The 71,469-nt window shown below is 45.5% G+C and overlaps 4 protein-coding genes across 4 annotated transcripts in view; 2 read left to right on the top strand and 2 right to left on the bottom strand.

Moving 5' to 3' along the window:
- LOC133381769 (zinc finger protein 850-like) overlaps nucleotides 1-5,441 on the bottom strand; it is a 15,583-nt gene extending 10,142 nt beyond the window's left edge. Inside the window, exon 1 of the mRNA XM_061621191.1 lies at nucleotides 5,370-5,441. The gene's annotated coding sequence lies outside the window, so the exon portion shown is untranslated. The remainder of the gene's footprint in view (nucleotides 1-5,369) is intronic.
- Nucleotides 5,442-23,611: 18,170 nt separating this feature from the next.
- On the top strand, nucleotides 23,612-59,549 carry LOC133379067 (zinc finger protein 160-like). The gene is made up of 4 exons (XM_061613676.1): nucleotides 23,612-23,647; nucleotides 24,805-25,408; nucleotides 45,922-45,928; nucleotides 56,473-59,549. The coding sequence occupies exons 1-4, from the start codon at nucleotides 23,612-23,614 to the stop codon at nucleotides 57,452-57,454; spliced, it is 1,629 nt and encodes a 542-aa protein (XP_061469660.1). The 3' UTR covers nucleotides 57,455-59,549.
- LOC133381779 (zinc finger and SCAN domain-containing protein 2-like) lies at nucleotides 34,844-41,397 on the bottom strand. The gene is made up of 2 exons (XM_061621239.1): nucleotides 41,323-41,397; nucleotides 34,844-37,600 (listed from the first exon to the last, which is right to left on the bottom strand). The coding sequence occupies exon 2, from the start codon at nucleotides 37,502-37,504 to the stop codon at nucleotides 36,410-36,412; it is 1,095 nt and encodes a 364-aa protein (XP_061477223.1). The 5' UTR covers nucleotides 37,505-37,600; nucleotides 41,323-41,397; the 3' UTR covers nucleotides 34,844-36,409.
- A 2,922-nt stretch (nucleotides 59,550-62,471) lies between the features above and the next one.
- The window catches only part of LOC133379068 (zinc finger protein 91-like), a 24,964-nt gene continuing 15,966 nt past the window's right edge, over nucleotides 62,472-71,469 (top strand). Inside the window, exons 1-2 of the mRNA XM_061613678.1 lie at nucleotides 62,472-62,616; nucleotides 65,843-67,339. Of these exons, the coding sequence (XP_061469662.1) occupies nucleotides 62,472-62,616; nucleotides 65,843-67,339 (1,642 nt within the window). The remainder of the gene's footprint in view (nucleotides 62,617-65,842; nucleotides 67,340-71,469) is intronic.

Here is a 71,469-nt window from a genome sequence, read left to right on the forward strand (position 1 = left end):
GCACTCTTCAAGTACATGAAAGGCTGCCACACAGAGGAGGGCCGGAATCTTTACTCGATCGTCTCAGAGTACAGGACACAGAATAATGGGCTTAAGCTACAGGAAGCCAGATTTTGACTGAACATCAGAAAAAACTTCTGTTAGAGCAGTATGACAATGGAGCCAATGTCTTCGGGAGGTGGTGGGCTCTCCAACACTGGAGGCGTTCAAGAAGCAGCTAGGCAGCCACCTGTCAGGTATGCTTTAATTTGGATTCCTGGATTGAGCTAGGGGTTGAACTCGATGGCCTTATCAGCCCCTTCCAATTCTATTGTTCTATAGGATTTGTTACTCCATCTGTGATGATTTCCTATAGGAAACTTCACTAAAATTGCAAAGTAAATCGGACATATTTAAAGTGACCATCTGAACTGTATCAACGGTCTTAATAATGTTGCTTCCTCCCTGCTAAAACAAGATCAGCACAGCACATGTCTTCTTTCTATTCTTTGGGCTGATTGCAGGTGTTGCCACCACTCACCATATGCTCAGAGGCACATGTTACCAAATTCTTGCAAGCTACACAGCAAGTGGATTGGACTGTGAAAGACCAACCCAAATTGTGTTTGCATTCTGACAGATTTGTAGGGCAGTACAATATCTCAGAGAGGAGGTCAGATCTCCTGCTCCCCTGGTGCATTCACTATAGCTGCCCAATTCCCCTGCTTTTTAAAGTTTGATAGAAATAGCTGTGGGCTATAAGTATGCTCTTAAACCACAAGGTTTTTTGCCTATTAATGAATATATATAGAGAGAGAGAGAGAGGTTGCCAGAATTAATGTTTAGGTCATGCAGCTGGTGGACAGTTTTGGAGGATGCAGTCTATGGCTTAGAAATATACATGCTTTGTCAGCGGCTGTTTGGTGAATTATTTTCCTTTGCCAATTTCATATTGTTCTTTTCCATGCATTTGCTCTTCTGTCATATTTCAGTTTTGCATTCTTTTGGGATATTTATTTATTTATTTATTATGCCCCATAGCCATAAGCAGGATATAAATCAACCAATGATAATTAGTGATACTCAGATACAGCTGAGTTTATATGTTCTTGAAGTAATCAATCTCTGTTTTGATATAAATAAACCTTTCATTTTTAAAAAAAAAATTGGCCTCACTCTATTCGCTCTAAGGAGTGAAGTTTAAGGACCAATTTTTCAAAAAACAACAACAACTTTTCCCCCACAGCACAGAGAGCCCCTCCCCTTACCAGGGAGCTGCAGCTGCAAACCCAATAGAACCGAAGGAAGGGGAGTATTGACTTCATTCCCTTTAGCCTCTGCCTTGAGGCTTTTGGCAGGGGGGGGGTGCCTGCTCAGTTTCAAGACAACCACCATCACCCTCCCCCATTTTCCTGGCCAAGCAGGGTGGGGGGAAACTGACCACACACTTCTTCTTTTTCAGGTATAGAAAATCCAGAGGCCCCCCAGGAGGGTGTTGGGCAAGATCTAAGTGAGACCTCGCTGTGCCTCCTTCCACCAGGTTTGGCAAGGGGCTGGATTGAACCCACATTAGGAAGGAAAATACACACACAAACATATACTTTGATCAAAGGTTCTATAAGCTCCAAGCAACCACAGACAGGTAAATTTGGTCAGACAGACAACTTTATTCAGAACTCCACAGTACTAGATAGGACTTTGGGTACAGTAAATAAACATCAAAGACGCACGTATAGATAGTAAAAATGAGGAAGAATTACACAGAGTACTGCCTTCAAGGATGGAAGGAGATATCACATTCCATTCATTCTCCCATCAAGCTGACATTTACTAATCTGTAAGGACTTTGAAGAGGCGGACTCCTCCACAGAATCGTTGTGGGTGGTGATACCGTGCCCCAGGAGGGACTTAATACTGGGAACGATCTATCGTCCCCCTGATCAAAATGCTCAGGGAGACCTTGAGATGAGATATGAAATTGAGGAAGCATCCAAACTAGGAAATGTGGTAGTAATGGGTGACTTCAACTACCCGGACATAGACTGGCTGCATATGTGTTCCAGTCATGACAAAGATGCAAAGTTTCTAGATATTCTAAATGACTATTCCCTAGATCAGTTGGTCATGGAACTGACCAGAGGGACGGCAACCCTGGACTTAATCCTCAGTGGGGACCGGGACCTGGTGCGAGATGTAAGTGTTGTTGAACCGATTGGGAGCAGTGACCACAGTGCTATTAAATTAAACATACATGTAACTGGCCAATTGCCAAGAAAATCCAACACGGTCACATTTGACTTCAAAAGAGGAAACTTCACAAAAATGAGGGGATTGGTAAAACGAAAGCTGAAAAACAAAGTCCAGAGGGTCACATCGCTCGACAATGCTTGGAAGTTGTTTAAAAACACTATATCAGAAGCTCAACTGGAGTGCATATCGCAGATCAGAAAAGGTACCGCCAGGGCCAAGAAGATGCCAGCATGGTTAACGAGCAAAGTCAAGGAAGCTCTTAGAGGCAAAAAGTCTTCCTTCAGAAAATGGAAGTCTTGTCCAAATGAAGAAAATAAAAAGGAACACAAACTCTGGCAAAAGAAATGCAAGAAGACAATAAGGGATGCTAAAAAAGAATTTGAGACATTGCTAAGAACATAAAAACCAACAACAAAAAATTCTATAAATACATTCAAAGCAGGAGACCATCTAGGGAGGCGATTGGACCCTTGGATGATAAGGGAGTCAAAGGTGTACTAAAGAACGATAAGGAGATTGCAGAGAAGCTAAATGAATTCTTTGCATCTGTCTTCACAGTGGAAGATATAGGGCAGATCCCTGAACCTGAACTAACATTTGCAGGAAGGGATTCTGAGGAACTGAGACAAATAGTGGTAACGAGAGAGGAAGTTCTAGGCTTAATGGACAATATAAAAACTGACAAATCACCGGGCCCGGATGGCATCCACCCGAGAGTTCTCAAAGAACTCAAAGGTGAAATTGCTGATCTGCTAACTAAAATATGTAACTTGTCCCTCGGGTCCTCCTCCGTGCCTGAGGACTGGAAAGTGGCAAATGTAACACCAATCTTCAAAAAGGGATCCAGAGGGGATCCCGGAAATTACAGGCCAGTTAGCTTAACTTCTGTCCCTGGAAAACTGGTAGAAAGTATTATTAAAGCTAGATTAACTAAGCACATAGAAGAACAAGCCTTGCTGAAGCAGAGCCAGCATGGCTTCTGCAAGGGAAAGTCCTGTCTCAGTAACCTATTAGAATTCTTTGAGAGTGTCAACAAGCATATAGATAGAGGTGATCCAGTGGACATAGTGTACTTAGACTTTCAAAAAGCTTTTGACAAGGTACCTCTACCAAAGACTTCTGAGGAAGCTTAGCAGTCATGGAATAAGAGGAGAGGTCCTCTTGTGGATAAGGAATTGGTTGAGAAGCAGAGAGCAGAGAGTAGGAATAAACGGACAGTTCTCCCAATGGAGGGCTGTAGAAAGTGGAGTCCCTCAGTGATCGGTATTGGGACCTGTACTTTTCAACTTGTTCATTAATGACCTAGAATTAGGAGTGAGCAGTGAAGTGGCCAAGTTTGCTGACGACACTAAATTGTTCAGGGTTGTTAAAACAAAAAGGGATTGCGAAGAGCTCCAAAAAGACCTCTCCAAACTGAGTGAATGGGCGGAAAAATGGCAAATGCAATTCAATATAAACAAGTGTAAAATTATGCATATTGGAGCCAAAAATCTGAATTTCACATATACGCTCATGGGGTCTGAACTGGCGGTGACCGACCAGGAGAGAGACCTCGGGGTTGTAGTGGACAGCACGATGAAAATGTCGACCCAGTGTGCGGCAGCTGTGAAAAAGGCAAATTCCATGCTAGCGATAATTAGGAAAGGTATTGAAAATAAAACAGCCGATATCATCATGCCATTGTATAAATCTATGGTGCGGCCGCATTTGGAATACTGTGTACAGTTCTGGTCGCCTCATCTCAAAAAGGATATTATAGAGTTGGAAAAGGTTCAGAAGAGGGCAACCAGAATGATCAAGGGGATGGAGCAACTCCCTTATGAGGAAAGGTTGCAGCATTTGGGGCTTTTTAGTTTAGAGAAAAGGCGGGTCAGAGGAGACATGATAGAAGTGTATAAAATTATGCATGGCATTGAGAAAGTGGATAGAGAAAAGTTCTTCTCCCTCTCTCATAATACTAGAACTCGTGGACATTCAAAGAAGCTGAATGTTGGAAGACTCAGGACAGACAAAAGGAAGTACTTCTTTACTCAGCGCATAGTTAAACTATGGAATTTGCTCCCACAAGATGCAGTAATGGCCACCAGCTTGGATGGCTTTAAAAGAAGATTAGACCAATTCATGGAGGACAGGGCTATCAATGGCTACTAGCCGTGATAGCTGTGCTCTGCCACCCTAGTCAGAGGCAGCATGCTTCTGAAAACCAGTTGCCGGAAGCCTCAGGAGGGGAGAGTGTTCTTGCACTCGGGTCCTCCTTGCGGGCTTCCCCCAGGCACCTGGCTGGCCACTGTGAGAACAGGATGCTGGACTAGATGGGCCACTGGCCTGATCCAGCAGGCTCTTCTTATGTTCTTAAGAGACAGAGGTGCCAGCTTGATGAATAAACAAGGAAGTCCTCTAGGGCGAACAAGCAATTATCCCTCACCTTTGATCTACATACTTAGCAGGGAGAATACAGAAACCGAAAGGAACAGGAATCTTAAAGGGACATTCTGAGAAACTAAAAGAGTAAGAGCTTGTTCTGGGCACCTATATAGACAGAGAGAGAGACATAACAGCAAAGACAAAATGATTCAGCTTCGAGTGAATAAATTCTAAAGCACCTATAGGTTTTCTGCTCAACAAGGGAAACAGCACAACCCTGTCTCCCCCGTCCTCTCCCCCCCTAGCCAAAGGCTTTCCCTTCTGGACTGGCAGTCCCATCCAACCCGTCCCATGGAGACTGGAGAGAGCTGGGGGGGGGCAGAAAGACCCTCCAATTCTAGCTCTGCAAATGGGCACAGGGGGGGGGGCTTTGCGAGCAGACCAACATGGATTCCTTGGGAGGGGGTCCCTTCCTCCCCCCCTTTTTGGAGAGATCGATCTCCTCCTTCCCCCCCCCCAGCCTTGCAAGGCTTTTTCCTCTGCAGAAAGGCGCCCTGCAGTTCCCCTGCAGAACATTTCCAGTTGAATTTGGGGGGTTGATCTCTGCTGGGGGGGACGACTTCAAGGAGTCTTGCGCCATCATGCAGCAGTTTTTCAGGTGGGGTGCGTGGACCCGGACCCTGTCTATGGGCTCGGAGAGGGGAGGGGGGCTTTCTGGAAGGGGTCTTTGTCCTCCTGCCCCCCCAGTCTCATCACCCCCACTTTTGCATCTTTACCTCTCGCCTCTCCGGCCACCGTCCTTCCTCTCTTCCACAAGGAATCTTACCACGCCTATTTCCCGCCGTGCAATACAAAGGAAGGGGTGTTCGCTGAAGTCCCACCTCTACTTTTTAAATTTCCTGCCTCTCTATGAGCTTTCCTCTCCTTTCCCACTCACTTGCGACACTTCAGGTTCCTTTTCGAACACGGGCACCCCTACAGCTATGTCCATAGAGCACTTCGCAACCGCCCCGCTCCACTTGAGGTGCTCTCGTGTTCCAGTGGGAAACCCTGCCCTGGTATGTCTCTCTGCTCCGTTGTGGAATTGCTCCCACCCGACCAGTGGCGTAGCTACAGCTTTTGCCGCCCGGGGCGGTCCCTGAGTTTGCCTCTCCCCTCCCCGTCTCGTTCTGGAGCTCAGTAAGGACCTTTCAGGGTGGGCTGGTTTCTCTGAGAAGATTCCAGCGGAGAGTTCAGAATACTAAAAAAGAAGAAAAGTTCACAGCTACTAGTGGCGTCACTAGGGTTGCTGTCACCCAGTGCAGTAACTCATGGTGTCACCCCCATGGACCTCCTCCCGTACCAGACCATACAGAATCCTTAGTAATGTTTTTTGTACTAATGTTACTCGTAAATCGTAATTCCCACATAACACTGAATGTAATGGCAATAGTAGTGACATAAACAACTAGCAAAATTAAAATTACACCTTTAAATTACAATACCATACGCACAGCCTAAATGTATTTACATGTATACATAGTTTCATGTGGTTAAAGTGAAAATTCAGTAAGAAAACAATAGAATTCGAAGTAAAAACGTTTAAGAACTACATCAAAATTATGAAGATAGAGGAAAAACCCCACCGCAGGCCAAGTGCAGGGCCCTCCAAAGCTCCACAGGATGGAGAAGCTGGTAGAAATCTATTAAGCGTAGCCAGGAGAGAGAAGTGAGGGAGGAAGTTTCCTACCTCCTCTCTTACCTCTATGTGCTTTTCAAGGCTCAGGTTGATTATTTGACCCTTGGAAAAGCGACGCATGAGTGTGTGTGTGCATGCACTTTTTCTCTTTCTGTCACTTGTGTGTGTGTGTCATTCAGGGGAGGGGGAGAGAAGAAATGAGAGGGCAGGCAGGGAAAGAATGCCCACGGCAGTTGCTCAAAAATCCAAATGTGCCCACTGGTCTAAAAAACTTGGTGACCCCTCCATTGGAATAAAGTTAGAGAAATGTCATCTTTGAAAGAGTGTCTTGGTGACAACTAAGTACGCTAACAGTCAACTGTTGTCTGCCTCTTGCCTACAGGGCACCTGCCCCATTGGTTGAGCAGTTGTGACATCATGGAATGTTCTCAAAGGATTCTAAATGGTCAGGGAAAAGGAGTCAGCAACAGAATCTTGACAATCCAGGGACCCATTGCATGGTCTGGGAGAACCTGTTACTGCAACATAACGGACAGAGCAGGAAAGATGGGTGAGAGGTATCAAGTGGTGAAATGGTATGTGAGAATCCCCTCTAACGAAAATGAGAATACAAAACCTCTGATAGCTATAGATTATTTTATGCCAGGGTGGCTAAACTGTGGTTCTCTAGATGTGGATGGACTCCAAATCCCATCAGCCCCAACTTGCATGGCTAAGTATGATGGTAGCTGTAATCTGACAGCCACCCCTATGTGCAGGGGTGTAGTCATCCAGGGTCCTGGTGGGTCTTAGACCCCTTACTGAGCAGGGTCCCAGAATGGTCTCTTTGCTTCCAGGATCCTGTGAGGTAATCTGCATAAAAGGGGAGTGTGTTAGCCATGAGAAGAGGCTTCTGACATGCTTCCTTGTCCTTTCCTGCGGATTGGAGCCAATCAAGAGTGAAAGAAGGTGAGTCAGCCACTGAGAAGACTCTTCTCAATATCTAACACACTCCTCTTTCATGCAGATTGGCCCCTAGGGATGTCTGTTGTTGTGGGAGATGGCATTAACAAGGATCTCCTTCTGAACCCAGCAGCGAAAAGCAGGGGAGGGGAGAGGCTGTGACTCTCATGAAAGGACCCTACACTTCTGAATCTGCCACTACGCTATTGCCTATGTGCCTTTCTCAATAGTGCCTTCTCACTGTGCAGCACTAGAAAAAGACAGCTACACTTCCTAGCTCCAACCTGCCTTTAATATTTAGAATTTTATGAAAGGCCCTCCACCCAACTTTTTTCCTTGAACTCATTTATGCTTCTGCTTAGCTTCAGAAAAGCGACAGTAACAAGCGTCCTGAGACCAGTTGTGCCTGTCCCAATTTCTCCACTGGCTATTTTATACAGCCCATGTCTGCCACTGAAACACACATGAGCCCGTAGGAAACCCAGAGGTACCTTTTTAGCTTTTTTTTTTTTTAATGCACAGATAACATTTCAATGAGAAAAAGAGAGGTGATTTCATCATCCTCATAATCATTTTTTTAAAAGAACAGGTTAGCAAAAAAAGCGCTTTCGCTTTTAAGGGTCTGCCCTGCTTCTGAGAGGTCAAAGACAGGAAGCACAACCGATTAAAGTGAAAAGTGTGTGGCGCGTGTATTTGGCATCGGGAGCACACGTGACTTGCACCCGCACTGGAGCCGGCTTGGTGCAAGCAGCTTGCTGCCCTTGCAAAGGGAAGTGAGAAAAGCGACGATGGTCTGCCCCATTTCAAAAGATTAGAGAAATGAAAGGGAAATTCAAACCAAGAGTAGGGATGTTGAATAATCCACAGGAAAACACACTGACTGACTGAGATAAAATAAAAGGAAGATGGAAGCAATACACTGAAGAACTCTATAAAAGAGATGCCAGGATGACAAATTCATTCATGATTTGAAACGAATGCTGATGAAAGTTAAAGAGGAAAGCACAAAAGCAGGACTACAGCTGAACCTCAGAAAGACTAAAGTAATGACAACAGAAGATTCATGTAACTTTATAGTTGACAATGAGGACATTGAACTTGTCAAGGATTATCAATACCTTGGCACAGTCATTAACCAAAATGGACACAATAATCAAGAAATCAGAAGGAGGCTAGGATTGGGGAGGGCAGCTGTGAGAGAACTAGAAAAGGTCCTCAAATGCAAAGAACACTAACGTCAGAATCATTCAGACCATGGTATTCCCAATCTCTATGTATGGATGTGAAAGTTCGACAGTGAAAAAGGCGGATAAGAGAAAAATAACCTCCTTTGAAGTGTGGTGTTGGAGGAGAGCTTTCCGCATACCATGGACTACGAAAAAGACCAATAATTGGGTGTTAGAACAAATTAAACCAGAACTGTCACTAGAAGCTAAAAGGATGAAACTGAGGTTATCATACTTTGGACACATCATGAGAAGACATGATTCACTAGAGAAGACAATAATGCTGGGAAAAACAGAAGGGAGTAGAAAAAGATGAAGACCAAACAAGAGATGGATTGATTCCATAAAGGAAGCCAGAGACCTGAACTTACAGGATCTGAACAGTGTGGTTCATGCCAGATGCTCTTGGAGGTCACTGATTCATAGGGTCACCATAAGTCGTAGTTGACTTGGAGGCATATAACAACAACAACAAAGGGGTGGGGTGGAGAGGGGCACTTTGTCAATCCAGAAGGCTGCAACAGAGACCATATGGAGAAAGATATCATTTCATAACCCTCCAAGACTGCAGCTTAACTGAAGCCCAGCTGGGATTAGAATGTCATTCCAGTTAATCCACGCGTGTTTTAAAATACCCTGAATGTCACCACCCCTCTCTCTTCTCTCTGTCTCTCCCTTTCCTTTCCTACCTTGGCAACAGTTGTCTTCTCAAAGCTGTTCCGGTAACACTTTACTTCCATGGCCCTTTACATTTTCTTTGGGTGGAACATTATTTTTCCCCCTCCCTCCACACTGTAACTGCAGATACATTTTACATTTTTATGCATGTCAAATTTATATTATCTTTTTATGTATGTCAACATTTCATTCAACCCCCCAAATATTTTGTGGGCCAATTCCTTATGCTGGTGTGTGTGCGCGTGTGCAGACGTGCCAGTCAAACCTTACCTATCAGCTGTCTTGCTCTCTCAACCTCCCCCCTCCCATCTTGCGTGTTTAGTGCCAACTATTCAAATGAATTCTACTATTGGAGTTGCTGGTCGCGTACTGTGCATTTCAATTAACAGGGATGCGTAATACTTGTTAGGGATAAATTGAAACCCCCAGTGCCTGTAAAACTATAATTCACTTGTCTTACCTAAACCAGCTTGGGCTTCATGGGAAATAGAACCAAAGTGGCCTTTATATGACTCTTGATATAAAATGTCGGTTTATTTCCTGGTGACCTGACCCTTACCTACATTCCAGTGGCTCGCATAATAAAAGCCGGTTTAAGCTGGAAACTTCCCTACTATGCATTTCTGTATCACATTTATGCTTATGGCCTTGCTTATTGTTACAAACGCGCCTTGCATAGAAATGTCAAACGCTATTCCAATGCCCCTCATATCCTTGACTTGTAATACTCCTTTGATATGTAAGCAGGGTAATACCATGTCTGTCTCCAGTTTAGGGGGCGCCCGGTTGCATCTGGGCCTCCCCTCAATAGTTGCCTTTGTCTGTTCCTGCATAGTGCTTATCTCAAGGACATGCGAAATATGCAGACATAGAGTCTAAGAGATAGTCTTGATGTTTCTACTTTGTCCTTCCCCCTGTACCCCTTTACCTCCTTACATATGCCCCAAAGCTATGACAGTTGGCAATTGCTTCTTTTGTAACTTATGACGTGAACCCGATATTGTAAACTTCGGGGTAAGCCTATATAAACCCTTGAACACCAATAAACGAGGTTCCCATGCTGGCCTGCTTCGGCTTGTAAGTATTGGGTCCCCTTTGCAAAGGTTTTTGTCTCGTGTTACTTGATCTCTGATAGTGGGTTCATTTGCACTCAACTCCGCACTCTTCCCGGGTGTAATAAGTGAGTTGGGGTTGACAGGGCGACTTGCGTGTTGGGTTTGGACCTAACATACTTCATAAAGCAACTTGCAGTTTGGCAGGGGGGGAGACTACCTTCTGTGGGGAAAAATTGAGGAGGGGGAAAGAGAAGTCAAAATGTGTTGTTTTTTAACTGCAGCAAAAGGGGGGAAGAGACCTATTGCCTTTAAAAAAATTATAATGCAAAACTTTGCAAGCAGCTTTTGGAAAGATGAAATTAAAGAAAAAATAACAGGGGCTTATTTTCAATGCTTAGGTACCCTAAAAACATCAGCAATGGGAAATGAAGGAATAGAGAGGAGAGGAAAAGAGCTATGGACATTCTCATATTCCTAAGGAATATGAGAAGTCTTTTTAAATAGACAAGATTTAATGCATGAGCCAGAGCAAAATATTTAAGAATGCCTTTTTTCAGAACAACACAACAGTTCTGCTCTGCAACACACACACTTGTAGTTCCAACAGGCTCCATATTTGGGGTGGGATTAGCCTTCTTACCTGGCTGCAGTCCTGCACTCATTTACCTGGGAGTAAGTCCCACTGAACTCAATGGGGCTTACTTCTGAGTAGACATGCACTGAGATGCACTGTCAGGTGTACTTCAAAGAAAACAAGTAAACTTGGAAATCCACTTGACAACATTTCCTTCTTTCCTAATCCTAGGCACTCTACCCATTAGTCATTTCTCCCGGGTTTAAAGAAAGGAAGCCCTGGTGAAAGCCCCCCCACTACCCTTCAATGACCTTGAGGTGATGCGGGCTGGAGCTCTTACCCACCACGGGTCAGATTTTGCCCAGGGAGGGGAGAAAGAGGACGCGCCCTTACTCAGGAAATTGCCTAAGCCCCCCCCCCGCATGTGGGTCCTCAGGTGGGGGGAGGCGAATGGAAGCCCCACCCAGACTACTGCAGCTGAGCAACGGGGAATGGCATGCTCCATAGACCCCCTTCGTCAAAAGGTGCTCCTCGGCGGCGGCGGCTTCTCCAAGGGGGCCGGCAGGGCCTCTTCCTCCGTCCCTGCAAGTGAGGCTGCCCACAAGGGGGCCAGGAGAAGAAGAGGCGGTGCTTCGGCAAAGCTCTGCACGTCCCCGCCGCTGCCGCCTCCCGCTGCAAAGTAAAACGTGGAGATGCCTTGGGAAGGGAGACCGCAACCCCCGCGTGCAGGGGCGGGTCTTCTTGCCGGCCTCCGTGGTGTCCGCCTGTCCCGCTTCTTCCTGGTGCCTAGGGCGGGGCGGCTCTGGGTGTCACCCCCCTTCATGGTGTCACCCGGGTGCGACCCGCAGCCCCCGCACCCAGCTGGTGATGCCCATGTCCCAAAAGACCGAACCGGCCCACTTCTCCTATTTAATGCAGAGATAGTTGCGGGTTACATTTACATCCTTTGCATTGTGCAAGCCTCCTGCAAGTCACACCCATATCTGCTCTCCAGTGGATATTGGGAAGGGACAGGGAAAGGTGGTTGCAAAGATAATGGGTGTAAGCTGTGCAGCCTTCATACACCGGAGGAGTCTTTACGGAGGGGGTGTATCTTTGCACACCCTAACTAGTGATGCTGGCTGGGATTAAACATGGACCTTCTGTTATTCTGCATGCAAAGCAGATTTTTTTCCACTGACATGTGACCGTTCCCCATAGCAAAGCCCAACTTCCAAAATCAGGACCCTCATCTCTTAAAAAAACTAGTACACCATGATACTGACACTAGACTACACTTTAGGGATGTTGTACGCTATTGCTCTAAACCCCTCCCACCATTCCAGCAAAATGGGTACAACACCACTGGGCTACTTTGCAAGGCTTGTGTTACCGATTCTCTGCCATTTTATTTTGTTTTTATTAAAAGCATTTGTAAAGAGCTTAACATTTAAAAAATCTCTTAAGAGGTGTACAGTATTTACAATAAAAAACCATTAAAACAAAAATACAAGCTGTAAACAATAAAACAACCGTGTAAAGTATGTTGTTGTTATGTGCCTCCAAGTCGACCACAACTTACAGTGACCCTATGAATCAGCGACCTCCAAGAGCATCTGTCATGAACCACCCTGTTCAGATCTTGTAAGTTCAGGTCTGTGGCTTCCTTTATGGAATTGTTGGCGTGGACAATATGAGTGCCTCAGAAACAACCCCACTGGATCTATTCTATCCCCTTGTATCTTTAGTTTGTTATAAAATGTATCTCTCCCTAACCTTTTAGGCTTGTGCAAATTCTTAAGTTAATTCTTAGCAAAGCACTGACATCTAGAATCTGTATCTAGGACAAAGGCAAAGAATGTGTTCCCTGCAGAGACGCATTTAACCCTGAAAAGAACAAAACATGTCTGTTCTTTTTCAATGCACTGGTCATGAAGGGTCTGTTTAAAGGGGGTGTTAACTTTAAGATAGGATCTATCAGAAGAACTGGAAGACAGGAAGGATGAAAACGCACCTTTTGTTCTTCTTATTATGTCTGTTTACAGCTTTGTTTATGACTCTGTCTTTCATCTGTTTACTGTTCACCGTGCCCTGGTGGTCTATAAAGTGTTGGTGCTTCCTAAATAAACTTGTCCATCTGACCATTGCTGTCTCTCGGTTGGACTGAGGGCTGCTTAGTGCGGTTGGAACCTTTGGCCAAAGATCTATTGTGTGTGAATGTGTTTTCCTTCCTAGCCTGGTTCAGGGTCCAATCCAGCTCCGTGCCTTACCTGGGGAAGGAGGCACAATGAGATCAATAGCAGGATCTCATTCATCAAAATCAATCCATCTCTTGTTTCGCCCTCCTCTTTTTCTCCTCCCTTCTGTTTTTCCCAGCATTATTATCTTTTCTAATGAATCATGTCTTCTCATTATGTGCCCGAAGTATGATAATATCAGGTTCATCATTTTAGCTTCTACTGAAAAAGAGGAAGGCCAAACAAGAGATGGATTGATTCCATAAAGGAAGCCACAGACCTGAACTTACAAGATCTGAACAGGGTGTTTCATAACAGATGCTTTTGAAGGTCACTGATTCATAGGGTCGCCTTAAGTCATAATCGACTTGAAGGCACATAACAACAAACAACGGCACAGTCATTGACCAAAATGGAGACAACAGTCAAGAAATCAGAAGAAGGCTAGGACTGGGGAGGGCAGCTGTAAGAGAACTAGAAAAGGTCCTCAACTGCAAAGATGTATCACTGAACACTAAAGTCAGGATCATTCAGACCATGGTATTGCCGATCTTTGTGTATGGATGTGAAAGTTGGACAGTGAAAAAAGTGGATTAAACAAATAGGGTGATAAAATGCACATCGGGAGAAATGTCCATTTATTCCTACTCTCTCTCTGCTTTCTGCTTCTTAACCAATTCCTTATCCACAAGAGGACCTCTCCTCTTATTCCATGACTGCTAAGCTTCCTCAGAAGTCTTTGGTAGAGGTACCTTGTCAAACGCTTCTTGAAAGTCTAAGTACACTATGTCCACTGGATCACCTCTATCTATATGCTTGTTGACACTCTCAAAGAATTCTAATAGGTTACTGAGACAGGACATTCCCTTGCAAAAGCCATGCTGGCTCTGCTTCAGCAAGGCTTGTTCTTCTATGTGCTTAGTTAATCTAGCTTTAATAATACTTTCTACCAGTTTTCCAGGGACAGAAGTTAAGCTAACTGGCCTGTAATTTCCAGGATCCCCCCTGGATCCCTTTTTGAATATTGGTGTTACATTTGCCACTTTCCAGTCCTCAGGCACGGAGGAAGACCCGAGGGACAAGTTACATATTTTAGTTAGCAGATCAGCAATTTCACATTTGAATTCTTTGAGAACTCTCGGGTGGATGCCATCCGGGCCCGGTGATTGGTCAGTTTTTATATTGTCCATTAAGCCTAGAACTTCCTCTCTCGCTACCACTGTTTGTCTCAGTTCCTCAAAATCCCTTCCTGCAAATGTTAGTTCAGGTTCAGGGATCTGCCCTATATCTTCCACTGTGAAGACAGATGTAAAGAATTCATTTAGCTTCTCTGCAATCTCCTTATCGTTCTTTAATACGCCTTTGACTCCCTTATCATCCAAGGGTCCAATCGCCTCCCTAGATGGTCTCCTGCTTTGAATGTATTTATAGAATTTTTTGTTGTTGGTTTTTATCTTCTTAGCAATGTGCTCCTCAAATTCTTTTTTAGCATCCCTTGTCTTCTTGCATTTCTTTTAAGAACATAGGAACATAAGAAGAGCCTGCTGGATCAGGCCAGTGGCCCATCTAGTCCAGCATCCTGTTCTCACAGTGGCCAACCAGGTGCCTGGGGAAAGCCCGCAAGCAGGACCCGAGTGCAAAAACACTCTCCCCTCCTGAGGCTTCTGGCAACTGGTTTTCAGAAGCATGCTGCCTCTGACTAGGGTGGCAGAGCACAGCCATCATGGCTAGTAGCCATTGATAGCCCTGTCCTCCATGAATTGGTCTAATCTTCTTTTAAAGCCATCCAAGCTGGTGGCCATTACTGCATCTTGTGGGAGCAAATTCCATAGTTTAACTATGCGCTGAGTAAAGAAGTACTTCCTTTTGTCTGTCCTGAATCTTCCAACATTCAGCTTCTTTGAATGTTCACGAGTTCTTGTATTATGAGAGAGGGAGAAGAACTTTTCTCTATCCACTTTCTCAATGCCATGCATCATTTTATACACTTCTATCATGTCTCCTCTGACCCGCCTTTTCTCTAAACTAAAAAGCCCCAAATGCTGCAACCTTTCCTCGTAAGGGAGTCGCTCCATCCCCTTGATCATTCTGGTTGCCCTCTTCTGAACCTTTTCCAACTCTATAATATCCTTTTTGAGATGAGGCGACCAGAACTGTACACAGTATTCCAAATGCGGCTGCACCATAGATTTATACAATGGCATTATGATATTGGCTGTTTTATTTTCAATACCTTTCCTAATTATCGCTAGCATGGAATTTGCCTTTTTCACAGCTGCCGCACACTGGGTTGACATTTTCATCATGCTGTCCACTACAACCCCGAGGTCTCTCTCCTGGTCGGTCACCGCCAGTTCAGACCCCATGAGCGTATATGTGAAATTAAGATTTTTGGCTCCAATATGCATAATTTTACACTTGTTTATATTGAATTGCATTTGCCATTTTTCCGCCCATTCACTCAGTTTGGAGAGGTCTTTTTGGAGCTCTTCGCAATCCCTTTTTGTTTTAACAACCCTGAACAATTTAGTGTCGTCAGCAAACTTGGTCACTTCACTGCTCACTCCTAATTCTAGGTCATTAATGAACAAGTTGAAAAGTACAGGTCCCAATACCGATCCTTGAGGGACTCCACTTTCTACAGCCCTCCATTGGGAAAACTGTCCGTTTATTCCTACTCTCTGCTTTCTGCTTCTTAACCAATTCCTTATCCACAAGAGGACCTCTCCTCTTATTCCATGACTGCTAAGCTTCCTCAGAAGCCTTTGGTGAGGTACCTTGTCAAACGCTTTTTGAAAGTCTAAGTACACTATGTCCACTGGATCACCTCTATCTATATGCTTGTTGACACTCTCAAAGAATTCTAATAGGTTACTGAGACAGGACTTTCCCTTGCAGAAGCCATGCTGGCTCTGCTTCAGCAAGGCTTGTTCTTCTATGTGCTTAGTTAATCTAGCTTTAATTATACTTTCTACCAGTTTTCCAGGGACAGAAGTTAAGCTAACTGGCCTGTAATTTCCGGGATCCCCTCTGGATCCCTTTTTGAAGATTGGCGTTACATTTGCCACTTTCCAGTCCTCAGGCACGGAGGAGGACCCAAGGGACAAGTTACATATTTTAGTTAGCAGATCAGCAATTTCACCTTTGAGTTCTTTGAGAACTCTCGGGTGGATGCCATCCGGGCCCAGTGATTTGCCAGTTTTTATATTGTCCATTAAGCTTAGAACTTCCTCTCTCGTTACCACTATTTGTCTCAGTTCCTCAGAATCCCTTCCTGCAAATGTTAGTTCAGGTTCAGGGATCTGCCCTATATCTTCCACTGTGAAGACAGATGCAAAGAATTCATTTAGCTTCTCTGCAATCTCCTTATCGTTCTTTAGTACACCTTTGACTCACTTATCATCCAAGGGTCCAATTGTCTCCCTAGATGGTCTCCTGCTTTGAATGTATTTATAGAATTTTTTGTTGTTGGTTTTTATATTCTTAGCAATGTGCTACTCAAATTCTTTTTTAGCATCCCTTATTGTCTTCTTGCATTTCTTTTGCCAGAGTTTGTGTTCTTTTTTATTTTCTTCATTCGGACAAGACTTCCATTTTCTGAAGGAAGACTTTTTGCCTCTAAGAGCTTCCTTGACTTTGCTCGTTAACCATGCTGGCATCTTCTTGGCCCTGGCGGTACCTTTTCTGATCTGCGGTATGCACTCCAGTTGAGCTTCTGATATAGTGTTTTTAAACAACTTCCAAGGATTTTCGAGTGATGTGACCCTCTGGACTTTGTTTTTCAGCTTTCTTTTTACCAATCCCCTCATGTTTGTGAAGTTTCCTCTTTTGAAGTCAAATGTGACCGTGTTGGATTTTCTTGGCAATTGGCCAGTTACATGTATGTTTAATTTAATAGCACTGTGGTCACTGCTCCCAATCGGTTCAACAACACTTACATCTCGCACCAGGTCCCGGTCCCCACTGAGGATTAAGTCCAGGGTTGCCGTCCCTCTGGTCGGTTCCATGACCAACTGATCTAGGGAATAGTCCTTTAGAATATCTAGAAACTTTGCTTCTTTGTCATGACTGGAACACATATGCAGCCAGTCTATGTCCGGGTAGTTGAAGTCACCCATTACTACCACATTTCCTAGTTTGGATGCTTCCTCAATTTCATATCTCATCTCAAGGTCTCCCTGAGCATTTTGATCAGGGGGACGATAGATCGTTCCCAGTATTAAGTCCCTCCTGGGGCATGGTATCACCACCCACAACGATTCTGTGGAGGAGTCTGCCTCTTTTGGGGTTTCGAGCTTGCTGGATTCAATGCCTTCTTTCACGTATAGAGCGACTCCGCCACCAATACGTCCTTCCCTGTCCTTCCGATATAGTTTATATCCAGGGATAACCATATCCCACTGGTTTTCTCCATTCCACCAGGTCTCGGTTATGCTCACTATATCAATGCTCTTCTCTAAGACCAAGCACTCCAGTTCTCCCATCTTGGTTCGGAGGCTCCTAGCATTAGCGTACAGGCACTTGTAAGCAGTGTCTCTCTTCAAGTGTCTTTGGCACTTGTGGTTTGGCCTGTGGTAATTTTGCTCTTCTGAATTTATATCCTGTGCCCCTGCTCTCACAATGCCTACTTCTAGGCCTACCCCTTTTAAAATTTCATCATTTCTTTGGTCTTTATCCCAGGGGGGAGGTTTATTCCGAACCGGACCTTTCTCAGCTCCTGTCGGGTTTCCCCCCTCAGTCAGTTTAAAAGCTGCTCTGCTACCTTTTTAATTTTAAGTGCCAGCAGTCTGGTTCCATTCTGGTTCAAGTGGAGCCCGTCCCTTTTGTACAGGCCCGGCTTGTCCCAAAATGTTCCCCAGTGCCTAACAAATCCGAACCCTTCCACCCGACACCATCGTCTCATCCACGCATTGAGACTGCGAAGCTGGGCCTGTCTGGCTGGTCCTGCGCGTGGAACTGGTAGCATTTCAGAGAAAGCCACCTTGGAGGTCCTGGCTTTCAGCATCCTACCTAGCAACCTAAATTTTTCTTCCAGGACCTCACGGCTGCATTTCCCCATGTCGTTGGTGCCAACGTGCACCACAACCACTGACTCTAAGAGCTTCCTTGACTTTGCTCGTTAACCATGCTGGCATCTTCTTGGCCCTGGCGGTACCTTTTCTGATCTGCGGTATGCACTCCAGTTGAGCTTCTGATATAGTGTTTTTAAACAACTTCCAAGCATTGTCGAGCGATGTGACCCTCTGGACTTTGTTTTTCAGCTTTCGTTTTACCAATCCCCTCATTTTTGTGAAGTTTCCTCTTTTGAAGTCAAATGTGACCGGATTGGATTTTCTTGGCAATTGGCCAGTTACATGTATGTTTAATTTAATAGCACTATGGTCACTGCTCCCAATCGGTTCGACAACATTTACATCTCGCACCAGGTCCCGGTCCCCACTGAGGATTAAGTCCAGGGTTGCTGTCCCTCTGGTCGGTTCCATGACCAACTGGTCTACGGCATAGTCATTTAGTATATCTAGAAATTTTGCTTCTTTGTCATGACTGGGACACATATGCAGCCAGTCTATGTCCGGGTAGTTGAAGTCACCCATTACTACCACATTTCTTCAGGTAGGATGGGCCAAGAAAAACCCTCCCCCACTGAAAACACTCCTCCTTATATGTATGAAGGCTGCACAGTTTACACCCTACATCTTTGCAGCCAGAGTCACCCTTCCCCGCCGCTTCTGAATATCCGCTGGAGAGGAGATCCGGGCGTGACTTGCAAGAGGCTTGTGCAATGCAAAGGATGCAACAGCAACCCACAAATATCGCGGCATTAAATAGAAGTGGGGACCGTTCAGTCTTTTCTGACTGGGATTCCCATCCATAGCTGCAGTGATAAAACTCAACAACAAGGATCAAACTGAAATAAAGGAAATAGTGTTCATATATACAAGCAGAATAGGTAAGTAATAATAATCCTCTATAACAGTCAAGTTGCTATTGCTTTATAGCAGTAAAGGGATTACGATTTAATTCCCCGAGCAATTAGCAGGGTTCAACAACAACAAAACGAGCTCGCAGTCCTTGGCTGCTCTTTTCTTGTGCTAGACTTAAAATCTTTCTTTGTTCCTTGGATCCTACAGACAACCCAAGCTGGCATCTGGACCAGCCCCACCCAATGCCAGCAAATGCAGGATTTACCCTTCTTCTGAACCATGCTGGTGGCAACAACTGAAGCCTGGGTTGCACAAACCCGGCAAGGCAGAGAATGGAGCTCGCTTGCCGGGAGAAGCGCAGGGGGGGGGAGGGAGCATCTCCCCACTCACCCCCCCACGTTTAATTCTGATCGCTGTTCCTGTCCTGTCCCAGCAGGAATGGGTGGGGTGGGGTGGGATGGAAGGGGGCAATTCTACAGCGGAGCATAGAGATAGAGGGCAGGGGGTTAAGGTAGCACCGTCGCGTCAGGTTCCCATTGGAACACAGGAATCCCTTAAGCGGATCGGCGGTTGGGAAGTGCTTTACGGCCATAGCTCTAAGGGTCCCTGTGTTCGTAAAGGAACCTGAAGTGTCGCAAGTGAGTGGGAGAGGAAACATAAGGTGCTAGCGAGGCAAGAGATTTTTTTAAGAACTGGGGCGGAGGGACTTCCGGGGATAGCCCTCCCTTTGTTCTGCAAGGCGGGAAATCGGCCTGGTGGGATTCCCTGTGGGAAGGAGGAAGGACGGACGATGCCTGGACAGGATAAAGAGGTAAAGATGCAAAAGTGGGGGTGATGAGACGGGGGCAGGAGTACAAAGATCCCCCCTCCAAAAAGCTCCCCTCCGCTCTCAGAACACATAAACAGGGGCCCAGGTCCGTGCACCCCACCTACACAAACTGCAGCATGAGGGCAAAAGCCTCCTTGAAGTTTCTCCAGCAGAGCCCCCCAAAAAAGTTCATCAGGGGATGTGCCGCGGGGGGGGGTGCAGGGCGCCTTTCTGTGGAGGAAACAGCTTTGCATGGCTGCAGTGCGGGGGGGAGGAGGAGAACGAGGTCTCCAAATGGGGGAGAAGGGCCCCCCTCCCAAGGAATCCACGTTGGTCTGTCCGCAAAGCCCCCTCCGCGCGCCCCCATTTGCAGGGCTAGAATTGGAGGGTCTTCCTGCCCTCCCCTCTCTGTGTTCCCTCCAGTCTCCAATGGGGGGGAGTTGGGATTGCTCGGTCCAGAGGGAAAAGCCTTTGGCTGGGGGGGGGGAAGAGATGGCTGTGTTGGTTCCCTGCTGGAGGGGGGGTGGATTATATACCTGAAAAAAGCAGTGTCGTATTCCCTCCCCCCCCCGCTAGGCCAGGAAAATGAGGGAGGGGTGATGGTGGCTGTCTTGACTGAACAGGGGCTCCCCACTGCACCCCCCCAAGTCAAAGCCTCAAGGCAGGCTCTGAAGGGAATGAAGTCTCCTCCCTCCCCCCCCCCATTTGTTTGCTGGGCTTGCAGCTGCTGTTCCTTGGAGAGGGGGAGGGAGAGGGTTGAGAACACTCCCTGCAGCCCACGAGGCTGAAGTTGGTTCCCACTTCCTTATTTATTTATTATTTATTTATTACATTTATATACCGCCCCATAGCCAAAGCTCTCTGGGCAGTTCACAGCAATTAAAAATAATAAAAACAAATATACAATTTTTAAAACACAGAAAACACAATTTTAAAAAAATTAAAAACAATTTAAAAACACAATTTTAAAAAAATTAAAAATAATTTAAAAACACATGCTCATTAAAGATACAGGAGTCCTGTTTTCCTTTGCATCTTCCTTATTTTCTTGAAAGTTAAAAACACTAAAAAAGGAGAAAGGTTCACAGCTGCAGCAACTTCAAGCCAAAGTTAACATGTCTCTGAACCCCAAAATATATGTCGGGGAACCCTGTATCAGAGCTTGGAAAAGTTACTTTTTTGAACTGGAGTTGTAGTTCAAAAAAGTAACTTTTCCAAGCTCTGCCCTGTATGATATATCGCTGTGATCGGGGGACTCTCCCCGTCAAGAATAACAATACATTTATGCAATCAAAATCATCAGGCTCCTGATATTATCATAAATGCATAATGATGTCATAAATAGGGGCACCGAGGCAAAACCAACATGGACAAAAAGAGGCAGAAAAAAATTAATAACTGCGGTGCCCAGCCCAAAATCTGCTCTGGGCCAGGGCAAATCATATACCCCAGGAAAGGGGAGGGTGTCCTCTACAAGATGCCACTGTGTCCCCCCTGGCCCAGAGCTTGTGCTGCGCAACAGGTATGAATGAGGGCATCTATGCAAAACCAAAATGGACAAAAACCCGCAGGAAAAAATAAGTAACTGGGGGTGTCTACCCCAAAATTTGCTCTGGACCAGGAGAAATCATACACTCCAGGAAAGGGGAGGGTGTCCTCTATGAGATGCCATGGCTTCCTGACTGGCCTAGAGTTTCTTGTGGGCAGAAGGAGTGGATCTGAGCAACTATACACATCAAAATATTTTAATAAGGTAGGTGAAAAAAGGATCTGGTGGTGCCCACCCCTAAACTTTATTCGAAATACCATAAATCATACACATATTCATACAGGACAGGGTCCTCTGCAAGATGGCATTGGTTCCAACCCAGGTCAGAGCTTTTTGTTAAATCATGGCGCAGACAAGGTCATTTATCATTTCTGATTTTAGATTGGTTTTAACTGTATTTAATTATGCATTTTTAAACTTTTGTGATCCGCCCGGGAACATTTTAATTAAGGGCAGGGAATAAATCTAAACAACGCCAACAACATTAATGTATGTATCAGAAGAATTGCCAAAATATATAGGAAAGATTATAAGGAACTTGGATGCCCATCCCAACATATGATTTGGGGCACCACAAATCATAGTTCCACACATCAGGGAGACTGTCTTCTATTAGATGCCGTCCATGCATAGTTTAGAGTCTCATCTATGAAATTACATCTTTATGCTTCTTGGGTGAACCGTTGTCTGGTGATCCAGCCAAGATTCCTTCTGCCATGGCACCAGATAACATACAGTCATACTTTGAGAAGAATGGCTGAGCATTTGATTTATTATATCTCTAAATAATTTACTACATATATATATTATATTTCTCCAACAGGTAACAACCAAGTATACAAATGAAGATATAAACAAGTCCAGACTTAATTTTTTTAAAGAAGAAATAAGGATGTCATTATCAGAACTGGTAAAACAGTAAAAACATTTTCTTTAGAAATATATTAGAACATTCTTGCGGTATCAACACCATTTCACATGGGCTGGAATTAAACAATTTCACCCATTCAAAATAGTCTCCTGGTTTTCAATCATCTCTGAAATAGTAGGAGCTTTAGAGGAGCACCTTCTAAATTGCACATTGCGAATCATCGTTATTGTTTGGTCCTTTACCCAGAATGTGGAATGAAACAAAGTGATTTCCAGTGTTGAAAGTTATTGTGATGTTCCTGTAAGTTAGCATCTGTAAATATGGTAAGTGCGGGTCTATTGGGTGATGTATGGTAATTGACTGAGAGAGAAAGGGGGAGTACATGGGTGAGAAGCTAAGTGTGCTGGATGATGATTGGCTGAGTGGCTGGCTGGCTGAAGGTATAAATGGAGGTTGGTGAGTGATGAAGGAGAGAGTTGGAGAGTTGGTGAGGGGTCGGTTGGAAGGTGGGAGAGAGAGTCGGTTAGAGAGAGGTTGTTGAGTTGGTTGGCAGAGTTCTGAGGGAAGTTTGGATTGGATTTTTAAAGAGGATATATATGAACAGAAACATAAAGAGTAACCATATATGAAACCATATGCTTCTGAAACATTTCTAAAGTAATCTTGTTATTTCCTGTTATCAGTAAATAAATACTTCTTTGGTTTACCAAAGGCCTGATCCTTGGCTGGGGGATATACATACCAGAAGGGAGGGCAAGGTAATTACCAAGGCTGAACAGAAACAGTATCTAATGGTGGCAGCGGTGAAGGGAGGAATAATAACAATTCAAGTATCCAGAGCAACCCAGAGTTGTATGCTTTTTATATAAAGATACAAGGGGGTTGGGAACAGCATAACCACTCAGTCACAAAAGTCACCAGGTAGAGAGAGACTGAGGCAAAGTCTCTGGGAGTATTGGTTACAGGATGTGACTGGTGGTGTTGCCTAGCAGTGGGATCTAGTGAGATCTGTGCTAGAGCGGAGTGAGAAACCATATAAAGGATGGTCCGGACTGGTGGTGTCCCTGGTGGTGCCTAGTGAAAGTGCCTAGTGGGAACCTGACAGGGAGAACCAGGGAAGGTCATCACAGTTATCCCTACCACTCTGACCTGGGCCGGACAGGACGCAGTGGCATCTCGTAGAGGACATCCTCCCCTTTCCTAGGGTATATGATTTGTCCTGGCCCAGAGCAGATTTTGGGGTGGGCATCCCCAGTTACTTATTTTTTTCTGTATGTTTTTGTCTGCATTTGTTTTGCGTAGATGCACTCATTCAGGCCCTGCACCTAGCAGAAGCTCTGGGCCAGGCGGGACACAGTGGCATCTCGTAGAGCACACCCTACTTTCTCCTGGGGTATATGATTTGCACTGGCCCAGAGCAGATTTTGGGGTGGCACCCACAGTTACTTATTTTTTTGCTGCCTCTTTTTGTCCATGTGGTTGTGCATACATGCCCCTATGCATGCCCTGCACCCAGGAGAAGCTCTGGCCCAGGTGGGGCACAATGGCATCTTGTAGACGGAGGGGGTATAAAAGCTACCTTCTCAGCAGTGGAAAGGGCCATGTTCCTGTCAGATAGGATAGGATAGGACTAGGTGTAGGGTCAAGAGAGCAGATTTTTGTTACAATTGTCTCTGTGTCTCTTCACAACCTGTTACCAAGCACCTACTGCTAACATAACTCTGTACAAGGCCTCGAGCTTTGACAGTTAAACTCTGATATGAACAGAGCTCCCAGAAATAGGTTTCAAAGTACAAATCATAATATATTCACAGGATTTCTCCACAGCATTTTATCTCCTTTCCTTTTCATTCCATCAGGATACATCTGGAGGGTCAAGGCTGAGGAAGAACCCTCTGAAGTAAAACTGGCAAAAGGTGAGGAGCAGCTGCAGGAGCGGAAACTGAGGAGTCAAGATGAAGAAAAGAGTAATGGAGAGACAAACCCACGCAGGGGACAAACCTTATAAATGCTTGGAGTGTAGAAAGAGCTTCAATCGGAGTAGCGACCTTACTTTGCATCAAAGAACTCACACAGGAGACAAACCTTATAAATGCTTGGAGTGTGGAAAAAGCTTCAGGTGGAGTAGTGCCCTTACGGTGCATCAAAGAACTCACACAGGGGACAAACCTTATCAATGCTTGAAGTGTGGAAGGAGCTTCAGTCAGAGTGGCACCCTTACTTTGCATCAACGATGTCACACAGGGGACAAACCTTACAAATGCTTGGAGTGTGGAAAAAGCTTCAGGCGGAGTAGTGCCCTTACGGTGCATCAAAGATGTCACACAGGGGACAAATCTTATAAATGCTTGGAGTGTGGAAAAAGCTTTAGGTGGAGTAGTGTCCTTACGGTGCATCAAACAACTCACACAGGGGACAAACCTTATCAATGCTTGCAGTGTGGGAAGAGCTTCAGTCAGAGTGGCACCCTTACTTTGCATAAAAGAAATCACTCAGGGGACAAACCTTATAAATGCTTCGAGTGTGGAAAGAGCTATAGGTGCCGTAGCCAGCTTACTTCGCATCAAAGAACTCACACAGGGGACAAACCTTACAAATGTTTCCAGTGTGGAAAGAGCTTCAGTCAGGGTAGCACCCTTACGTTGCATCAAAGAAGTCACACAGGGGACAATCCTTATAAATGTTTGCAGTGTGGAAAGAGCTTCAGTCAGGGTAGCACCCTTACGGTGCATCAAAGAAGTCACACAGGGGACAAACCTTATAAATGTTTGGAGTGTGGAAAAAGCTTCAGTTGGAGTAGCTACCTGACTTTGCATCACAGAACTCACACAGGGGACAAGCCTTATAAATGCTTGGAGTGTGGAAAGAGCTTCAGTCAGAGTGGCCACCTTACTTTGCATCACAGGACTCATACAGGAGACAAACCTTATAAATGCTTGGAGTGTGGAAAGAGCTATACGTGTCGTAGCCACCTTACTTCGCATCAAAGAACTCACACAGGGGACAAACCTTATCAATGCTTGGAATGTGGAAAGAGCTTCAGTCAGAGTGGCAACCTTACTTCGCATCACAGGACTCATACAGGAGAGAAGCCTTATAAATGCTTTGAGTGTGGAAAGAGCTTCAGTGACAGTAGCGCCCTTACTTCGCATCACAAAACTCATACAGGGGACAAACCTTATAAATGCTTGGAGTGTGGAAAGAGCTTCAGTCGGAGTGGCCACCTTACTTCGCATCACAGAACTCATACAGGGGAGAAGCCTTATAAATGCTTTGAGTGTGGAAAGAGCTTCAGTGACAGTCGCACCCTTACTTCGCATCACAAAACTCATACAGGGGACAAACCTTATCAATGCTTGGAGTGTGGAAAGAGATTCAGTCAGAGTAGCCACCTTACTTCACATCAAAGAACTCACACAGGAGACAAACTGTATACATGCTAGTAGTGTTGAAAGACCTTTCCTCAGAATGGCTACCTTCGGGGACATCAAAGCATCTGTACAAGGGAAGAGATGTATAAATGCTTTGAATGTGGAAAAAGTTTTAAGCAGAGTTCAACTCTTTCTGTGCATCAAAGGATCCATATGGAGAAGCCAGGCTACCAACAGGAGTTTTATGGGGAGTTTCAGACCCCCGACAACCTTCTTCTCTTAGCTTAACCACAGACTGTTCCACTTCCCTTCACCAGCCATCTTGGTGGCCTGTCAGTTTCTTCTTTGCAGAGATGGAGAGGTTTTAGCTTTTCCAGAGATTTGTGAGCACCCAAGATGGATGCTGAGGCCAAGGTGGCTGCAGAAGCCAAAATGGCCTCTCCGTTGTCCAGTTTTTCCCCATCGTATCCCCCCCCCGGCATTTTCTAGCTGCCAAATTCAATATTCAATTAATGACATTTCATGTATTACTTTATCTACTTCCTCTACATCGTCCTCCTGTCATTGTTATCTCCATGTTCATCATTCAAACATCAGTTTTTGCGATGGAGTTAGTAGTCTTTGTCACACAGTGTCTAATACACCACAAAACCAACTGGACTATTACATATATGAGCATAAACAACCATTATCCCATTATAACACATTTTAGCAGATTTTTTACTAGGCCTCCTAGCCATCCACCTGGATCCGGTTGCCATCCCCACCAACCAAATCGCTACTCCGGTCAACATAAGCTACTTCTACTATTTTCTTAGCATGATATATTATGGAGTTGGCATGGGACTCAATCTCTCCAGATGAACTGTAGGAACAACTTTCGCTCCCAATGATGGCGCAAGTTTCTCCGTCTATAGCGAGCAAATAGTCCAGCCCCATCCTTTTTTGGAGAACCGTTTTCCTTATTTGGGTTTGGGTTGCCTGTAGGGTCTTTATAGCCTTAGGGGCCACAGGAAGAGCTTCTTTGGTCTCATTTGCAAGAATTTCCACTGCAGATTGAAGTCTCAATACTCCAGAACCTACGGCGGCCATGCCAGCCAAGGGCAGGAAAGACCACCCTATTACTGAGACCACTGTTAAGGGCCTGTGGTTTTCTGTGTCCCATTGTGCAGAATGGCAAGCAGGTTTTGACTTCTCTCTTTTTTCTCTGATTGGTGAGGCTCTGTTGTTGCTGATTCTAACAACTGGGAGTACCTGAGTGACCCTGACAGCTGGTATAAGCCAGGCGACATAGCCGGAGCCAATCCAATATTTTGGCAATACTTTATAGGCTTTATCTCCACAGCCCCAATAATGTCCAACTAGAGCTTCCCATGGGCCTTTGTGGAAGGGGGAAAGACCAGGTTTTCCATGGTTGAACTTACGGAACCTTTGATAGTAGTAGCCAGCTATTCCCCGCAAGGGACACCACCACCTGGATCATGAGGGTTTCTAGTCCCGTTCCAAAAACACGCTCCCCATTCATTCAGGTATTTACAATCCCATGCCTGATGACCACCAGAATTGGTACAGGCAGAACAATGGATCATGTTATCAATAGAATAGTTAGAGGAAGCATGAAAATCATGATAACATTTTCAGAAAGTGGGATTCTGGGTGTGGGTATTTCTCCAATCCCCTTCAAGGGTGAAATAATGTTTGCATTTACTTACACCAACCTCTATGTCTTTCTTTCCTTTGGTCTTGTTTCCCAAAAACCAGAACTCACCCAATTTTGGCAGGACCTACCAAACGCCATTTTGTCGGGCCACAGGGGCTAAGTCCCAGGTAGAATTTGCGCTTAACCATTTCCATTCCATAGACATAAAAATGGGGTCCGTGTCAGTGATGGAACGGGTACAAGGGATGGGTACAAGGGCTGCACCTCCCTCCCCATGGACAGGGAGTAGGGAGCATATCCAACAGTTACTCACACTAGAGTGAAAGAGACCAACATGTATCTAAAGAAACACCCCCCCTTTCCTCATTTTCCAGTATTATTTCGGCTTGCCTGTGCAGGCAACTCTTCAAGATTTCGTTGTCACTTCTTCCTCAATCCAGCAGGAGTTTAGGATGAGCAACACGAGCCAAATTCAAGTGCAGAGTCAGAGCACCTCTTCCTTTCAGGGTCTAAGGTGTCTGGGAATCCTGGTGCCACAATGAGTGTGGAAGATACAAGGTCAACAGGGAAATTGTTTCATGGGTCAAGGCCACAGCTGCCTGTCAGTGCTAAGGCTCACAAGAGGACTTTTCTTAAGGCTTTATTCTGGCCTGGAGCTACTGTCTCCTATCAGTCGGCCAATCCGCATCCCAGGTGCTGCATGAGGGGCTCTGGAAAGGCCTCTTTGACCTATCAATGCAATGTTCTAACAGACCACAGTACTTCAACAAGGCTTCATCCTCTAACGTTAACGTGGAAGGATGAGAGAGAAAAGGTGGTAAATAGGGCATGCACATGGGCCATGCCATCAAAATCTCATACGGAGACAATCCATGCTCATGGTTAGCAGTGTTGGAAGTGGGGCAAGAGCAGCTCCTGTGTTTGTTCTTATGCTTATGTTAATATAAGGGAGACAGAGTGAGGGTCCTCCAGCTGGCTAGGCTTGGCTGCCTTTACCTTTGCTGTGCTCTGACTTGCCTTCCTTCCGTTGCAGACTGATTTGTCTTAGGGAAGCTTATCTGCTTCTCCTACTTCCTCCCTCTCTGTCTTCTTCTCTGACTGTCTGGGAGAGCAGAGACGTTCCTCTCTCTCTCTCTCTCTCTCCTGAGCCATGAGTGCAACTCCCATGTCTGGGCGTTGCGCCTCCAACTTAGTTAGAAGTAGGTATGCCTTTCCTATCTACTATGTAGTTCTATAAATAAAGTAGCTCTTCTTATTCTACTAAGTCTCAAGCCTCAACGGTCTCGATGCAGGGTAAAAGCCTGCTTCTAAGGTAATCACTCACACGCCAGCACACAAAAGCATTTCAGATGTTAAACTCTGCTTTATTATTTAGGTACAAAGTTATTTTACATAACAACAAGCAGTACTTCTGATCTGCAGAAGGGCAAGTGGTAGAGAGTCTGACCACTCATTTTAAACACCTGTCCAGTAAAATGAGATCCACAGTTGCTGTCCAGGGAGAGGGGGAGGCCAGACCATGGGATGAGGTCTCTGTCCAATTTCTTTGCCACTATGAAGGCATCTGCATGCCTGGCAGGTATTTCTCAACCCATCCTAAAAACACGTCAAGTAAACCCAATGCATATTTAAATCCTGCACACTGAGGCATTTATCTGGAATCCATCTGAACATTGGCAAAAGAACCAAAGGGTTTTTTATGGAGTTGAGGGAGTCAATTTTCCTGCTTTACCTTCATTGTCATAATAAACTCAACACCAAAAGCAACAACTGTGTGCTACAGAAGAGCATCTAGCTTTTTTTTATTTTACTAAGTCTACTTCATTAAAGCTAGTTTAATAAGCCCTCCCCTGCAACATCCCAGGATATTCCCTTTCTGTGAGAATCTGGGGGCCTCCTTTCCTTTTTCATGTGAGAACCTTTGTGCTTGTCCTGTCAAATGCAGCAATCTCTCTCTCTCTCTCTCTCTCTCTCTGGGGGGGTGCTTCCTTCCCTTTCAGTCTCTCTGTGTGGGGCAGGTTGGACTCCATGGCCTTACAGGTCCCTTCCAACTCTACTGTTCTACGATCATAGGCATAGGTTGCTTCCGTCGGGCAGGATTTCTGGGGCAGCGGAAGAGGCTGAAGGGTTTTGTCACAGAAGCCACAAGGAACCCCCCCACCCTCCTGGGTCCTCCCTCCATCCTGCTGGAAATGGGGCAGGAGCCACTCGTATTTGGGTTCTTGTGTGTGTGTTCCAGAAGAAAAATAGAGTGAGGGTCCTCCATCTGGCTAGACTTGCCTATCTTTATCTGTGCTGTTCCCTACCTAACTTCCTTCCATTGTAAACTGATATGCTTAAGTGGGAGAGAGCAGAGACAAAGATGTCTCCTTTCTCTTGGACAGTCAAAGAAGAGAAGAGAGGAAAGGGTGGAAGGAGGAGGAGCAGATCAGCTTCCCTGAGCATATCAGTTTACAAGGAAGGAGGTCAGTCAAAGCACAGGTAAAGGTAGCCAAGCCTAGCCAGCTGGAGAACCCTCACTCTATCTCCCTTCTGGAACACAAGCAAAAGACCAAACCAGGAGTTGCTCTTGCCCCACTTTCAACAGGAAAGTGGCTCTTGGGCTGCAAAAAGTTCACTTTAAAGGGCTGCAAGTCTTTACTGCTCTTGTGGACTGATACGGCTACCAGTTTCCCAGGGTTACAAGGAAATTGCCTTATGGTCAGCCTATTTCAATGTTGCCCTTGCTATTATAATGTCTGCACTGACCGGCAGCTTCTCTCTGGGGTTTCAGAGAGGGAGCCCTTCTAGCCCTTTGTGGAACTGCTGGGGACTGAGCTGGATTGATCCTCCTTCAAGCCAACCAGAGGCTCTGCCCCTGAGCTGCAGTGAGCGACACATTCACACAAACCGAACTTCTCTCCCACCTCCAGGGGGTGCTGTGATGCGTCCTTCCCTGGCTCTCCCTGTCAGGTTCCTACCTGCTCGTGGTTACTGCCTGTCTCTAGGCACCACCAGGGACTCCACCAGTCCGGACCGCACTCTCTTATGGTTTACCTATCCGCTCTAGCACAGATCTCAACAGATCCCCCTGCTAGGCAACCACCAGTAATGTCCCAATACTAGTATTCCCAGAGACTCTGAATACTGGTATTGTTATTCTCTTCACCGCTGCCACCATTTGTTACAGTTCCCCTTCAGCCTTGGTCATTACCTTACCCTCCCTTCTGGTCTGTGAAACCCCAGCCAAGGATCAGGCCTTTGGTAAACCAAATTAAGTATTTATTAAAGATAACAAAGCTAACAAGATTAACAAGATTTCTTCTTAAGCATATGGTTTTACTCAATACTAATCCGAACTCCACCTCCCTCCTTCTTCACGCTCTCCTGGCAAACAACTCTCTCAAACCCCACCAAGCAACCCACTCTTTCTCTTCTCCCCCCCCATTCCACTCTCACTCTTCCTTTTATACATTCAGCCATTTTAAACACTCAGCCAATCATCTCGCATTCCACTGCCCATTCACTCCCCCTCCTCTTTCACTCCACTTACCATGTATCTTCTAAAACAACAACACTTACCATATATACATTAATATAGGAACATCACAGGTGCCCTGCTAATCCAGACGGCTGGTCAGAAACCTTGACTCCAACAAGCACCATCATGTCCTCCTTTAGACACCCCACCCTTCTGAAAGTGTTTCAGCCTCAGGGTGGCTGCCAAGGGATGAGTTGGGGGGGCTCTTCAGTCTGAGGAGTGCCAGGAGACTCTTGTGGGTCAGCCCTCTTTCTGCCTTGCCGCCACTGGTTTTTATCTTCCTGTAAGCTCTGGGTATTTTCATCTAAAGGCATAAAGGCAAACAGTTCAGGAAACATGTTGCCCTGCAGAAAGAGTCCCTGCCTGGTGCCACTTTGTTCATGGGGCCAAATTCAGGGTGGGATGAAGATGGGGGGTGGAGGGCTGGTGCCTTCACGCCCTGCTCTGGGCTTCTTGTCTGCCCACTGCTGGGAAAGAGACTTCAGAGCACAGGGACCCTCTGCTGTCTGATCTGGGAGGGGGGGCTCTTCTTCTTGTCAACACCTACGGTGGGTTGTGTAAAGTTCCAAACACAGCTCCAGAGGAGCTGTCAGTTGGGGCACAAATCATCCATCACTGGCCACAGAGGAAATAGAACCTTGGCAAAGGACACGATCCACCCATATTCTGGTCCGCTGTTTCTCCTGCTTCATGCATTTCTCTTGAATGAATGTCTGGACCCAATTTCTGGACCATTGGGGTTCCTGATCACGCTCAGGGGATCTCCCTCCCCCCTCCCTGCCACTTAGACCAGGGGCTCCCAAACTCCCCCCCCCCCAGACCACTTGAGAATGACTGATGGTCTTGGCAGAGCACTTGTGATCTTTCAGCCTGTTGCAGCAACTGAAATGTGCTTATTTCTATGGTTTCTTTAATTTCCGTAGAATTCAAAATGTAATATGATAAAATACAATGATAAATCAGCATGAACGTTCAATGGGAACATGCCACAGACCACCTGAATGAAGCTCATGGACCACTGCTGGTCCACGGACCACTGCTTGGGAACCCCTGGCTTAGAACCCCTGGGAGATGCTCCCACGCAGAAGACCGGGAAGAGGCTGGCAGCCCTCCTACTCCAAAGTAGACCACCATAAGGCAGTGAGGGGCCCTGACCCAGGTGGCAAGTAGGCAGGCGGTGACCAGAAGAGAGCGAAGCGACGGTGTACTTGCCATCAGGGGGCCCCCAACACACCGGGGTGGCACTGGGCACAGTGGACAGGGCTATGACAAGACATGGGGGCTGGGGGGAACTTACTGATAAAACTCAAAAGAAATCAAGATTTTTGTAATATGTCACTAGATTTAAGCACGTCAGATACAGACCAGTCAGAGGGTTTTTATTATCAGAAAATAATGGGAGGTTACAGTTAAAGAGTCAGCCACAAGCAACCTATTTCCAGCGAGGGAGGTCCGTCCGTCCCTAGAAACTGGAGTCCCCCGTTATTTGTGGGGGGGGCTGCTCAATGGATGACCCTCTCCTTCCCCAGGAAAAATGTAGGGAGGAGGAGGGGCAGATCTCCACCCTCTGACCAGGAGCAAGAGGAAGAGCCTCACCAGTTGAACTAGCTGACTTTGGGTCCAAAGGGAAGGAGATTGCAAGAGGCAGTGGCAGGTGGGCAGCCCAGGACATTTGGCCGCCTGAAGCACAGGCAGGATGATGTCTCCCCCCCCCCCCCGTCCCCAATGGCAGCTGAATCTTACTTCCGCTTCCCGGTGACGGTCGCATCCTGTCCTCCACTGGACCCGACGGCAGCAGGGGGGAGGGGGGCAGTGCTAGCGGATTTTGGCTAGTGGAGAAGTGATTTTCTAAAAGTCTTTCTGACAGTCTGCAGGAAAAGGCCCACCCCCATCACACACGCACACTCCTTGGGAAACTCCAGGGGCAATTTGCAAGGGGTGCTGGGTTGCTTGTTCTTGCTGCAGAGACTGGGGCGGCAGCTTAGAGGAGGAACATTTTCCCTTCTCCCAGGAGGCTCCTTTCTACACAAACGCTCCCCCCGGGGGTGTGGTCTGCAGAGAGTTCAGACGCCCAGATGGGGAGGCTTGGAGGGCCACAGTTGCCCACAAATGCAAATCCAGCCTCTCTGAGGGGAAGGGGCTGGTCTGGATCAGCCCTGCAAGGGCAGCAGAGGTCATTTGCTGGAAACCAAGCTTGCATGTCCCCTGTAAAGGGAGAAGTTCCTTCTAACTAGCAAAGCAAAGCCCTGCCCCTAAAGGTTGGCCTCACATGCATTTGTCTCTGAGCCCCTGAGCTGCAACAGATTTGTCTCATCTGCGGACCCTGTGAATGCTGCCCTCATTCATCCTCGTGGCCTTGAAGAAGGGGATGGTGTTGGGATAAGCAAGCTTGCATGTCCCTTGTAAAGGGGAACTTGGCATGTTCAGTCTGGCGAAGAGAAGGCTGAGGGGTGACATGATTGCACTCTTTAAGTACCTGAAGGGCTGTCACATAGAGGAGGGTACAGATTTGTTCTCTGCTGCCCCAGAGGGTAGGACTAGGTCTAATGGTTTTAAGTTGCAGGAGTGTAGATTCAGATTGGACATTAGAAGGAACTTCTTGACAGTAAGGGCAGTTTGGCAATGGAACCGACTGCCTAGGGAGGTGGTGGGATCCCCTTCGCTGGATGTCTTCAAGCAGAGGCTGGACAGCTATCTGCGGGAGATGCTCTAGCTGTGGATTTCCTGCTGTGAGCAGGGGGTTGGACTCAATGGCCTACAAGGCCCCTTCCACCTCTATGAGTCTATCAGAGATGTTCCTTCTAACTAGAATTGGGGGATATCTCTATATGCTTGTTGCCCATGATGTAACTTCCTAACCGGGGGGGGGTGTTACCTGCCTCTCTTCCTCTTCCTTTTGCATATTCTCCATTAAGCTTGAGGGACTGAGAAGCATCCACATGCTTCTCTTCCAAGATGACCATTACCATGGACTAAGACTTCTAGCTTAGGTAGAAAAAGCAGCTTAGAGCCTATGTTTCCTGAACTTATGAAAGGTTGGGAGTAAACCTCCTTTATACTTTTTACCTAAGAAGACTGTCTGTTGTTTATTTAACTAGTGTGCATAAGAGAAAGGTGGGCCTGGCTATTCTCAATTCAGCTGCTGCGTACATACTTTGCTAAGAAATAGGACTGCAAACTGTTCCTATTTCATTTAAACCAAACAGATGGTGCCAGCAATGATGCCCAGAAGGCCAACAGCCAAGACCAGGGCACAGAGCACATTCTCCATCATCTCAGGGATGGGAGATGGAGCCTTGGAATCTGGGGGTGGGTGGGGGTGCGAAGAGACAGGAGAGGGGTAAGAACGGGCTCTGTGATTGCATGTCCCTGGTCAGCTAAGAACCCAGGAGTCCTGCATCTCCCCACCACCTGATGCCCAGCTGGGGGGGTTGTCCTACAAATCCCAAAGCTCCATTCATTACTCAAGTTCCTGCCAAAGAAAGGCATCCCAAAAGCTGCCCAAAAGCAAATCCCATGTTTAATTTTTAAAAAACAAAAAAATTACAAGTTTCTAAGCCTTAAGATACACTTGGAAAATTCGAACGAGAGGCACCATCTACCGCCTGAAACCTGAAGTCTCAGTGATCTAAATGCAGGGTAAAAGCCTGCTTCTAAGGTAAATGCACAAACCACTGAGTTACTCCGCATACGCAAAGCACATCCCCCCCCTTTAGCACCATTCTGGGCATGGGTGCGCTTGCTGTCTATGTCTGCCATTGTACTACCAAACTTACTGTATGCCTGTGAAACACGGACCATCTATAAACGCCACTCACAACTTCTTGAAAAATTCCAGCAATGTTGCCTCCAGAAAACGGTTCTCCAAAAAAGGATGGTGCGGGACTATTTGCTCACTACAGATCCACGCCATCATTGGCAGCAAATGTTGTTCCTACATAAACAGTTCAGCTGGAGAGATTGAATCTCCTGCCAACTTCATAATATATCATTGTTGAGGCTATTTTAGCACCCACCAAAGCGGTGTGTTGCTCACCTCAATTCCCAAGTGGAAGTGCAAGCTGAGGAGAACCTGATTGACTGCTGGGATTTCGGCCAGGTACCAAGTAAACACACACTCACACAACTTCTTGATCAAGAGTGGCCTCAGTCTTAACACAGGCACAACAGCCTGGCAAGAATGAAGACCCCCTTTATTATTTACCGTGCCAATATATAGGTTTCAGGAGTGAAGCAGCCATATACAAAATGTATCACAACATCAGTGACAATGTCAGAGATGAGTAACAGGCCCCTGTTACATTTCAAAAAGTCAGGACGTTCCTTCCTTGAATCTTTGGGGAACTGAGTCATACATTGTGAGATAAGGGTAGGGATGAGGCGAGTAACTGACGCCTCTGGGGGCCATAAACATGGGAACATATACACAAGAAAATACATATGGCCCTGAGGAGCCCTCTTACCAATGAAACTACGAGGTTTTATTACTCAAAGGGAGTACCCAGAAGGAATTTAGAGAGAAATACAAAGCCTTAATCATACATGAAAGATACGTGGGTGTAATTATGCTTTGAGTGCTGCAAGAATAAAACAGTTAAGGACAACTCAGTTTCTTATCTTCTCAAAACATTCTTGCCGACTTGCAGGCACCTCCGAGGCCACATTCCCATGAAGAGAAACGAAACCTAGAGTGTCTGTGTTCTCCCTCCCATCCGGGTTCCATCGTGCTTTGCAACTTTGGTTCACTTGTGTATTTCCTAGGCCCAAAGTTTCCTTCCCAACATCATGCTAAGCAAATCACAGAAGGACCTTATGTTGACCAGAGTAGTGATTTTGATTGGTGGGCATAGCTACAGAATCCAGGTGGATGGCTAGGAGGCCTAGTAAAACATCTGCTAAAATAAGTTGTCATGGGATTATGCTTGCTGGTGCTCATATATGTAATAATCCAGTTGGTTTTACGTTGTATTAGACGCTGTGTGACAAAGACTACTAAATCCATCACAAAAACTGATGTTCGAATTATGCACATGGAGGTAACAGTGACAGAGGGGGAGGATGTAGAGGAAGTAGATAAAGTAATACATGAAATGTCATTAATTGAATATTGAATTTGGCAGCTAGAAACTACCAGAGGGGGGAATATGATGGGGGGAAACTGGACAATGGAGGGGCCATATTGGCTTCTGCAGCCACATTGGCCTCAGCATCCATCTTGGATGCTCACCCATCTCTGGAAAAGCCAAAACCTCTCTGTCTCTGCAAAGAAGAAACTGACAGGTCACCAAGATAGCAGGTGAAGGGAAGTGGAACACTCTGTGGTTAAGCTAAAAGAAGAAGATTATCGGGGGTCTGAAACGCCCATAAAACACCTGTTGGTAGCCCAGCTTCCTCGTATGGATCCTTTGATGCACAGAAAGCGTTGAACTCTGCTTAAAACTTTTTCACATTCAAAGCATTTATACATATCTTCCCTTATACAGATGCTTTGATGTGCCTGAAGGTAGCCATACTGATGAAAGGTCTTTCAACACTACAAGCATTGTGTATGCATTCTGTGATGCAAAGTAAGGTGGCCACTCTGACTGAAGCTCTTTCCACACTCCAAGCATTGATAAGCTTTGTCCCTTGTAAGAGTTCTGTGATGCAAAGTAAGCTTGCTACTCCGACTGAAACTCTTTCCACACTGCAAGCATTTATAAGGTTTCTCCCCTGTGTGACATCTTTGATGTGAAGTAAGGTTGCTACTCCGACTTACTCTTTCCACACTTGAAGCGATGATAAAGTTTGTCTCCTGTGTGAGTTCTTTGATGTGAAGTAAGGGTCCTACTTTGCCTGAAGCTCTTTCCACACTCCAAGCATTTGAAAGGTTTGTCACCTGTATGGGTTTTGTGATGAAAAGTAAGGTTGCTACTCTGACTGAAGCTCTTTCCACACTCCAAGCATTTGTAAGGTTTGTCTCCAGTATGAGTTCTGTGATGCAAAGTAAGGTGGTCACTCCGACTGAAGCTCTTTCCACACTCCAAGCATTTATGAGGTTTGTCTCCTGTGTGAGTTCTTTGATGCGAAGTAAGGGTGCTACTCCAGCTGAAGCTCTTTCCACATTCCAAGCATTTGAAAGGTTTGTCCCCTGTATGGGTTTTGTGATGAGAAGTAAGGTTGCTAATCTGACTGAAGCTCTTTCCACACTCCAAGCATTTGTAAAGTTTGCCTCCAGTGTGAGTTCTGTGATGCACCGTAAGGTGGTCACTCCGACTGAAGCTCTTTCCACACTCCAAGCATTTATAAGGTTTGTCTCCTGTGTGACATCTTTGATGTGAAGTAAGGTTGCTACTCTGATTGAAACTTGTTCCACACTTGAAGCATTTATAAGGTTTGTCTCCTGTGTGAGTTCTTTGATGCGAACTAAGGGTCATGCTCTGACTGAAGCTCTTTCCACACTCCAAGCATTTATAAGGTTTGTCTCCTGTGTGACATCTTTGATGTGAAGTAAGGTTGCTACTCTGATTGAAACTTGTTCCACACTTGAAGCATTTATAAGGTTTGTCTCCTGTGTGAGTTCTTTGATGCGAACTAAGGGTCATGCTCTGACTGAAGCTCTTTCCACACTCCAAGCATTTATAAGGTTTGTCTCCTGTGTGACATCTTTGATGTGAAGTAAGGTTGCTACTCTGATTGAAACTTGTTCCACACTTGAAGCATTTATAAGGTTTGTCTCCTGTGTGAGTTCTTTGATGCGAACTAAGGGTCATGCTCTGACTGAAGCTCTTTCCACACTCCAAGCATTTGAAAGGTTTGTCTCCTGTGTGAGTTTGTCTCTCCTTTACTCTTTTCTCCATCTTGACTCCTCAGTTTCTGCTCCTGCAGCTGCTCCTCAGCTTTTTCCAGTGATACTTCAGATGGTTCTCTCTCAGCCTTGACACCCCAGATGTATCCTAATGGAATGAAAAAGAAAGGAGATAAAATGCTGTGGAGAAATCCTGTGAATATATTATGATTTGTACTTTGAAAACATATTTCTGGGAGCTCTGTTGATATCAGACTTTAACTGTCAAAGCTCGAGGACTTGTACGGAGTTATTTTAGCAGTACGTGCTTGGTAACAGGTTGTGAAAAGAGACACAGAGAGAGACAATTTTAACAAAAATCTTCTTTCTTGTTCCTCCATTGAAGGTGGACAGCCCAGTACTTATGCACAGCTGGAAATTACAATCCTGGGATGGATCCTGTCTGACCGGAACATGGCCCTTTCCACTGCTCAGAGGGCAGCTCACATCCTCTCCCTCCCTCCCAAAATGTTAGCCCTCTGTTACATGCAACACGAGACAGTGCTGGAAGATGAGACCCTCAGGACAGATGGCACTCTGTGAGCTACTGGGGAAGAACAACGGACAAGTATGAGTAGTGCTGTGACTAATGACACAGCTGGGTCAAAGCCAAAAGGAAGCCCAGAGGCTGATGCGCACAGATGTGAGAGTCCTAGGTTGTACAATGTACACGATAGGAACATGGAATGTGAGAAGCATGAACCAGAGAGAATTAGACATTGTGAAGCAAGAAGTGGAATGCATCAACTTTACAACATTTGCCGTGAGTGAATTAAAATGGATGGGAATGGGACATTTTCAGGCAACTACAAAATGTTTTATGCAGAAAATGAAAAATTAAGAAGAAATGGGATAGCTCTAATATTTACTCAGTCAGTCTTCCGAGAAGGATACCATGGTCAATGGTATCGAAAGCTGCTGAGAGATGAAGGAAAATCAACAGAGTCACACTCCCCCTGTGTCTCTCCCGACAGAGGTCATCATACAGGGTGACTAAGGTTGTTTCTGTGCCAAAACCAGGCCTGAAACCCGACTGAAATGGATCCAGATAATAGGTCTCATCCAAGAGTGTCTGAAGCTGGCCTGCCACCACTCGTTCAAGGACCTTGCCCAGGAATGGAACATTTTCTACCGGCCTATAGTTATTAAAATTTTCTGCATCCAGGGAGGGTCTCTTCAGGAGTGGTCTCACTACCACCTCTTTCAGGCAGCCAGGGATGACCCTTCTCGCAGAGAGGCATTAATCACTTCCCTGGCCCAGCCAGGTCTTTCATCCCTGCTAGCATTCATTAGCCAAGAAGGGCAAGGATCCAGCACAGAAGTGGTTGCACGAACCTGTCCAAGCACCTTGTCAACGTCTGCAAGCTGCACCAACTGAAACTCATCCAAGAAATTTGGTAGGAGGCTACATGTGTCTGCTGTGGAATAAAAAGGTGGGGGAAAGCCTGAAAAAGAATGATTCTGTTTACAATGTTCTCCTTTGGGAAAGGAAAGGGGCTTCCCTCCTGCCCAGTGCCCACCCACCCAATCTCCTCCCCTCCCATTCCCTGCCCCTTCCCTGGGTCAGTGTTGGACTATGACCTGGGAGACCAGGGTTCGAATTCCCACACAGCCATGAAGCTGACTGGGTGACGTTGGGCCAGTCACTGCCTCTCAGCCTCATAGAAAGGCAATGGTGAGATCACCTCTGAATACCGTTTACCATGAAAACCCTATTCAAAGAGTCGCCATAGGTGGGGATTGACTTGAAGGCAGTCCATTTCCATTTTCAAACATGATTGCATAGAAAAAAATCCCATTGAACTCAAAAAATATGCAAATAGTCAAACCCACCCTCCCTTCTCCTCCCTCCTCCCTCCTATCCCCTCCCTCTTGCCCCTTCCCTCCCCTTCCTTTGCCCCTCCCTCCCCATCCCCTCTTATCCCCTTCCCCCTACTCCCCTGCCCCTCCCCATGGTCAGTTTTACCTATCTTAAACATGATTGCAGGGAAGTAAATACCATGGAACTCTATAAGCATGAAAATGTTCATACCTGCCCTCCCCTCCCCCTTCCTTTGCCCCCCTCCAATATGCTCCTTCCCACTTCCCCTCCTCCTCCCCCATGGTCAGATTTTCCTATCCTAACCAAGATTGCATAGGAGTAAATCCCATTGAAAATAAGCATGCAAATGATCAGACCTGCTTTTCCCCTCTCCTCTCCTCTCCTCTCCTCTCTCTTCCTCCCCTACCCACTCCAGCCCTCCCTCCCTTCCCCGCCCCTGGTCAGTTTTACCTATCCTAAGCATGATTGCACTGGAGTAAATCGCACTGAATTTAAGAAACATGCAAATGATCAAACCTGTCCTCCTCCTCCCCTCCCCATCCTGCCAGCTTCCATCCCAGTCCTCCCCTCTGCATTTCCTCCCCTCCCTCCTCCTCCTCCTCCTCCTCCCCTTACCAACCTCTGTGGTCACTTTCACCTATCCTAAGCATGATTGCAGGGGAGTAAATCCCATTGAACTCAATAAGCATGCAAATGATCCATCCATTATCAGCAAACTTGGACAGGCTACCATTTCTTACCTCCAGGATTAAAAAGCAGGGAAATTCACTAATAGGCAAAAAACCTTGTGGTTTAAGAATGTACCTATAGCCCACAGCTATTCTATCAAACTTTAAAAAGCAGGGAAATTGGGCAGCTATAGTGAATGCACCAGGGGAGCAGGAGACCTGACCTCCTCTCTGAGATATTGTCCAGCCCTACAAATTGGTCAAAATGCAAATACAATTTGGGTTGGTCTTTCACAGTCCAATCCACTTGCTGTGTAGCTTGGAAGAATTTGGTAACATGTGCCTTTGAGCTGTAGGTACATTCTTAAACCACAAGGTTTTTTGCCTATTAGTGAATACACTTCTAAGATGTGATCCTACTTGGAATGCTATCTTCAGTTCTGGTTGCCAGACTGCAAAAATAGCATTCTAGAGGTGGAAGAGGTAGAGAAGTGGGCAACCAAAATGATCAAGAATTACAACATTTGGGGATTTTTGCTGTTGGAAAAAAAACTTAGAGGAGGCACGATAGAAGTGTATGATCACACCAGACATTTAAAGCATTTTCAATGCAAATGTAAAACACATGGCTTCCCCCAACGAATCCTGAATAATAGTTTTTCCCCACTGTGCTACATTCCCAGCACCCTTCATAAACTACAACTCCCAGGACTCTTGGGAGGAAGCCATATGCTTTCAATGTACACTGTGGATGTGCCATAAAGGTGTGTGGTGAGGAGAAACTGGATAATACCCTCCAATTTAGTAGGGAACTTACACCTGGTGTAGGAAGAGGAAGGGAAGTAGCTCCCACCAATTTGCACCCGTTTCAGGAAAAACGTCACTCGCAAAACAGTTTGTCTGCAGGGCTACCCTAAAACAAGGAGGGCAGGGCCACGTTTCTGCTGTCCTGAATTAAACGGCGACCTTAATTCTAACCGAACAGGAAACTGGGGAGGGCTGGCAGAATGGCAGTATTGAAAGAAGAGCCTCACTATTCAACTATCACAGCTGAACCAAAGGACAAATAAGGACACATGAAGAGGAGGCCCATTTAGTGCACTGGTGTCTCCTTAGCTCTAAGGCGCCTCCATCTCCAAGCTGAAGGCCACGAAATTCATCCTCAGAGCCACAGATGTTCCGAGGGATGCTCGATGCGGCCCACCACAGCCAGCCCAGCTCAGGGGGGAGGCAGACGGGAGGGGCAGAGCTGCAGCCTCCGATCTGGAGGGTCTGCGGGGAGGGGGCGCTTAAGAGGGGTCCTCGCCCTCTCCCACCCTTCCCTCCGCCCCCAAAGCATACCTTGGTTTCGAGGCTCACCCCGCTGGCACGAAGAGGGGCTCCTCCTGCGCTTCCGGCTTGCATTTCTTGCCGAGAGGCGGGGCGGGAAGGACGTCCCTCTTTTGTGCTAATTTCTTTGGCTCTGTCCTCGGTTGTTAACCCTTAAGGAGCAACATGGCTGAAGCTCCTCTGCTGGATCGCACGGAGGGCGAGGGGAGGCGGGAAGCCCCTATCTGGCTGGTGAGCCGTCTCCATATTAAAAACAAAAATGCCATGCACATTTAAAAAAAAAAAAAAGGCTTCAAGGGAACAGCTTAGGTTAGGCTGAACCCCCCTTTCCTTTACCTGTTAGATTTCTCTGTGCAGAGACCAGGAAGAAGCACCATCATGAAAGCTCTTCCTTCCAGTCAAAATAAACATTCAGTTTCTCTGTTGCAAATTAGACCTGTGCTCTTCCTACTCCTCCAAGGGAGTTGGCCAAAACCATTGAAAGCGCTTTTCCCTCTTATGAACCTCCTCTTTTACACACCCCACCCCTCGGAAAGTGTTTCAGCCCCAGGTTGGTGCCAAGGGGTGAGTTGGGGTGTCTTCAGCCTGAGGAGGGCCAGGAGAGGCTTGTGGGTCAGCCCTCTTTCTGCCTGGCCCCCTCCCTCCCCTTCGGATCCAGAGTCAATGTCTGGCCACCCACTCCTGGACAAATGCTGCAAGTCTGTAGTTCACACTTTCCAGATGATTGTGGGGGAAGGACTGCATTGCTCCCCCCAGACCCTGAAGATGAGCCCAATTTCCAGAGACAGTCCTCCCCCCCCCAGCTGGTAATTTGTTAATTGCTCTGTAAATATTCAGCTATTTTGTGACAACCACTAACCACCCTCTGCCCCAACCCACTTCAGTCTAGCAGCAGATTTCACAGCCTTGACATTATTCCTTCTGAGTTGCACCAATAAAAATATTTTTCAACCTCCCTCGGTCTTTAAATTGTTTTCTTCCCTAAAAGTTAGAGCTCAAAAGAGTGCCATCTTTGTGAGTACTGGGGAAGAAATCTGCCCATTTCTATACAACGTCTTTATCTGTATAAATGTTACTTTCTGTCATACCTATAATGTCTTCCCACCTTTGGTTGGTTACTTATTTAAAACAATTTTATGCCACCCTTCATTCAAAATGCCAAGGCAGCACAACAGTCCATTAAAAGTCAATAAATGCAGCATTGATCATAGCAGCTGGACAGTCTCTCAATGGGCTGCTCAATGCATCAATGTCCAGCAAAGGCCTGAGAGTGAACAAACACCTTTCCAGGAGGCATCAAAAACCTAGCCTTACTTTGGGTGCGTGGTTGGATGTGCCACAACAGACGTGCAAACACAGTATTCACTCACTCACACACACACATCATCTTTCACCTCCACAGTTATCTCCATTCTGCTGCCACCGCCGCCTCCTCCTTTATCCATGTTCTTGCCCTCTGGCTCCTTTTTTCCTCCACTCCATTCTTCTCCACCACAAAATTGGACTAATTACAATATGTTCCTACTTAAACAATTACTCTAGCTGTTGGAAAAAAACAAGCTTGGCCTGCCAAAGATGCATGTGTTCAGCCTGCTATGCTAAAACCACTCCACTTAAGGAAAGGTGGGCATGGTAAATTAAAAACATAGAGCACACCTAGACATTGGCTAGAATATATTTCAGCTCCCACTGTTTTATCTTGTGCAAACTGAGACACTCCTCATGTCCATTGGAGACTATTCACCTACTGGAAGAAAAGACGCGATAGAAATCTAATAAATAAATAAATGTCAGTGCCAATATTCCACAATTGTTTTTGGAGGGTTTTTTTAGTGTAAATTATGCAAAGTGTTGCTGTACTTCACATATTCACAGAAACAGAAGCAAAAGAAGGTGATTTACTATAGGAAACTATAGTAAAATTGCAGAGTAAATCTAACATATTTTAAGTGACTATCTGAACTATATCAACTATCTTAAAATTGTTGCTTCCTCCCTGCTAAAATAAGGTCAGCACAGCATATGCCTTTTTTCTGTGATTGCTGGTGTTGCCACCACTCACCATATGCTCAGAGGCACAAAAGGTATCACTTTTGCAAAACCCAAGGCTTGTTATTGTCACAGAACGTCCCAGGCTGCTTCAGGCTCGGAGGAGCATTTCTCTAGGGAAGAGGGAGATCAAAGGCATAAACAGTCTTGCAAAGTTTTGGCCACCCCCAATTTTCTCCCTCACCCTTTTCCTCTGGATCAGAACTTCATAAATTCAGATTTTTTGCTCCAATATGCATAATTTTACACTTGTTTATAATGCAATTCAATATAAACAAGTGTAAAATTATGCATATTGGAGCAAAAAATCTGAATTTCACATATACGCTCATGGGGTCTGAACTGGCGGTCAGCTTAGCAGTCATGGAATAAGAGGAGAGGTCCTCTTGTGGATAAGGAATTGGTTAAGAAGCAGAAAGCAGAGAGTAGGAATAAACGGACAGTTCTTCCAATGGAGGGCTGTAGAAAGTGGAGTCCCTCAAGGATCGGTATTGGGACCTGTACTTTTCAACTTGTTCATTAATGACCTAGAATTAGGAGTGAGCAGTGAAGTGGCCAAGTTTGCTGACGACACTAAATTGTTCAGGGTTGTTAAAACAAAAAGGGATTGCAAAGAGCTCCAAAAAGACCTCTCCAAACTGAGTGAATGGGCGGAAAAATGGCAAATGCAATTCAATATAAACAAGTGTAAAATTATGCATATTGGAGCAAAAAATCTGAATTTCACATATACGCTCATGGGGTCTGAACTGGCGGTGACCGATCAGGAGAGAGACCTCGGGGTTGTAGTGGACAGCACGATGAAAATGTCGACCCAGTGTGTGGCAGCTGTGAAAAAGGCAAATTCCATGCTAGCGATAATTAGGAAAGGTATTGAAAATAAAACAGCCGATATCATCATGCCATTGTATAAATCTATGGTGCGGCCGCATTTGGAATACTGTGTACAGTTCTGGTCGCCTCATCTCAAAAAGGATATGATAGAGTTGGAAAAGGTTCAGAAGAGGGCAACCAGAATGATCAAGGGGATGGAGTGACTCCCTTACGAGGAAAGGTTGCAGCATTTGGGGCTTTTTAGTTTAGAGAAAAGGCGGGTCAGAGGAGACATGATAGAAGTGTATAAAATTATGCATGGCCTTGAGAAAGTGGATAGAGAAAAGTTCTTCTCCCTCTCTCATAATACTAGAACTCGTGGACATTCAAAGAAGCTGAATGTTGGAAGATTCAGGACAGACAAAAGGAAGTACTTCTTTACTCAGCGCATAGTTAAACTATGGAATTTGCTCCCACAAGATGCAGTAATGGCCACCAGCTTGGACGGCTTTAAAAGAAGATTAGACAAATTCATGGAGGACAGGGCTATCAATGGCTACTAGCCATGATGGCTGTGCTCTGCCACCCTAGTCAGAGGCAGCATGCTTCTGAAAACCAGTTGCCGGAAGCCTCAGGAGGGGAGAGTGTTCTTGCACTTGGGTCCTGCTTGTGGGCTTCCCCCAGGCACCTGGTTGGCCACTGTGAGAACAGGATGCTGGACTAGATGGGCCACTGGCCTGATCCAGCAGGCTCTTCTTATGTTCTTATGTTCTTATGTCAAACTTCCAACTTCTGAGGACTAACCCATCTGCTGTGGAGCCCCAGGGAGACGTTGCTGGGATCATCATAGCAAGGTTCATTGCCCAAGGCCCTCTTTCTCCCCCAATATGTGGGGGGCACCTGGGTAATTCTAGACTCTTGGAACCTAATGCCTTTATCAGACCCCCTCCTCCTTCAGTGGCCATTTAGATGGAAGGAGGCACCACTTCACTCTCTTCAAAACTTCTTCAGATCTGGGTCATCCAGCCATGCCACTCTCAGGGGCCGTTCTGAGCACCCTGGTCTTCTGGGAACGCCTTCTGACCACTTCTGCTGAGTGGCACCCTGGTCGGTCATCTGCCCCAAATCCTAGCCCAAGCTGCGCTCATTAGTAGTTTATTCTACAACCACCCAATCCCACATATTTGAGATCCAGAAGAAAGTTTGCTCTTTGGGGTAAAAGATATTCTGTGTGTTCTCCCCTTTAGCCCTTTAACAATTTCCACCTCGGAGGGCATCGGGCAGAGTTCCTTGGCAGGGGCCAAGTAAAGAGCATTTCATATTTCCAGTTGCCCCTCCCACTCTGAGGTCTGTCTCCCTCTCCCACCCACCCCAGTCCACACTTAATGCCATGATATGGCCCTCCCCCATCTCCCACTTTAGAGCGAGGCCATCTCAGTCTGAATCTTGTTCCCTCACCACTGTGCAGTCCCTTGCAAGTCTGTGTCCTTTGCAAAGCGTTTCCTCTGCTTTTGTTCTCCTGAAGTTGAAAGATGTTGAACAGCACCAGACCCAGGAGCAATCCCTGGGAAGCCGCACTTGTTGCATGATATGAACACGTGACGTGTACCTTGCTGGCACCCATTTACTCAGTTAGCACAGTGGGGAGGAGAGCCTGGCTGGGAGTCCAAAGTCTGTGAGTTCAAACCCCCCTCGTGTCTCCTGGGGGTCAAGGGCCAGCTAAAGATCACCCCACAGTGAGTGGCTCAGGGGTTACGTGCCCTGCCACCTGTGCAGCCGTGGGCAAGATGCAGAGTCCCAAGGAGCCCAGTTGCCCCCCAGCTGGCACTTGCGGACTAGGAAGGGGCTGACTTGTGAAGCTGTGGCAAGCTGAGCAGGCCCTAGCCAGCTGGGGAGGACGAGTCTCAGAGGGAGGCAATGGGAAACCCCAAAGAACCAAATGCACAGTTATAAGTTGGTGGATACTTGGCTGCGCTGCCCTACTTGGCTTATTTGACCAAATAAATTTCAGTATTCTTTTCTGTAATTAATTGAACTCATGATTTTTGTCCAGGAAGGGGCATAGTACTTGAAATTAACCAAGCAAACTCAGGGCTCATCCAGACGACTGCAAAATGTGTGACACGCCCGCTAGGTGTGTTCATTATTTTTTGGTCATCCAAATGACCTCTCGCGCTGTTACACATTTTCACGGGTTAAATCCGCTCCTTGCAATACCGGCAAAAATGCGATTTGCTGTTTAAAATTGGGAATCATCCACTGTGCCTTCAGGAGGTAAGATGCACTACGGCGGACTTTACAGCTGATGGGCAGTTCTTGGGCATTTCCCCTTGCCCCTTCTCCTCATTCCAGCCAATCATGTATCTGCACTTTTGCACATGTGCAAGAATAAGCCCGGGGAAAATTGAACCAATCATCGCAATGGTGGGGTGTTGGGGGAGGTCTGCAACTACTGCACAGATGCATTTTATTTTTTGCCAGCCTGCAAACTGGGCGGCCACTCTGGGTGAGATCTGCAATGCACAGCAAGCGAGAAAGGGGCTTCTGGTTGGTGGAGAGATGTTCGGTTTGTGCAAATGTGTCGCTCTTAGGCCAGGTCTGCTGCAGTTAGGGCTGATGGCTAAAAGCCAGTCTCTCAGCACAGAGAGAGAGATGCCAACTGCAACTCAGGGGCAGAGCCTCTGCTTGGCTTGAAGGAGGATCAATCCAGCTCAGTCCCCAGCAGTTCCACAAAGGGCTAGACAGGCTAGAAAGGTGTCTACTACAGACCCCCTGGCCAAGAAGAGGTGGTAGACGAGGCCTTTCTCAAACAAATCTCTGAAATCTCAAGGAGACAAGAAGTAGTAGTGATGGGGGACTTCAACTACCCGGATATCTGCTGGGAGACAAACTCTGCGAAGCACAAAACCTCCAACAAATTCCTGATGGGTCTTGCTGATAATTTCCTCTTTCAAAAAGTAGAAGGAGGAACAAGGGGATCGGCAATCCTGGACCTGATCTTAACTAACAGGGACAAATTGGTTATGGGAATTAAAGCGGTCGGTACCTTGGGGGAAAGTGACCACGTAATGCTGGAATTCGTGATTCTGGGGAAAACCAAAGAAGAATATAGTCAAATATGGACCTTGGATTTCAGGAAGTCAGATTCCGGCTGAACATCAGGAAAAACCTCCTAACTGTTAGAGCAGTATGATAATGGAACAAATGACCTAGGCAGGTGGTGGGCTCTCCAACCCTGGTGGCATTCAGGAGGCAGCTGGACAGCCACCTGTTGGGTATGCTATAATTTGGATTCTTGCATTGAGCAGAGGGGTGAACTTGATGGCCTTTTAGGCTCAACTGTGGTTCTAAGGATACTTGCTGGGAAAGGGGGCAGAATAACAAGCTTTGCCAGAAGAAAGAAGTGGGTCTCTCTCTATAAGCGTGGTGAGGGAGGGTCCCTGCCAGGATGGGCAAAGAAACTTCCCAGTCAGTGGAGGCAGGGGGCTTCATGTCAGTGGGGCAGTGGAATCCACTCCGGGTTTTCCCAGGAGCTGTCCAAGGAAACCTCCGCTCCTCCCAGCTTTCTAAGCGGCGCCTCAGTTGATGCCTCCTGCGATCCCTGCAGCTGCCATCGGACCTCTGCTGGGGCAGACACAGACTGGAAAGGTTGATCCCTCTGGGGAGGGGGGGAGGGAAGGAGACAATGACTGGGTGTCAGGTGGAGGTGAAAGGAGATCCCGGTCTTGGAGGCTGCTGGCGGGAAGGGGGAACAGCGTAGCTGGGATCGGAGGGAGGAACTGAAGGCAGCCAAAATTTCCCCACTCCGAATAGCTCCCATCATCCCTCTGCCTGTTTCTTGGCGCGCTCCCTCTGCGGCGGGACCCAGAGCGACCTCCCGAGAAAACCTTTACAAGCCCGGCCAGGGCAGGCAGCTCACTGGTGGGACAAGAGCAGGGGTGGCTGCCACTGCTGGGCCAAGAATGATCTGTTCAGGATACCGGAAGAGGGGCTAAAGGGGAAGGTTCACCTGCCCAGAGCTGACTGCTAGCCTACCGCTCGGGGCTCCGGGAGCGGAGCCTGATAACTCCCCCAGCCCCACCCGTTAAGGAGCCTGTCTCCGCTGGGAGCTCCGGGAGAGCGCAGTGCAAGCGGGGACTGACCGTATCCCCCTCCCCGAGGAGCTCCAGCCACGTTGCTCTTTAAGGGTTAACAAAAGAGGACAGAGCCGAAGGAAAGAGCGCAACCGAGGGACGTCCCTTTCCTGCCCCGCCTCTCGGGAAGAAATGCAGCGTGGGAGCGCGGAGTCTCTCTTCATGAGCAGTGATGTTGGCGAGCGGGGTTGCGCGGGGGGAGCCTCGGAACCAAGGTACGCAATTGGAGCGGGGGAGGGTGGGAGAAGGCGAGGACCCCCCTGAAGCGCCCCCTCCCCGCAGACCCTCCAGATCGGAGGCTGCAGCTCTGCCCCTCCCGTCTGCCTCCCCCCTGAGCTGGGCTGGCTGTGGTGGGCCGGATCGAAGCATCCGTCGGAAGATCAGGGCCTTCAGCGTCGAGATGGAGGCGCTTCAGAGACGGAACAGAGCTGAGTGGACACCAGTGTGCTCAATGGGCTGCTTCTTCATGTGTCCTCATTTCTCCTTTGGTTCAGCTGTGATAGTTGAATAGTGAGGCTCTTCTTTCAATACAGCATTCTGCCAGCCCTCCCCAGTTTCCTGTTCGGCTAGAATCAGTGGTGTCACTAGGGTTGCTGTCACCCAGTGCGGTAACTCATGGTGTCACCCCCATGGACCTCCTCCCGTACCAGACCATACAGAATCCTTAGTAATTTTTTTATACTAATGTTACTCGTAAATCGTAATTCCCGTATATCACTGAATGTAATGGCAATAGTAGTGACATAAACAACTAGCAAAATTAAAATTACACCTTTAAATTACAATATCACATGCACAGCCCAAATTCTTGCTCTTATCACTAATGGGAGTTAATTATCTTGCATATGCCCATAGTAAATTTTCGGATACTTTCAGACCCTCAGCAATTTTCAAGTTGTCTATGTAGAAGAAAGGTTTGGGAACCCCTAGTCTAAGACATCTGCTTATGTCCCTATGCTGCTCTCTCCCCTCATTTAGGTGCCTGGGATGCATGCGTGTGGACACACCTCCTTACAATTATGGAAAGTGATTCTTAATAATAAGTCTCCAGACACAAAGTTACATAGGTATTTATCAGTTGTTTAGTAGAAAATTCAGAAGTGCAGAGTCCCTTCATGATAGCCACATACACCCTTTTTTACTCCTGGATTAATTTATTTTATTTATTTATTTATTTATTTACATTGCTAGACCGCCCTATAGCAGAAAGCTCTCAGGGCGGTGTACAACAAATAAAATCACAATTAAAATATGAGCAAGTGTGAAAAATATAGTACAATTATAAAAACATTAAACATGATAAAAATCTGAAATAGAATTGCCATTGAGTTTATAAATTAAGATCCATATTAGGTTTAAAATATTAAATTTAAAATGTTTAAAATGCCTGGGCGAAAAGGTAGGTTTTTACCTGGCGCCAAAAAGATAACAGAGAAGGCGCCAGGTGTATCTCGTCTGGGAGGGCATTCCATAGTTCGGGGGCCACCACCGAGAAGGCCCTAGATCTAGTTGTTGATCTCCAGGCCTCTTTATGAGTTGGGACCCGGAGAAGGGCCTTCGACGTCGAGCGTAGTGAACGGGTAGGTACATAGCGAGAGAGGCGTTCCACCAGGTATTGCGGTCTGATGCCGTTTAGGGCTTTATAGGTAAGAACCAACACTTTGAATCTGGCCCGGAAACATATCGGTAGCCAGTGCAGCTGCGCCAGGACAGGTGTTATATGGTCAAATTTCTTTGTCCCAGTGAGAACTCTGGCCGCAGCATTTTGCACTAGCTGAAGTTTCCGAACCGTCTTCACAGGTAGCCCCACGTAGAGTGCATTACAGTAGTCCAATCTAGAGGTTACCATAGCATGGATAACTGAGGCGAGATTCTCCCTGTTCAGATAGGGTGGTAGTTGGGCTACCAGCCGAAGCTGGTAGAATGCATTCCGTGCCACCGAGGCTACCTGAGCCTCAAGTGACAGGAGGGGATCTAATAAGACCCCCAAACTACGTACCTGCTCCTTTAGGGGGAGTGTAACCCCATCTAGGGCAGGTCGAACGTCAACCATCTGGGCAGAGGGCCCTCCCACCAACAGCATCTCAGTCTTGTTAGGATTGAGTTTCAGTTTATTAGTTCTCATCCAGCCCATTATCGCGGCCAGGCAGCGGTCTAGTACATCAACAGCCTCACCTGACAAAGATGAAAAGGAGTAGTAGAGAGAATTAAGTAGAGATTAAGAATCAGATCTTTGTTAATGCATTCTCTCACAACAACAAACATCTCTAGGAGTCAATCAGCATGTAAGTGGAGAGCGTTAGCAACTGAGAAGAGTCTTCTCAGTGGCTGACTCACCTCCTTTCACTCTGATTGGCTCCAATCAGCAGGAAAGGCAAGGAAGCCTATTAGAAGACTCTTCTCAGTGACTAACACACTCCCTTTTCATGCTGACTGTAGGATGCTTGGAGACATAGGGACCCTGCTCCCAAAAAAGCAGAGGGACTAAGATCCCCTGGGCGACTACCCTCCTGGTGCTTATGGACATGACCGTAATATATTTTGTGACGTGCACGTTCCATATTATTTATTAAGTGTGTTTAGGATTACACTGATGGCATTCCCAAATATGTACTTTCACACAGACTTTGGTTTTCCATAACACAATGTTTGTCCAAGCCTCCACACTTGGGGGGGGGCACTACTTGCACACCCCTTCCATAAGCACATCAAAGTTGGATACACACCTGAACCAAGACCCAGACAAAAGGGCACTCAAAACAAAAAGGTAATTACAGTGGCTGAGTAGATCTTGTACAGTGGTTATACTGACTGGGCAGCCACTGTCCTTCGCATTTTACAAAATACTTTTTCCTATACAAAGATTAAATTTCTGTGTATGAAAAAGTAATATATGAAGTGGTCTCAATAGTGAGAAAAGTAAACAAGTGAAGGTGATCAAAATGTTTTCCATTCTCACGTTATGAAGCTAGCTGCCAGATGATGTATCACCTTCCCTATGCATGCAGCGTAGACTGAAAAAACAGCACCCAAGCCACCATTCAATACGTGCACGTGTTCTTTCCAACATGAATCTACAGGTCTCAAAAAGTAATGTGTGACAAAGTCCTCAAACACCTTATAAAATGCCTCAAACATGGTCTCTTGTTCTACCAGCAGGCCTTCACACCATCACTTTGCCAAAACATAAGGATAGGTAAATTGCTTTTAGGGAGGTTCACAATTAGGATTTCCTATTGATTTAATCTAAACATATTTAAAATACATAAAAACAGCCAGGGGAAGATATTGGAGAAATATAAAATAAATACAAATAAAAAAGGGGGGGGAGGTGAAGAGACTTTAAATGTGCTACTGACCATCTCTCAGCCTATCCTCCCCTCAGGATGAAAACAATGGAGAACCATGACCACCCCCAGGAAGAAGGGCACACTTAAAATGTAGAGGAAAACATCATCTACAACCATAGTGTGAAATCCAATACTTATTGGGACACAGTATGAAGAACTATTTATATAAATATGACTCTCAAATATGTTTATGAATTACACAATCTGTAAATATATTTATAGTGCAATCCGATGTTTGTTTACTCAGAAGCAAGTCCTAATGTATTCAATGGGGCTTACTCAAACTGGGAAGTGTGCAGAGAACTACAGCCTCAAGTGATAAGGAACTTGTTCTTTCAACTTGTTCTTTTAAGTTGAGACCTTATCCCAGTCTGAGTCTGTGTAGGAATTGCTTTTTAATATGTTTTTAAGCCTTTTCTTTTTTTTAAAAAAAAGATGTTTTTTTAAAGCTTTAAAAAAATATTTTCAAAGATCTTTTAATATATTTTAAAGTCTGTTTTTATGATGTTTTAAAATGCTTTTAGTGCTTTTGTTTGCCACCCTGGGCTCCTACTGGGAGGGAGGGCGAGATATAAATCAAATAATAAATAAATAAACTTCATTCACCCAACCCAAAATTCAGAATCATGCCTCTTTAGGCTGTTTTCCAACTGTTTATTCTTGCTTTATGGTTATTGGATTTTAAATGGCTTTATTTCTTGTTGTGAGCTGCCTTGGTTTCCAACCCTACCTCACAGGGTGGTTGGAAAGACTACACACACACACTGCAGATGTATAAATACATTACAGCCCATATAATAGTTTATTGTCAAACCAGTTGGTCATTGCAGAAAAATCAGTATTAGTTTTTTAAAAATGAGTATTAGTTTCCTACAGAATAAAAACTGTAATACCTAAGTAAGCCCTGCCTACTTGCTTTAAAATAGGACTGGAGGGGGGGGGGGGACAAAAAGAGAACACAAACACAATTCTTTTTTACATTCACTCCAAAGTCCCATTGATTTTCAGCACATTCATAACAATGTCTACTGAAAAGTAAATCCTATTGAATTCAATGGGATTTACTCTGCAGATATGGGATTAGCAATGCTTTTACCCCCACAAAAGCAAGTATTGGGCAGGTTTTCAAAACACTGCCCAGGATCTAACTCCTACACACAAGAGGGGGAAAAACTGAAATGTATATACTTACCCAATTTATGAGATTTTCAGATAAAAGGGGGGGAACGACCATTTTCTGGCCTTGCAATGAGGTTTACTAGACACTGCCACAGGTCAAACAAACACTTCACTGATTGGCTGCAATCCTGAACAGGCGGGGTTAAAGCTACGAAGTGCTATACAGTAGTTTAAAAAAAGATTTAACAGGGCGGCTAACGTTTTTATGTATATCTCGAGAACCGGACCACCTAGAAACTATTTTTTAAATTAAAGCTGAGAATCACCCCCCCTCTAATGTTGTCACCTGGTGCGGTCCACACCCCACACACACCCCTACTGACGCCACTGGTTAGAATTAAGGTCACCTTTTAATTTAGGGAAGCACAAATGTGGCCCTGCCCTCCTTGTTTTAGGGTAGCCTGGCAGACAAACTTTAGCGAGTGACATTTTCACTGAAAAGTGTGCAAATTGGTGGAAGGTACTTCCCCTTCCTCTTCCTACACGCCAGGTGTAAGTTCCCTACTAAATCAGAGGGTATTATCCAGTTTCTCCACACCACACACCTCTATGGCATATCCACAGTGTACATTGAAAGCATATGGCTTCCTCCAAAGAGTCCTGGGAGTTGTATTTTATTTAGGGTGCTGGGAATGTAGCGCAGTGAGGAAAAACTATTCTCCAAGATTCGTTGGGGGAAGCCATGTGCTTTACATTTGTGTTGAATGTGGTTTAAAAGTCTGGTGTGATCATAGACTTCTATCATGTCTCCTCTAAGCTTTTTTTCTACAGCAAAAATCCCCAAATGTTGCCACCCTTGAGCATTTTGGTTGCCCATTTCTCTACCTCTTCCACTTCTAGAATGCTATTTTTGCGGTCAGGCAACCAGAACTGCAGACAGCATTCCAAGTAGGACCACATCTTTATGTCTTTATGATATTGGCAGTTTTCAATCTGTGTCTTAATGATCCCTCACATGGAATCCACCAATTCCGTAGCTATAACATCAGAATCTTAACTGAGGCATCCTCTATGACCACAAGGGCTGTTCGGATTTTTTACTTCTATGTGACACTTATGCTTGCTTACATTTAATTGCATCTCCTCTTTAATACCCAAGCCTGCTTTAAGAGTTTCTTTTTTAGTTCCTCACAGTCCCTCTTTATTTTAATTTTTTTGTTAAAAATTATTTTATTCACTTTTTTGATACAGAATGAGACATTAATTACAGCCTCCAAACACGAGTACTGCTTGACATAAAAAGAAAAATTATATAACCAGAACAAACCTGAAAACCCCCTCCCATTTGCTGCAGAATATTGAATTTAAAGCCCATATATAATAGAGATCAGAAAATTCTTACGATAAAGTTAAAAAACAAATATAGGACACATACATATATCAATATGAGTTTTTAAAGCACCTATCATTGTCTTATAAATACTAAAACAAAAAAGACAAAATTAACACACAAACAATGTTAGGCATTCCAGATTCAAGTGTAATGTCCTTTTGATTCACATAGAGTATAAATGGATACCAAGTTTCATAGAAATTGTCTCTCTTGGTGATACCTTGGGATACTCTCAATTTGATCATTTATTTTGAACGTGACATCAACAGTAAAGTTGGTTACCTCTCTTCTCACCTCAAATCCATGTCATTTCGAAACAAGTTTAAAAGTACAGGTCCTAATCCTGATGATTGGCGGGGGGGGGGCACTTCTTACATCCCTCGATTGGGAGAACTGTTCATTTATTCAGGACAATCAGATGCTGTGGCACCCCATTTCTTTTAAAGTATTCCATCATTTTTCATAATCTACACACGCAAAGGCTTTGCTATAATCTAAAAAGCACAGTGTGATTTCCTTCTGAAATTCCTTGGTCCGTTCCATTATCCAACGTATGTTAGCGATATGATCTGTGGTACCTCTTCCCATTCTAAAACCAGCTTGGACATCCGGCACTTCTCGCTCCATATATGCTAAGAGCCTTTACTTTGATCCCCTTTCTTTGATGTATATTAAACGCTTCCAGTCTGGGCCATTGTTTTCTTTTCCATATTTGTTGACAAAGTTTTGTCAAAATTTCGACAGATTCAGTCTGAGTAGCTTGTAGCAACTCTATTGGTATGCCATCTGTTCCTGGTGATTGTTTCTTCCAAGTATTTAAGAGTAGCTTTCACCTCACAGTCTGAAATTTCTGGTTTTTTATCATACGGTTCCTCCATAAATGAATCTGTCATCCTTCCATCCCTTTTATAAAGTTCTTCAGTGTATTGCTTCCATCTTCCTTTTATTTTATCTCATTCACTCAGTGTGTTCCCCTGTTGATTATTCAACATGCCTACTCTTGGTCTAAATTTCCCTTTAATTTCTTCCTGTACTCCTGCGTTAAATTTCTCAGTTTCCTCTTCTTCTATGTTTGCCGTTGGAGCATAGACTTAGCTGTTGGTTATGTTGATAGGTTTCCCATTAAATCTCATTCATATCACTCACTCAGACTTTGCATTATAGCTCCTAATTGCTTTTTCTATGTCACTATTCACTATTAGAGCAACCCCGTTTCTTCTTAATTTATCATTTCCTACATAAAATATTTTGTAGTTGCCTGAAAATGTCCCATTCCCGTCCATTTTAATTCACTCACGCCAAGTATTGTAATGTTGATGCGTTTCATTTCTTGTTTGACCATTTCTAACTTTCCCTTGTTCATGCTTCTCACATTCCATGTTCCTATTGTGTGCATCGTACAACTCCGGACTCTCCTTTCGCATCTGTGTGCATCAGCCTCTGGGCTCCCTTTCGGCTTTGACCCAGCTGCATCATTAGTCACAGTGCTACTTGTACTTGTCCGTTGTTCTTCCCCAGTAGCTCACAGAGTGCCATATGTCCTGGGGGTCTCATCTTCCAGCATTATCTTGTGTTGCAGGTAACAGGGGGCTAACATTTGGGGGGAGGGAGGGGATGCGAGGTGCCCTCTGGGCAATAGAAAGGGCCATGTTCCTGTCAGACAGGATCCATCCTAGGTTTGTAAATTCCAGCTGTGCATAAGTATTGGGCTGTTCACCTTCAATGGAGGAACAAGAGAGCAGATTTTTGTTACATTTGTCTCTCTGTGTGTCTCTTTTCACAACTGGTTACCAAGCACCTACTGCCAAAATAACCCCGAACAAGGCCTAGAGCTTTGAAAGTTAAACTCTGATATCAACAGAGCTGCCAGAAATAAGTTTCAAAGTACAAATCATAATATATTCACAGAATTTCTCCACAGCATTTTATCACCTTTCATTTTCATTCCATCAGGATACATCTGGGGTGTCAAGGCTGAGGGAGAACCATCTGAAGTATCACTGGCAAAAAATGGGGAGAAGGTGCAGGAGCAGAAACTGAGGAGTCAAGATGGAGCAAAGCAACAAGAGGAGAGAGAGACTCACAGAGGAGACAAACCTTATAAATGCTTGGAGTGTGGAAAGAGCTTCTGTCAGAGTGGCCAGCTTACTTCGCATCACGAAACCCACACAGGAGATAAACCTTATAAATGCTTGGAGTGTGGAAAGAGCTATAGGTGCCATAGCCGCCTTACCTCGCATCAAAGAACTCACACAGGGGACAAACCTTATAAATGCTTGGAGTGTGGAAAGAGCTTCAGTCGGAGTAGCAACCTTACGGTGCATCACAGAACTCATACCGGGGAGAAACCTTTTAAATGCTTGGAGTGTGGAAAGAGCTTCAGTGACAGTAGCGCCCTTACTTCGCATCACAAAACTCATACAGGGGACAAACCTTATAAATGCTTGGAGTGTGGAAAGAGGTTCAGTTGGAAAGGCCACCTTACGGTGCATCAAAGAACTCACACAGGTGACAAGCCTTATAAATGCTTCGAGTGTGGAAAGAGCTTCTGTCAGAGTGGCCACCTTACTTTGCATCACAAAACTCATACAGGGGACAAACCTTATAAATGCTTGGAGTGTGAAAAGAGCTTCAGTCGGAGTAGCAACCGTACGGTACATCAAAGAACTCACACAGGGGACAAACGTTATAAATGCTTCGAGTGTGGAAAGAGCTTCAGTCGGAAAGACCACCTTACCTCGCATCACAGAACTCATACAGGGGAGAAACCTTATAAATGCTTTGAGTGTGGAAAGAGCTTCAGTGACAGTAGCGCCCTTACTTCGCATCACAAAATTCATACAGGGGACAAACCTTATAAATGTTTGGAGTGTGGAAAGAGCTTCAGTCAGAGTAGCCACCTTACTTCGCATCACAGAACTCACACAGGAGACAAACCTTATAAATGCTTCGAGTGTGGAAAGAGCTTCAGTCGGAAAGACGACCTTACCTCGCATCACAGAACTCATACAGGGGACAAACCTTATCAATGCTTGGAGTGTGGAAAGAGCTTCAGTCGGAGTGGCCACCTTACTTCGCATCACAGAACTCATACAGGGGCGAAGCCTTATAAATGCTTTGAGTGTGGAAAGAGCTTCAGTGACAGTCGCACCCTTACTTCGCATCACAAAACTCATACAGGGGACAAACCTTATCAATGCTTGGAGTGTGGAAAGAGCTTCAGTCGGAGTAGCCACCTTACTTCGCATCAAAGAACTCACACAGGAGACAAACTTTATGCATGCTAGTAGTGTTGAAAGACTTTTTGTCAGAATGGCTACCTTCAGGCACATCAAAGCATCCGTACAAGGGAAGAGATGTATAAATGCTTTGAATGTGGAAGAAGTTTTAAGCAGAGTTCAACTCTTTCTCTGCATCGAAGGATCCATATGGAGAAGCCGGGCTACCAACAGGAGTTTTATGGGGAATTTCAGACCCCTGAGAATCTTCTTCTCTTAGCTTAACCACAGACTGTTCCACTTCCCTTCACCAGACATCTTGGTGGCCTGTCAGTTTCTTCTTTGCAGAGATGGAGAGGTGTTGGCTTTTACAGAGATGGGTGAGCACCCAAGATGGATGCTGAGGCCAAGGTGGCTGCAGAAGCCAAAATGGCCTCTCCGTTGTCCAGTTTTTCCCCATCGTATCCCCCCCCCGGCATTTTCTAGCTGCCAAATTCAATATTCAATTAATGACATTTCATGTATTACTTTATCTACTTCCTCTACATCCTCCTCCTGTCATTGTTATCTCCATGTTCATCATTTAAACATCAGTTTTTGCGATGGAGTTAGTAGTCTTTGTCACACAGTGTCTAATACACCACAAAACCAACTGGACTATTACATATATGAGCATAAACAAGCATAATCCCATTATAACATATTTTAGCAGATTTTTTACTAGGCCTCCTAGCCATCCACCTGGATCCGGTTGCCATCCCCACCAACCAAATCGCTACTCCGGTCAACATAAGGTACTTCTGCTATTTTCTTAGCATGATATATTATGGAGTTGGCATGGGACTCAATCTCTCCAGATGAACTGTAGGAACAACTTTCGCTCCCAATGATGTCCAGCCCCATCCTTTTTGGGAGAACCGTTTTCCTTATTTGGGTTTGGGTTGCCTGTAGGGTCTTTATAGCCTTAGGGGCCACAGGAAGAGCTTCTTTGGTCTCATTTGCAAGAATTTCCACTGCAGATTGAAGTCTCAATACTCCAGAACGTACGGCGGCCATGCCAGCCAAGGGCCGGAAAGACCACCCTATTACTGAGCCCATTGTTAAGGGCCTGTGGTTTTCTATGTCCCATTGTGCAGAATGGCAAGCAGGTTTTGATTTCTCTCTTTTTTCTCTGATTGGTGAGGCTCTGTTGTTGCTGATTCTAACAACTGGGAGTACCTGAGTGACCCTGACAGCTGGTATAAGCCAGGCAACATAGCAGGAGCCAATGCAATATTTTGGCAATACTTTATAGGCTTTATCTCCACAGCCCCAATAATGTCCAACTAGAGCTTCCCATGGGCCTTTGTGGAAGGGGGAAAGACCAGGTTTTCCATGGTTGAACTTACGGAACCTTTGATAGTAGTGGCCAGCTATTCTCCACCAAAGGACACCACCATCTGGATCATGAGGGTTTCCATATTCAGTTTGTCATCTGATAGTCCTCACTTTGCCTTTTAGTTCACTGTTTCCCAATTAAAAAAAAAAAACTTTTTTGCACCTGCACACGCAGCGGTAAGACCCCTATATTCTTTTCACTTTTTCCAAGCTCTGCCTCTAAAACCTCCCCCTATCAACGAATTGGTCAGCAAAAAAATGACGTATGCTCCTCTCCCCCTTTCAATGAAGCACAATATGGCTGTAAAGGAGTTCACCCCGCAGAAGGAAAGGGAGGGGGGGTCGGTTTCAGCCTGCCTCCAGAAAGCTTTGTCAATTTCATTCTACTTGGTGGGGTCTTTGCTTCAAATCATTTCACCGCAGGAAGGAAAGGGAGAAGGGAGGGTGACACTTTCTTGCTTTTTTGGAGAAATAAGTGCAATTGCCAGCTTGTGTATCTCCTTAAATATCCATAAAGGCAGAAAAGCATACATTCCTTTAAGCGTAATATGGCAAATACAAACAAGAAAGGGGCTGCTGCTCGGTTTCATGCCTGCCCCTGGAAAGCTTTGTCAATTTCATTCTACTGGCATACATTCCATGTCACCCCCCTCTTTCTCCCTTTCCTTCCCACAGAGAAATGATTTGAAACAAAAAACACAGCCAGCAGAATGAAATTGACAAAGCTTTCCTGAGGCAGGCGTGAAACCGACCAGAAGCCCCTTTCTCGCTTGCTGTGCATTGCAGATCTCACCCAGAGCGGCCGCCCAGTTTGCAGGCTGGCAAAAAATAAAATGCATCTGCGCAGTACTGGCAGAACCCCCCCCCCAACACCCCACCATTGCGATGATTGGTTCAATTTTCCCGGGCTTATTCTCACACATGCACAAAAGTGCAGATACATGATTGGCTGGAATGAGAAGGGGCAAGGGGAAACGCCCAAGAACCGCCCATCAGCTGTAAAGTCTGCTGTATTGCATCCTAGCTCCTAAGGCACAGGTATTGCAAGGAGTGGATTTAACCCGCAAAAATGCATAACAGAGCAAAAGGACATTTGGATGACCGAAAAATAATGAGCACACATAGTGGGTGTGTCACACATTTTGCAGTCCTCTAGATGAGCCCTTTTATACCTACACTCAGCTGCCTTTAGGCTCTGAGGCAGGGAAATAGACCACAGCTGTGTCCAAGGGAACGTCACTAAAGTATAAAACTCATAAAAGGGGAAGAAACTCCAACTCCGCGTTTAATCCATGGGGGACTAGTGTGTTAAGTTCTAGGATCCAGGACAGTTCTCTCCTCAACAAAGTTTGAGTGTCATGCACATGTACCTGTTCTAACGCCCAAAAACTGAAGTCTGTCAGAGAGTGTCCACACTTGACAAAGTGCTCAACCAGGGGAGCCCTTGGTCTGCTATTTCTGATGTTATGTCAAGGTTTTTGACCAGCCTTCTGGATTAGCAGGGTGCGCCCTGGAGGTGGGAGTGATGTTTGTTTTGTGGCCCTCCTTCTGCCCTTTCCTCTCTTCTCTTCTTCGACTGTCTGAGAGAGAGGAGACACCTTTGTCTCTGCTCTCTCTCTCCTAGCCATGAGGGCCATTCTCAAGCCTGGGCGTTGCGCCTCCAACATAGTTAGTTAGAACTAGGTATGCCTTTCTATCTAAGAACATAAGAAGAGCCTGTTGGATCAGGCCAGTGACCCATCTAGTCCAGCATTCTGTTCTCACAGTGGCCAACCAGGTGTCTGGGGGAAGCCCGCAAGCAGGACCCGAGTGCAAGAACACTCTCCCCTCCTGAGGCTTCCGGCAACTGGTTTTCAGAAGCATGCTGCCTCTGACTAGGGTGGCAGAGCACAGCCATCATGGCTAGTAGCCGTTGATAGCCCTGTCCTCCATGAATTTGTCTAATCTTCTTTTAAAGCCGTCCAAGCTGGTGGCCATTACTGCATCTTGTGGGAGCAAATTCCATAGTTTAACTATGCGCTGAGTAAAGAAGTACTTCCTTTTGTCTGTCCTGAATCTTCCAACATTCAGCTTCTTTGAATGTCCACGAGTTCTAGTATTATGAGAGAGGGAGAAGAACTTTTCTCTATCCACTTTCTCAAGGCCATGCATAATTTTATACACTTCTATCATGTCTCCTCTGACCCGCCTTTTCTCTAAACTAAAAAGCCCCAAATGCTGCAACCTTTCCTCGTAAGGGAGTCACTCCATCCCCTTGATCATTCTGGTTGCCCTCTTCTGAACCTTTTCCAACTCTATAATATCCTTTTTGAGATGAGGCTGTGTATTTCTATAAATAAAGTAGATTTTCTTATTTTACTAAGTCTCCAGTCTCAGTGACCTCAATGCAGGGTAAAAGCCAGCTTCTCAGGTAAACACACACACACACCAGAGTGCCGCCGCATTCTGCACCAGTTGTAGTTTCCGGACCGTTTTCAAGGGTAACCCCATGTAGAGCGCATTGCAGTAGTGTAATCGAGAGATGACCAGGGCATGTACCACCAGTGGGAGCTGATGAATAGGAAGGTAGGGTTGCAACCTCCGTATGAGGTGTAGTTGATACCAAGCTGCCCGGCTCACTGCCGAAATCTGAGCCTCCATGGACAGCTTGGAATCAAGAAAAACCCCGAGGCTGCGGACCTGATCCTTCAGGAGTAATTTTACCCCATTAAGATTCAGGTCAGCAACACCCAACCTTCCCCTGTTTAGCCTGGAGAAGACTGAAGGGAAATATAATAGCACTTTTCAAGTACTTGAAAGGTTGCCACACGGAGGAGGGCCGGGATCTCTTCTCAATCATCCCAGAGTGCAGGACACGGAATAATGGGCTCAAGTTGCAGGAAGCCAGATTTTGGCTGAACATCAGGAAAATCCTCCTAACTGTTAGAGCAGTATGATAATGGAACAAATGACCTAGGCAGGTTGGAGGGCTCTCCAACCCTGGTGGCATTCAGGAGGCAGCTGGACAGCCACCTGTTGGGTATGCTATAATTTGGATTCTTGTGTTGAGCAGGGGGATGGACTTGATGGCCTTTTAGGCTCAACTGTGGTTCTAAGGATACTTGCTGGGAAAGGGGGCAGAATAACAAGCTTTGCCAGAGGAAAGAAGTGGGTCTCTCTCTATAAGCATGGTGAGGGAGGGTCCGTGCCAGGATGGGCAAAGAAACCTCCCAGTCAGTGGAGGCAGGGGGCTTCATGTCAGTGGGGCAGTGGAATCCACTCCAGGTTTTCCCAGGAGCTGTCCAAGGAAACCTCCGCTGCTCCCAGCTTTCTAAGTGGCGTCTCAGTTGATGCCTCCTGCGATCCCTGCAGCTGCCATCGGACCTCTGCTGGGACAGACACAAACTGGAAAGGTTGATCCCTCTGGGGAGGGGGGGAGGGAAGGAGACAATGACTGGGAGGCAGGTGGAGGTGAAAGGAGATCCCGGTCTTGGAGGCTGCTGGCGGGAAGGGGGAACAGCGTAGCTGGGATCGGAGGGAGGAACTGAAGGCAGCCAAAGTTTCCCCACTCCGAATAGCTCCCATCATCCCTCTGCCTGTTTCTTGGCGCGCTCCGTCTGCGGCAGGACCCAGAGCGAGCTCCAGAGAAAACCTTTACAAGCCCGGCCAGGGCAGGCAGCTCACTGGTGGGACAAGAGCCACGTTGCTCTTTAAGGGTTAACAAACGACAATGGAGCCGAAGGAAAGCGCGCAACCGAGGGACGTCCCTTTCCTGCCCCGCCTCTCGGCCAGAAATGCAGCGTGGGAGCGGAGTCTCTCTTCATGCGCAGTGATGTTGGTTGGCGGAGTTGCGCGGGGGGAGCCTCGGAACAAAGGTACGCAATTGGGGCGGGAGGGAGGGTGGGAGAAGGCGAGGACCCCCCTGAAGCGCCCCCTCCCCGCAGACCCTCCAGATCAGGGGCTGCAGCTCTGCCCCTCCCGTCTGCCTCGGAACAGAGCTAAGGAGACACCAGTGAGCTAAATGGACTGGTTCTTCGTGTGTCCTCATTTGTCCTTTGGTTCAGCTGTGATAGTTTAGTAGAGAGGCTCTTCTATCAATGCCTACATTCTGCCAGCCCTCCCCAGTTTCCTAGTCTGTTAGAATTAAGGTCGCCATTTAATTCAGGACAGCAGAAACGTGGCCCTGCCCTCATTTCTTTAGGGTAGTCTGGCAGACAAACTGTTTAGCGAGTGACATTTTTCCTGCAACGGGTGCAAATTGGTGGAAGGTACTTCCCTTCCTCTTCCTACAAACCAGGTGTAAGTTCCCTACTAAATCAGAGGGTATTATTCAGTTTCTCCACACCACGCACCTTTATGGCATATCCACAGTGTACATTGAAAGCATATGGCTTCCTCCCAAGAGTCCTGGGAGTTGTAGTTTATGAAGGGTGCTGGGAATGTAGCGCAGTGAGGAAAAACTATTCTCCAAGATTCATTGGGGGAAGCCATGTGCTTTACATTTGTGTTGAATGTGGTTTAAAAGTCTGGTGTGATCATAGACTTCTATCATGTCTCCTCTAAGCTTTTTTTCTACAGCAAAAATCCCCAAATGTTGCCACCCTTGAGCATTTTGGTTGCCCATTTCTCTACCTCTTCCACCTCTAGAATGCTATTTTTGCGGTCAGGCAACCAGAACTGCAGACAGCATTCCAAGTAGGACCACATCTTTATGTCTTTATGATATTGGCAGTTTTCAATCTGTGTCTTAATGATCCCTCACATGGAATCCACCAATTCCGTAGCTATAACATCAGAATCTTAACTGAGGCATCCTCTATGACCACAAGGGCTGTTCGGATTTTTTACTTCTATGCGTCACTTATGCTTGCTTTCATTTAATTGCATCTCCTCTTTAATACACAAGCCTGCTTGGAGAGTTCCTTTTTTAGTTCCTCACAGTCCCTCTTTATTTTAATTTCTTTTTTAAAAATGATTTTATTCACTTTTTTGATACAGAATGAGACATTAATTACAGCCTCCAAACACGAGTACTGCTTGACATAAAAAGAAAAATTATATAACCAGAACAAACCTGAAAACCCCCTCCCATTTGCTGCAGAATGTTGAATTTAAAGCCCATATACAATAGAGATCAGAAAATTCTTAAGATAAAGTTAAAACACAAATATAGGACACATACATATATCAATATGAGTTTTTAAAGCACCTATCATTGTCTTATAAATACTAAAACAAAAAAGACAAAATTAACACACAAACAATATTAGACATTCCAGATTCAAGTGTAATGTCCTTTTGATTCACATAGAGTATAAATGGATACCAAGTTTCATAGAAATTGTCTCTCTTGGTGATACCTTGGGATACTCTCAATTTGATCATTTATTCTGAACTTGACATCAACAGTAAAGTTGGTTACCTCTCTTCTCACCTCAAATCCATGTCATTTAGAAACAAGTATAAAAGCACAGGTCCTAATCCTGATGATTGGCGGGGGGGCACTTCTTACATCCCTCGATTGGGAGAACTGTTCATTTATTCAGGACAATCAGATGCTGTGGCACCCCATTTCTTTTAAAGCATTCCATCGTTTTTCATAATCTACACAGGCAAAGGCTTTGCTATAATCTAAAAAGCACAGTGTGATTTCCTTCTGAAGTTCCTTGGTCTGTTCCACTATCCAACGTATGTTTGTGATACGATCTGTGGTACCTCTTCCCATTCTAAAACCAGCTTGGACATCCGGCACTTCTCGCTCCATATATGCTAAGAGCCTTTACTTTGATCCCCTTTCTTTGGAGTTGGGATGTATATTAAACGCTTCCAGTCTGTGGGCCATTGTTTTCTTTTCCATATTTGTTGACAAAGTTTTGTCAAAATTTCAACAGATTCAGTCTGAGTAGCTTGTAGCAACTCTATTGGTATGCCATCTGTTCCTGGTGACTGTTTCTCCCAAGTATTTAAGAGCAGCTTTCACCTCACATTCTGACATTTCTGGTTTTTTATCATACGGTTCCTCCGCGAATGAATCTGTCATCCTTCCATCCCTTTTATAAAGTTCTTCAGTGTATTGCTTCCATCTTCCTTTTATTTTATCTCATTCACTCAGTGTGTTCCCCTGTTGATTATTCAACATCCCTCTCTTGGTCTAAATTTCCCTTTAATTTCTTCCTGTACTTCTGCATAAAATCTCTCAATTTCCTCTTCTTCTGTGTTTGCCGTTGGAGCATAGACTGAGATGATGGTTATGTTGATAGATTTCCCATTTAATCTCATTCATATAACTCACTCAAACCTTGCGTTGTAGCTCCTAATTGCTCCTGCTATGTCACTTCTCACTATCAGAGCAACCCCGTTTCTTCTTAATTTATCATTTCCTACATAAAATATTTTGTAGTTGCCTGAAAATGTCCCATTCCCGTCCATTTTAATTCACTCATGCCAAGTATTGTAATGTTGATGCGTTTCATTTCTTGTTTGACAATTTCTAACTTTCCCTTGTTCATGCTTCTCACATTCCATGTTCCTATTGTGTGCATCGTAGAACTCCAGACTCTCCTTTTGCATCTGTGTGCATCAGCCTCTGGGCTCCCTTTCGGCTTTGACCCAGCTGCATCATTAGTCACAGTGCTACTTGTACTTGTCCGTTGTTCTTCCCCAGTAGCTCACAGAGTGCCATCTGTCCTGGGGGTCTCATCTTCCAGCATTATCTTGTGTTGCAGGTAACAGGGGGCTAACATTTGGGGAGGGAGGGAGGGGATGCGAGCTGCCCTCTGGGCAGTAGAAAGGGCCATGTTTCCTTCAGACAGGATCCATCCTAGGTTTGTAAATTCCAGCGGTGCATAAGTACTGGGCTGTTCACCTTCAATGGAGGAACAAGAGAGCAGATGTTTGTTACAATTCTCTCTCTCTGCGTTTCTTTTCACAACTGGTTACCAAGCACCTACTGCTAAAATAACTCCGAACAAGGCCTAGAGCTTTGAAAGTTAAACTCTGATATCAACAGAGCTGCCAGAAATAAGTTTCAAAGTACAAATCATAATATATTCACAGAATTTCTCTGCAGCATTTTATCACCATTCCTTTTCATTCCATCAGGATACATCTGGGGTGTCAAGGCTGAGGGAGAACCATCTGAAGTCTCACTGGCAAAAAATGGGGAGAAGGTGCAGGAGCAGAAACTGAGGAGTCAAGATGGAGCAAAGAGACAAGAGGAGAGAGAGACTCACACAGGGGACAAACCTTATAAATGCTTGGAGTGTGGAAAGAGCTTCCGGTGGAGTAGCGCCCTTACTTTGCATCACAGGACTCATACAGGAGACAAACCTTATAAATGCTTTGAGTGTAGAAAGAGCTTCAGTCACAGTGGCCACCTTACTTTGCATCAAAGAATTCACACAGGGAACAAACCTTATAAATGTTTGGAGTGTGGAAAGAGCTTCAGTCAGAGTAGCACCCTTACTTCGCATCGCAGAACTCATACAGGGGAGAAAGCATATAAATGCTTGGAGTGTGGAAAGAGCTTCAGTCGGAAAGGCCACCTTAGCTCGCATCACAAAGCTCATACAGGGGAGAAACCTTATAAATGCTTGGAGTGTAGAAAGAGCTTCAGTCACAGTGGCCACCTTACTTTGCATCAAAGAATTCACACAGGGAACAAACCTTATAAATGTTTGGAGTGTGGAAAGAGCTTCAGTCAGAGTAGCACCCTTACTTCGCATCGCAGAACTCATACAGGGGAGAAACCTTATAAATGCTTGGAGTGTGGAAAGAGCTTCAGTCGGAAAGGCCACCTTACCTCGCATCACAAAACTCATACAGGGGAGAAACCTTATAAATGCTTGGAGTGTGGAAAGAGCTTCAGTGACAGTAGTGCCCTTACGGTGCATCAAAGAACTCACACAGGTGACAAACCTTATAAATGCTTGGAGTGTGGAAAGAGCTTCAGTCAGAGTGGCCACCTTACTTCGCATCACAAAACTCACACAGGAGATAAACCTTATAAATGCTTGGAGTGTGGAAAGAGCTTCCGGTGGAGTAGCGCCCTTACTTTGCATCACAGGACTCATACAGGAGACAAACCTTATAAATGCTTGGAGTGTGGAAAGACCTTCTGTCGGAGTGGCACCCTAACTTTGCATCAAAGAATTCACACAGGGAACAAACCTTATAAATGTTTGGAGTGTGGAAAGAGCTTCAGTCGGAGTGACAAGCTTATTTCGCATCACAGAACTCATACAGGGGAGAATCCTTATAAATGCCTGGAGTGTGGAAAGACCTTCTGTCAGAGTGGCACCCTAACTTTGCATCAAAAAACTCATACAGGGAACAAAACTTATAAATGTTTGGAGTGTGGAAAGAGCTTCAGTCGGAGTGACCACCTTACTTTGCATCACAAAACTCACACAGGAGACAAACCTTATAAATGCTTCGAGTGTGGAAAGAGCTTCAGTCAGAGTAGCACCCTTACTTTGCATCACAGGACTCATACAGGAGACAAACCTTATAAATGCTTTGAGTGTGGAAAGAGCTTCAGTCAGAGCAGGACCCTTACTTCGCATCAAAGAACTCACACAGGAGACAAACTTTATACATGCTAGTAGTGTTGAAAGACTTTTTGTCAGAATGGTACCTTCGGGCACATCAAAGCATCCATACAAGGGAAGAGATGTATAAATGCTTTGAATGTGGAAAAAGTTTTAAGCAGAGTTCAACTCTTTCTGTGCATCAAAGGATCCATATGGAGAAGCCGGGCTACCAACAGGAGTTTTATGGGGAGTTTCACACCCCTGAGAATCTTAACCACAGACTGTTCCACTTCCCTTCACCAGCCATCTTGGTGGCCTGTCAGTTTCTTCTTTGCAGAGATGGAGAGGTTTTGGCTTTTACAGAGATGGGTGAGCATCCAAGATGGATCCTGAGGCCAAGGTGGCTGCAGAAGCCAAAATGGCCTCTCCATTGTCCAGTTTTTCCCCATCGTATCCCCCCCGGCATTTTCTAGCTGCCAAATTCAATATTCAATTAATGACATTTCATGTATTACTTTATCTACTTCCTCTACATCCTCCTCCTGTCATTGTTATCTCCATGTTTATCATTTAAACATCAGTTTTTGTGATATAGATAGTAATCTTTGTCACACAGTGTCTAGTACACCACAAAACCAACTGGGCTATTACATATATGAGCATAAACAAGCATAATCTTATAAGGCTGTGAAAGGAAGTAGAGCAAAAGTTACAATCATGTGCCAAATTCTTGCTAACAAGGACACATATTATCCAGGGAGGTATAAAGGAAATGAGGAGGGGGGAAATTGGAGTAGTTTGCATGAGAAAAGAGGAGAAAAAGTTATCTTGACATGCATATCTTTAGGAAATGTAGTTGCATGTTTATGCCAAAAAAGGAATATCTATGCCAATTTATTGTATTAAGCGACATATGCTTATGTATCATCATGTGATGGTTGTGTAATCAACGTATCCTTGAAAACAGTATATAATGATGCTGTGTGACACATGATGGGGGGCTTGCACTGAGATTCTGTCTCTGGGAAACCTCCCATGCAATTGCTTGCAAATAAAGGCTTCCAATCAAAGTATCATTTGTTGTCTTGAGAGTTTGCTTAGGGCCTCCCAGCATTGAACTCAGCAGGAGTTAGCCCAGTTGGGCTTCTGCAACAATGGGAAAACTTGGTCTCAGTTGCATCAGGTACAGAATCAGCCTGTAGAGGTTCAGAAGGTAGGCCTCTGGGTTCAGCTCAACTCCAACATTCTTGTGCTGTGACACATGTCCAGTTGTTTGTGCCTTGCACCTTGATGGCAGAACGGGCCATCAGCGTCACTAGATATGGACCTTGCCCCCACTCACCAGACAGAGTGGGATGACCAGGCTCCGTGAGGGGCTCTGGAAAGGCCTCTTTAACCTATGAATGCAATGTTCTAACAGCATCAATTAATACACCACAGTACTTCAACAAGGCTTCATCCTCTAACGTTAATGTGGAAGGATAAGAGAGAAAAGGTGGTGAATAGGGCATGCACATGGCGCATGCCATCAAAATAGGTATGCCTTTCCTATCTACTATATATTTCTATACATAAAGTAGCTCTTCTTATTCTACTAAGTCTCAAGCCTCAACGGTCTCGATGCAGGGTAAAAGCCTGCTTCTAAGGTAATCACTCACACGCCAGCACACAAAAGCATTTCAGATGTTAAACTCTGCTTTATTATTTACGTACAAAGTTATTTTACATAACAACAAGCAGTACTTCTGATCTGCAGAAGGGCAAGTGGTAGAGTCTGACCACTCATTTTAAACACCTGTCCAGTAAAATGAGATCCACAGTCGCTGTCCAGGGAGAGGGGGAGGCCAGACCATGGGATGAGGTCTCTGTCCAATTTCTTTGCCACTATGAAGGCATCTGCATGCCTGGCAGGTATTTCTCAACCCATCCTAAAAACACGTCAAGTAAAACCAATGCATATTTAAATCCTGCACACTGAGGCATTTATCTGGAATCCATCTGAACATTGGCAAAAGAACCAAAGGGTTTTTTATGGAGTTGAGGGAGTCGATTTTCTTGCCTTACCTTCATTGTCATAATAAACAAACTAAACACCAAAAGCAAAAATTGTGTGCTACAGAAGAGTATCTAGCTTTTTTTTATTTTACTATGTCTACTTCATTAAAGCTACTTTGTTTATAGAAATACATATTAGATAGGAAAGGCGTACCTACTTCTAACTATGTTGGAGGTACAATGCAGCCTATCAGTTTACAACGGAAGGAAGTTAGGTAGAGAACAGCACAGGTAACAGTAGGCAAGCCTAGCCAGCTGGAGGACCCAAACTGTCTCTTCATTCTGGAAGAAGGAAGAAAGAACCCGAACAGGAGTTGCTCTTGCCCCACTTCCAATAAGAAATACATATGAAAGGGGAAAAAGAGCGAGCATGTGGAATGACAACAAAAATCTGGGGGATCAAAATATTGGTGAATCACATCCCTTGCAAAGGCGTCCAATGCAGCCAAAGCATTTCAAGCAAAGTAACTTCCTATCTAAGCTAGAGCCTATGTTTCCTGAACATATGAAAGGTTGTGAGTAAACTTTCTTTATACGTTTTACCTAAGAAGACTGTCTGTTGTTTATTTAACTAGTGTGCCTAAGAGGAAGGTGGGACTGGTTATTCTCAATTCCTGTCCCTGGTCAGCTGAGAACCCAGGAGTCCTGCATCTCCCCATCACCTGATCCCCAGCTCTGTATAAATGTTACTTTCTGTCATACCTATAATGTCTTCCCACTTTTGGTTGGTTACTTATTTAAAACAATTTTATGCCACCCTTCATTCAAAATGCCACAGCAGCACAACAGTCCATTAAAAGCCAATAAATGCAGCATCGACCATAGCAGCTGGACAGTCTCTCAATGGGCTGCTCAATGCATCAATGCCCAGCAAACACCTTTCCAGGAAGCATCAAAAACTCATCTTTACTTTGGGTTGCTCAGATCTTAAGAATGTATTTCTTATGAGTTTGGAATCTAGATTTCTGATTTTTAAAGCAGGGAAAAGACCAGTTCTTGCTTATGCCAGATTTTCTCCATCCTCCCCTCGGGGAGACCCCAGTACTCCACCTGGCAGACATAGAATCCCCCCTGCTCCAGGATGAAGGGGAGGTAGGAGAACTTGTGGAAGTTGTTGTCCATGCTGGGCTAGAAGCCCGTCTCCTCCACGTCCTGAGAGACCACCTCCTTGTTCTTCAGCCAGGTGATGTTCAGCACCAGGGGAGAGAAGCGGTCCATGAAGCAGATGAGGACATTGGGGTCCCCCAGTTCCACGGGGTCTTACACGTACACAGTTGCCGAAGGAGCCACTGAGGAAGGAGCAGGACAAGGCCAGAGATCAATCCTCTGTGGCCTCTGGAGGCTCATTCTGTCCTGGGCAGCCCCTGTGTGACCTGATCCTGGCAGTCCCTGGTCAGAAGAGGCATCCCCTCTAAGGCCGGCCATTTCTGGTCCTCAACACCTCCCCCAGGGAGCCACGCTGTGGAAATCCCTTTTATGCCCTTCCCAGGGTGAGCAGCTTCAGCTGAGCAAGAAGGGAGGCCCTGAGACTCTTTGAGATGGCCATCCCTTTCCCCACCCTTCTGGGCATGAGACTGGAGTCACAGATTCATATAGCTGAAAGGCACCTCAGAGGTCATCTAGTCCAATCCCCTGCTGATGTAGGAAGCCCTCTCCTGCAGCATCCCATGATAATCCCTTTCTGTGAGAATCTGGGGGGCTCCTTTCCTTTTAAGTGTGAGAAATTCAATGGTTGTCCTATCAAATGCAGCTAGTCAAGAAAGCAGAAGAAGGCTAGGACTGGGGAGGGTAGCTATGAGAGAACTAGAAAAGGTCCTCAAATGCAAAGATGTATCACTGAACACCAAAGTCAGGATCATTCAGACCATGGTATTCCCGATCTCTGTGTATGGATGTGAAAGTTGGACAGTGAAAAAAGCAGATAAGAGAAAAATCAACTCGTTTGAAATGTGGTGTTTTAGGAGAACTCTGAGCATACCATGGACTGCGAAAAAGACAAATAATTGGGTGTTATCCCAGTCTGTGTCTGTGTTAGAATTGCTTTTTAATATGCTTTTTATAATATGTTTTAACCCTTCTTTAAATCTTCTTTAATCTTCTTTAAAAGATGTTTTTAAAGCTTTTTAAAAAATGTTTTTAACC

This window comes from Rhineura floridana, chromosome 3, assembly GCF_030035675.1.
Source record: "Rhineura floridana isolate rRhiFlo1 chromosome 3, rRhiFlo1.hap2, whole genome shotgun sequence".
Taxonomy (NCBI): domain Eukaryota; kingdom Metazoa; phylum Chordata; class Lepidosauria; order Squamata; family Rhineuridae; genus Rhineura; species Rhineura floridana.

What these genes read in the sequence shown, in the direction of transcription:
- LOC133381779 (XM_061621239.1), bottom strand. Translation starts at nt 37,504, where the DNA reads ATGGAGAAAAGAGTAAAGGAGAGACAAACTCACACAGGAGACAAACCT.
- LOC133379067 (XM_061613676.1), top strand. Translation starts at nt 23,612, where the DNA reads ATGCATGCCCTGCACCCAGGAGAAGCTCTGGCCCAG. An exon ending in CAGGAGAAGCTCTGGCCCAG is followed by an intron (nt 23,648 to 24,804) that starts GTGGGGCACAAT and finishes AAATGTTTGCAG; the next exon opens with TGTGGAAAGAGCTTCAGTCA.